This window comes from Centropristis striata, chromosome 13 (assembly GCF_030273125.1).
Source record: "Centropristis striata isolate RG_2023a ecotype Rhode Island chromosome 13, C.striata_1.0, whole genome shotgun sequence".
Classification (NCBI taxonomy): domain Eukaryota; kingdom Metazoa; phylum Chordata; class Actinopteri; order Perciformes; family Serranidae; genus Centropristis; species Centropristis striata.
In genome coordinates, this window is record NC_081529.1 from 29,675,535 (window position 1) to 29,747,377 (window position 71,843).

At 38.5% G+C, this 71,843-nt stretch overlaps 5 protein-coding genes across 6 annotated transcripts in view; 3 read left to right on the forward strand and 2 right to left on the reverse strand.

Moving 5' to 3' along the window:
- Positions 1-10,299, reverse strand: part of cant1a (calcium activated nucleotidase 1a) — a 15,781-nt gene extending 5,482 nt beyond the window's left edge. Inside the window, exons 1-2 of one of the 2 annotated variants that reach the window (XM_059348072.1) lie at positions 10,170-10,299; positions 593-1,261 (exon numbers count right to left, since the gene is read on the reverse strand). In XM_059348072.1, the coding sequence (XP_059204055.1) occupies positions 593-1,238 (646 nt within the window). In that variant the 5' untranslated portion in view covers positions 1,239-1,261; positions 10,170-10,299. Of the gene's footprint in view, positions 1-592; positions 1,262-6,864; positions 7,121-10,169 lie in introns of those variants that run through there. The other variant, XM_059348071.1, reaches the window with a different exon arrangement.
- A 1,962-nt stretch (positions 10,300-12,261) lies between these two features.
- syngr2a (synaptogyrin 2a) lies at positions 12,262-18,000 on the reverse strand. Its single transcript, XM_059349011.1, has 4 exons — positions 17,781-18,000; positions 15,172-15,409; positions 14,888-15,024; positions 12,262-13,629 (listed from the first exon to the last, which is right to left on the reverse strand). Exons 1-4 carry the CDS (start codon positions 17,877-17,879, stop codon positions 13,417-13,419), a joined length of 687 nt encoding a protein of 228 aa, XP_059204994.1. The 5' UTR covers positions 17,880-18,000; the 3' UTR covers positions 12,262-13,416.
- Positions 18,001-19,722: 1,722 nt separating this feature from the next.
- LOC131982600 (transmembrane channel-like protein 6) lies at positions 19,723-38,928 on the forward strand. The gene is made up of 19 exons (XM_059347109.1): positions 19,723-19,948; positions 20,388-20,650; positions 20,736-20,885; positions 22,075-22,183; positions 23,148-23,235; positions 23,312-23,575; positions 23,648-23,847; positions 24,864-25,008; positions 27,170-27,313; positions 28,922-29,079; positions 31,047-31,137; positions 32,524-32,621; positions 32,714-32,809; positions 32,900-32,975; positions 34,374-34,507; positions 36,218-36,394; positions 37,110-37,188; positions 38,614-38,695; positions 38,795-38,928. Exons 1-18 carry the CDS (start codon positions 19,893-19,895, stop codon positions 38,692-38,694), a joined length of 2,409 nt encoding a protein of 802 aa, XP_059203092.1. The 5' UTR covers positions 19,723-19,892; the 3' UTR covers position 38,695; positions 38,795-38,928.
- Positions 38,929-40,139: 1,211 nt separating this feature from the next.
- LOC131983422 (heterogeneous nuclear ribonucleoprotein A0) lies at positions 40,140-41,266 on the forward strand. The gene is made up of 4 exons (XM_059348132.1): positions 40,140-40,280; positions 40,393-40,488; positions 40,629-40,772; positions 41,144-41,266. The coding sequence occupies exons 1-4, from the start codon at positions 40,197-40,199 to the stop codon at positions 41,264-41,266; spliced, it is 447 nt and encodes a 148-aa protein (XP_059204115.1). The 5' UTR covers positions 40,140-40,196.
- Positions 41,267-41,985: 719 nt separating this feature from the next.
- Positions 41,986-45,282, forward strand: cenpx (centromere protein X). Its single transcript, XM_059348412.1, has 5 exons — positions 41,986-42,033; positions 43,217-43,268; positions 43,360-43,413; positions 44,084-44,172; positions 45,119-45,282. The coding sequence occupies exons 1-5, from the start codon at positions 41,998-42,000 to the stop codon at positions 45,131-45,133; spliced, it is 246 nt and encodes an 81-aa protein (XP_059204395.1). The 5' UTR covers positions 41,986-41,997; the 3' UTR covers positions 45,134-45,282.
- Positions 45,283-71,843: the final 26,561 nt, after the last annotated feature.

Consider the following 71,843-nt stretch of genomic DNA (forward strand, 5'->3'; position numbering starts at 1 on the left):
ACCTTTGCCAGTGTGGGCAGGTGCCAAGTCCTGCTGGGAAATGAAAGCAGCATCTCCAAAGAGCTTGTGGAAGCATGAAGACTCTAAAATGTCCTGCTAGATGGCTGCTATGTTGACTGTGGACTTCAGAAAACACAGTGGACCAACAGCAGCAGAGGACATGGCCCCAAACCACCACTGACCCAGGACTCACATATTGAACTTCTTCACAATATTCTAATTTTCTGAGACACTGAGTTTTGTGTTTTCATTATCTCTAAGCCAGAATCATCAAAATTACAAGAAAAACAGGCTTGAAATATTTCACTCTACGCGTAATGAATCTATATAATGTATGAGTTTCACTTTCTGGAATGATTGACAAAAAATATTGAACTTTTTCATGATATTCTAATTTTTTGAGATGTACCTGTATTTTGGAGGCCATTATATGTTTCCTACCTGACTTCCATCTTATCTGCCAGGCTGAGCAACATGCCTCGCAGCTGAAATATTGAACTTTTTCATGATATTCTAATTTTCTGAGATGTACCTGTAAACACTCTAGTAAAACACTGTCTGACAGCACGTGTGAGAGGAGAGTAACTCTGACCTTTAGCAACGCTGCCGTCCCCATCAGGTAAAATGACCCAGGGGACGATCTTGTCACCGTGGATGTGGTAGACGATGCCCGTCCTGTCATCGACACTGAAGAGCTTCCCGTTGAACACCACCAGCTCGGACAGCTCCATGCCCCGCCCCTTCTCCGACAGGTGGCTCTCCAACAGCACCGTGTCCGCATCCCATTCCACCGCTACCTTGTCGCCGCTCTGGGACACCAACAGGTGGCCCCGCCGCATGTAGCTGAACCACGTCAGCTTCTTTTCACTCCGAGAGCTCGTGTCCAGGTCGGCGATGACCCCGATGCGGTAGCGGGTGCCCTGCGGCGTGTGTTCAGGTGGACTGAGAGGGTAGGTGTCGTTGTAACGGGACTCCAGCTGCTGGGTGTCGGTGCGACCGGCTCTCCAGCCGTGCGAGTCGTAGGAGCGGGAGCGCAAACCCGAGCTCAAGTGCATGAAGAGGAGCATGAGGAGGGCGAGGGAGGCGGCCACGGCCACGATGGGCCTCCACTTGAGGCGGAAGCGAGGGTCAGTGGGGTTGGCCATGGACGCCAACATAGGGAGGCCTCCGACAGAGATACGCAGAGTGTTCATATGCTCATTCTGCTCCAGTGAGGTGAAGCCTGGGGGAGCAGGCATGGGGAGCGGAGGCCTGGAGTGACCTAAAGGGAAAAAAAAACAGAGTTAATTTGTACAGCATAGGGTTGTCACGATACTAAAATTTTCAACTCGATACAGATACTGAGGAAAATATTCGATACTCGATACCATTTTCGATACCACCAGGATAAAAACAAAGACCCCGAAATTTAACAGAAATATTTTTATTAACAAGAAAAATGCAACATGTAAAAATAAACAGAACCACAGCTTAAATATTTATAATAAAAAACAGAAACCGCAACTATGATAACAAGCTTCAGATACTCGATACTTTTGAAAATGAGTATTGTATCCGGATACAACGTTTTAGTATCGATACTTTTTTGAGTATTGATACTTTTGACAACCCTAGTACAGCACGAAACTAGGCAGCAGAGAGTTAAAAATAAAAGACAAGTGTGAACATCTGTGTTCACTGGGGGCTTACAGTTTTAACCCTCTGGAGTCCATCTTTTTTATTGAAAATACACCGGTTTTTTTACAGTAATAACTTTATTTATATATGACATGTAGACAAGCTGAGAAAGCCAGTTGAAAGTGCAATCATAGGAGCTTTCACAGTGTGACATTTATGATTCTAGACTATTTTTAAAATGTGAATTTTCTTTCTACAATGAAAACTATGACTATTTTTAATTGATATGCAAATAGACTGTTTTGCAGTTTTCTTATTTATTTTTTTCTGCTGTTTTTGTGTGTATGAATGGTAAAAAATTAAATTAAATTAAAAAAAAGGTATATTTCCATAGAAACCTGTGTCTTTTGTTTGTGTTTTCGGTTCCTGGCAGCTTTATACTTTGTTAATTAAAATAAAATGAAAAATCTGACTGATAGCCAAGTTTGTGTGGAGAAAAAGAAGCCATGCATGTGATGTAAGGACAGACTGAAAGATGCTAAACAGAGACAGAAATTAATGCATAGGAAGTTGACAAATTTGAACCAAAAATCTCCTGGACTTTAATGGTTTAAATACGCAATGCAAAATACATTCATCAATTCTTTGCATTTTCCTTGTTAATTATTAATTTATCTTGTTACCATCTCTTTTCTTTTCCTGTAAAATATAAAAGTATTCTCACTCTGCTTTGCGTGCATGTTGTCCACGTCTCTGTCCCCTTCTGTGTGTGTTTGTTTCCTTTCTCTGTGTCTCTGTGGGAATAGTGTGCTTGAGCTTTGTCTCTTGTGTGTTTGTGTATTTTGTCCTCTTTCCAGATTTCCATGGCGAAGATGGAGTTCAATGGCTCTGGTCTAATCTGTTTGTTTTCTTTGTCTGTCTCAATCTATCTGTAATTTTGTCGTCCTGATTGTCCACACTGTCATTTTTACTATGTTAGCCTATTCTGTACTAGGGTTGTCAAAAGTATCGATACTCAATTGTTGTATCCGGATACGATATTCATTTTCAAAAGTATCGATACCTATAGCCAAGGAATGAACACTTAAGTTAAGTTATTGTTATTTTTTTTTATCAAGCCTAATATTGTGCACAGCATACAACCTCAAAATATTGTTCTAATTGTTATTGTTTATTGTATTTATTTATTTTTTACAGTACCTCAGACCTGAAGCTTGTTATCATAGTTGCAGTTTCTTTCTGCACAACTGTTTTTTATTATAAATATTTAACCTGTGGTTCTGTTAAAATTTACATGTTGCATTTTTCTGTTAAATTTTTGGAGTCTTTGTTTTGATCCTTGTGGTATCGAAAATGGTATAGAGTATCAAATATTTACCTGAGCATCGGTATCGAGTCGAAAATTTTAGTATCGTGACAACACTATTCTGTACACACACAGTTCATCCCGGAAGAGAGAATCTTTATCAGTTTAAGTCGACACTGATGTGCAGCCACGCTGACATACTGGTTCGTTGGGTTTTAAGGGTGGAGCGTCCTTGAAAAAAATTTCAGAACTTCATTTAAGTTAGGTTGTAGCATCAAAACCCCCCAGTGTATTCAACTGAGCAGTCTTATGTTTTATTGCTTATGAATTCAACTGTTTCTTGAGCCGGACAGATGTATCGGATGACAGAAATTATCAAAGGCCTATCAGTATTGTGTATATGTTGTCTAGTTTTTACACAATATATAATGCAGAAAATGTTGCTTGGCGTGATTTAGAAATGGTGTTGGCTATAAATTGACTGAAACTGAACAGAAATGTTTTTTAGCCATTTATTTTATTCCCATTTATTCATTATTTTCTAAGTTATCATTTTTAGAATTGTGTTGAAAAAAAATCAGTGCACAATCCACACAATCCCCCTCTAAAATCAGTATCATTGGTCTTCAAAATCCCATATTGGTTGGGCTGAACTTTTTTCATTTGCAAATGGAAGTATGTCTTATTTTGTTAAGTAGTCTCACTTAAATATTGTACTTTCTCCTCAAACACAGGTCAACAGTCAGGTTATTGAAGAACATTTTTGATCAGAAATAAGCCACAGTAAGTTGAGCTTTATAGATACAGCTGGAATATGAAGCAACAAGAGTTTCAGTTGGCAGGAAATAGTTGTTACACCTGATTTGTCCTGTGGCAAGAGAGAAAAACTAAACCAAACAGCTCGATCTAAATGTTCCTTAACCCTCTGGAGTCTCCAAAAATGCCAAAGCATGGCTTCTTCATCACATCCAGACGTAAAAACAAAGCAGACCAGAAAAAGACACAAAATGACAAAAAAAGACACAAAATGACCAAAAAAAAGACACAAAATGACCAAAAAAGACAAAAAATGACCAAAAAAACACACACAAAATGACCAAAAAAACACACACAAAATGACCAAAAAAAGGACACAAATTAGGAGGACAGAATAACCAAAAAAAAACCCCACAGAAGACACAAAATGACAAAAAAAAAACACAAAATGAACAAAAAAAGACACAAAATAACAAAAAAAACCCACAACAACAGACACAAAATGACCCAAAAAAAAGACACAAATTACCAAAAAAAAAGACACAAAATGACAAAAAATGACACAAAATAACTAAAAGCACAAAAAGACACATATGACCAAAGAAATACACAAAAAAGACACAAAATGACTTACAAAGACACGAAAAGACATGAAAATGCTTCAAAAATTGACAAAATAGCCCAAGACTCCATAGAGTTAAATCCTGAGTAAATAGGATCCATAAACCAGCAGTGACTATCTGTAACAAAGTAGTTTTCCACAATGATAACAAACCGTGTGACTGTAATGGAAACAAATCTCTGAAAGATGCAAATTAACTGAAGACAACAAGCTTCTCAAACATTACCAGCCTACAACATTACACTTTACTGATAAACACAAACTTAATCCTACTCACATACTCTCCATTAGCAGCCTCTGTTCACCAACCTTTAGTCACTGTAGAGCAGCAGATCGTTCATTTAAGGCTACAGTTTAGATGCTGCTAAGAGCTCACACAGGTGAGTGTATAACAGGTTCCACATGACATGACAAGAAGCAGGAAGTAGCCCGGTTTAAGGTGGGGTGAATATCAAGTGGCCACCATGGTGACTTGTCAACGTGGAGGCTGGGAGGAGCCGCTCAGTGACAATGAAGGAGTACAGCTGCGATCAGGTAAATCAGGAAATACACCAACCGCTGTCACTGTCCTCAGTTGTCACATATCACTGATTAAATCCATAGATCCATTAATCAATTTTAATCAGTTATCAAGTGACAAATCTCTAATTTCATGATGTTTTGTGTCTTCGATCATTGAAAATCTTTGAGTTTTTGGGTGTTGTTCAAGCAAAAAAAAGACATTAAAGAGATTCTCCTGAACTTTCCCCATTTGGACATGGTAATTGTTGGAAATAATTGTTAGTTTCAGAACTATGTAAGATGGAACCTCACTCTTTTTCCCCATTTATGGTTTATTCAGCTGAAAACTCAGATTGTTAGTCAAGAAAAAAAATTAACTTTTCTGAAAAGTTTTAAGCAAAAAAACTCAAACATTTGATTGTTTCACGGAGAGTTCGAACAAAATGGGCTTTTTGAGACCAATCCTGATTTAAGAGGGGAGGAAAAATGACATATTACTGATATTGTGTCCAAAAAAGTTAATTTAAACAGACCTTTTCAGTGTGGATTGTGCAATGATACAACACCGATATGACTCTACAGAGAGACTCAAAAGGCTGCATTCTTAAACAAATAACTTTATATAACAACTGTTTAATTATTATACACTATACAAAAATAATAATAAATATAAAAATAATAATAATAATAAAAAATAAGGAATAAAAATTAAATAAACTGCTAAATAAAATTTAGTGTACGTTCGATATCAGTCAATTGCTGCCATTTAAATTAATTAATTAATTAATTAATTAAGTAATTAATAAAATGTATAGCTAAACAAACATCACCATGTCTCATATCAGTACATTTCTGGCCATTATTAATAAATAATTATAGCCTGATGTTACGTTAAAATAAAGGATTTTTTGTTTTCTATACAGTATAAAGAATATATTTATGTTTTGGATGAATCAAGACATTTGAAGATTAATTTGAGCTCTAGGACATTGTGGCTACTTCTTACTACTTTCTGACTTTTAATAGACTGAATTATTTGGGGAATATTCAGGAAAATCATTGATTGATTAATCGATAAGGAAAATAAATGTGAGCTGCAGCCCTTATTCAGTTTAATTAATACATTTTCTCCTTAATTTACAAGCAAGGTTCATACTTTTCTTTTTGAGTGGTCAAATTCAAGCACTTTTCAAGGACTTTCAAGATCCATTTTCAAGCTTTTCTAGTATCTTACAACAGTTGTAAGTTGCATGTTTTAGATGAGTACTTACATGCTAAATGAGGTAATTTCACTCAACCATACCAACAGTGATGGTATTACGCTTTTAACAACCAAAAGTACAGTTTGCTAATCTCAATATTCAATTTATTGCTTTTTTTCATTCAACCTGTGATTATCTATAGTCAGATTACAAGAGAAATACAGTAAGAATTGCAAGCATTTTCAAGCACTTTATCCAAATCGAAGCACTTTTCAAACCTTGATAATACAACATTAAAATTTAAGCATTTTCAAGGATTTCAAGCATCCGTATGAACCCTGTACAAGGTTTATAATATCTATAAAAGGTTTATAAAGGGCACATTGAGAAACAGCACAGATACTTAAATTAAGCACCTGAGAGTGTTTAACAGAATTGTGATACTGCAAGCAGAAAGGTCTCAAAAGTCCTATTTAAAGCTGGGAAAACTCTTTTTCCTAAACATATGTGTATTTACACACCCAACAAACTAATGTGACCTTTCTTGGCTACACTTGAGGTCACCACCAGTCTCTGTGGAGTAGAAAAGTGTGTGCAATCTACTCCCAACCAAACTCCTCTGCCACAGGAGCCTGACACTCTGTGGCCCAAACATGGCTGCATTTCTCCAAAAGTTAGTGCAGGAGCTGAAAGAGTCTTTCATAAGGGGCCCCCCGAGCCAAACAGCAGCCCATTATGGCAGCAACATCAGGGCCTCTGAGGCAAGAAATTACACTCCTGAAATACACCAACAAGTGGCTGATATTCTCTAGGATTTTGCCCAAATCACCTTCACAGAAACAAAATAATTGCAGGCTTACCCCTTCGTCTCCTCCTGCCTGAACGCTGATCCGGTGTCATCGAATCTAACTAACTGTCCTCAAAGCAGACCTCCACAAACAGTCCTGAGCTCTTTCTGCTCACAGATTGTTTGCAGTGCAACCATGACTAAGGATTGTTACAATGCTAGTGAACTTTAACTATACTTGGAGGATTACGTTCCAGTCCAAAGGGTCAAAGCTTGCAGGAGGCCAACAAAATTAATTATCATTCAACACAGCGACCAATAGCCAGGTACCAGAGGTCAGGAACACATTTCTTACCTGCACAATGAGTTTACTTTCATAAAAAGAGCAAAAGCTGCACACCCTGCACGCTGAATAGAAGTAAAAACAAGCCTGCGGTCATTACAAGGCTTTGAATGCTTCATAATGGAGGTGTTTCTGTGATGCAATGAGTACTCAGAGTTCTGTGACTACATGGGCTGAGGCCAGAGATCAGTCAGATTACAGCAGCGGAGTGGTTACACAGTCAACAGAGACTCACAGGAACACAAATGTGCTGCTAACCGGTTTTCTCTTTCTGGAACTTAGTACAAAAATGTGATTAGGAGTTTGAGACGTGAATTATTAATCAACAAGGAACTTCTGAACGCCTCAAAGGGTTCAAAAAGAATAGGACATTATATCATCTAAATACAATCTAGTTTGAGTGTTGGAAGAAAAAACACAATATGAGATATTAGGAATGTGTCAAATGTCAGACATTTGGCTTAATTGTTTGTGTGGTGGCTGTTTATTTAATATCTTTGATTGCATTTTATTATTATGGGACTTACTGCATGTCACTGAGCCAGATACATTCATATTTGCAGGATTATTGCAGCAATCTGATACAAATTGTTGAATGGTTAAGTGTTTAATTCCCTGGATTAGCCTCAAGAAAAACTCCAAATCTGGTTATGTTAATCTAGAAACATTTTTCAGTTTTGTTACCAAAGGTCTGTTGCATAGTAATAATAATAATAATAATAATAATAATAATAATTAGAAGAAGAAGAAGAAGAAGAAGAAGAAGAAGAACTTGAATAATGGTAACGTCTATTTTTGTGTAGTCCAGTGTCTCTATTGTTCACAAGATGTTACCATAAGTCATTTATTGTATTAAACATTTGGTCAATAAAATAGTTTTAAAATATGGCAAAGGTCCAAGGTGACATCATTAAAATATTTGTTTAGTCCAACCACCAGTCCAAAATATATTCAAGTGAGATAAAACAGAGTACATAAAGAGGAAAAGTTTAAAATCTGAGAATCTAAAAATTTTTTTTTTTCCTCTTGAAAAATTGATTATAAAAAATGTTTAACCAATTTATAGATTTGTCCAATTTACTAATTCAGTTCGAATGAACTATCAGATTAAAACAAGCTTTAAAACTTCTAACAGTAACTTCTCACAGTAACTCACAGTAAGGACGCCTGAACAAGACGATTATAGATTATACCAGCGACGCCTCATGTATGTCTCTTTGAATAATAATAATTGGAATAATTTGACATAGTAGACTCTTAGTGGATACATAGACTAAATAAAATGCGGATTCTGGTCATTCTAAATAGCCTAATACACAATAAAGCATATGAAATATATAAAAAAAAACCATATAATATATAAATAACATAAAATATAAAATAATTATAATTCTAACTATATATTTATATAATACTGCCCTACAAAGCCTAACTGCAGTAACTACATTTTTGGTTGAAATTGAGTTATCATTAAAAATGAACTCCTTTATGGCTGTTTTAGCTTGTGACAAAGTTTTAGATTTCGATTTTGCTTTATTTCAGAGAAATAATAATGTAAAAATTGCAATTACTACAAAATCCACTGTGATACAGTGTAGTCTTGTATTTCTTCATTGTGTTGAATAGTGAAGACAAGAATTATAGAAATTATAAGTTTATTTGATAGGGAAATTAATATCTAGATAGTGCTTAAGTAAAAAAGTGAGATAAAATTATATAAAGACTAAAATATAACATTACTTTATAATATTAAGTTGAAAATACACAAATCTTTGAAAAAGTTGTTGAACACTCTTGAAACAACATTGTAGTTACTGCACTCTGTTTCTGCATTACTATTAGAACCTTTTACAGTAATGCAAAACCAGAGCGCAGTAATTACATTTTTGGGGTCAAAGGTCAAATAAATTGTCATGATTTTTTAGCATAAAAATTACATCATCAATACAAATAGAAATAAGTGTCATATCACTGACCTATAAGCCATTTGGCTGGCAAGTTAAAAAACATTTTTTTAAAAACACACTTTAAATTCAAATATCATTATTCAAACGTTTAATCCAAAAACTTTTCAGACCCACTTTGTTTTACAGCGGGACCCCGACAGTATAGACCAGGGATGGGCAACTGGAGGCTACAACTACATGCATTTGAGCATGAAATCTTAAAAATGCAGTGTAAAAATGCACAAAATTACTTCTTGCAATTAATGTTGGTCTGCTGTTCTTGCACTGAAAAAAAAAAAGAAATCATAGTTTTGTATTTGCTTCAAACCTTTTGTATTCCTATTTATACTGTTTAACATCAATTTGAGCATGAAATATGTTAAGTTACTGCACTGTAAACATATTTAAAATTGCAGTTTCATCACATCTGGTGAAGTGCACGGTCCTATATGTGGCCCTGTGGTAGTGTCAATGAAAAATTGTGGCCCCCTCCAGCATTTAAGTTGCCCATCCCTGGTATAGGCAGTCCCTCATACCAAAAAATGTGAGTATTTCTGCTCAGTGCCATAAAGGATGACATCTGGGGAGGTGGGCTTCAAAGGGAGCAGATCAAGAACACAGAGAGTGTGTGTGAGGCCCATAAATAGTTCACTTATTGCTCTGAGGCAGATTCCCAAACCTCTGCATGTCAAGGCGCCTTCAAACAGATGTGCATTAAAGTAAGGGTTGATTTTATGCAATGTAAAGACAATGTAGGGCACATAAATCCACCACAATGGTGATGATTGAGTTTTTCTCAAGTAGTTTTCAGACCACTGGGGCCATCTGAGAGGCCAAGTGCTGCTGGGACATTCCCACTTATCTAGGTGCTTTAATATAATAGCTGTTTATTATAAAATAAACTGTTTGTTAGTAGGGTTGTTTTGTTATTAAACAATTTCCCCCTGTCCTCTTTCACACACACACACACAAACCATCTGTATGTGTGTGTGTTAGCTCCTGTCCCTGTCCTGCCAGCAGCGCAGAGGTTAACACGGATGGCTGCGTTCAGGAGCGAGCTGAAACCTTCTCGTGTCGCTTTTGACTCACCGCAGGTGTTTAGATGTTGAGTTCGCAGTCCTCTGTTGGTTGTAGCTCAGATGTCATTGTTGTGTCGCTTCCCTCTTCGGCTCCTTCTTCCTCCGTTCAGACAGCGCACATTACTTCCTGTATGTACTGATGACGACGGCAGCGTGCACTGCCTGCAGGGTTTGTCAAACGGTGCCTTCAGGTGCCCTCGGAAATTTGAGGACTAAGAGCCTTAAACCTCTATCCAGGAGATTTTGGTTCAAATTTGTCAGCTTCTTATGCATTCATTTCTGTCTCTGTTTAGCATTTTCAGTCCGTCCTTACATCACATGCATGGCGCATTTTTCTCGACACAAGTTTGGCTATCAGTCAGATTTTTCATTTTTTTGAAATTACGAGTATAAAGCTGCCAGGAACGTTTCTATGGAAATGTACCAATTTATTTCACTATTTATACAAACAAAACAGCAGGAAATAATGAAATAAATAAATAACTATGAAAACATCAACAATCTATTGGCATGTAAATTAAAAATAGTTTAGTACAAAGAGAATTCACATTTTAAAAATGGTCTAGAAACATAAATGGCGCACTGTGTGAAAAGCCTTCAGCTTGTCTACATATGATATATAAATAAAGTTATCACTGTAAATAAAAGATGCTCAGTGTATTTTCAATAAATAAATGGACTCCAGAGGGTTACCTACTTGTTTTTTATTATTATTATTATTATTATTATTATTTTACTTTTAATTCAAAAAAAAAACTTTGCACAAAAACATTCCATAAAGGGAGTTCAGTACAATATAAGCAGTTTTGAGTGATGACAGAAAAATGTACAACATTTGCTGTCCTACAAAGCCTGACTGCAGTAACTAAAATTTTGGTCGAAATTGAGTTATAACTAAAATGAACTCCTTGATGTCTGTTTTATCTTGTGACAAAGTTTTAGATTTAAATTTTACTTTATTTCAGAGAAATAATGATATAAAAATTGTAGTAACTACAAAAAAAAATCTAAAATAATAATTCAACAATATATTGAGGATATATATATAACAATCTGAGTGGTGCCATTCTGCACAAGTACTTTTACTTTTCACATTTTAAGTACATTTTATTTGCTGATATTTTTGTACTTTAACTTTAAAAAATTTTGAATGCAGGACTTTTACTTGTAATGGAGTAATTTCACAGTCTGAATACTTCTTCCACCACTGTTATATATTATATACTAATATATATATATACCAATGCATCAATTTTTATAAGATAATCAAAAATCGTATTCTGAAAAGTAATTAAATCTGTCTGACAGTTGTAATGCAGTAACAGTATTTCCTTCTGAGATGAAACGGAGTAGAAGTATAAGTTGCTTAAATGAATCAGACAAGTAAAGTACACCTATCTTAAATTTGCACATAATTATAATAGAGTCAATGTACTCTGTTATCATGCGCGGATTTAACTGTGACCGTTTAACTGACATTTCCTTGGTTAAAATTTAACTTTATTAACCAAGTTTTCATTGCTTACAAGTAGCAATTTACTGTGGTATCTTGGATCATTGTTGCCTCCTTGTTAAAATAGAAACAAAATGTTCAAAGCAAGGTTTTATGTATATCTAAAGAAAGTTTCCCATTTACTAGTAACAAAATTAAATAAGATCATTGAAAATGTATTACAATACATTTTATCTTACAACAGTAAGGATGCAAAAGATCTCAAAGATATTCAGTTATTGTGTGTATTTACCCCCAAACTTCATCTGCCAATATTGAAACCGATTCTGCAGCATTTAATGTGTTAAGTATATAAAAGTGGTCCCAACCTTGATAACGGGTAAACAAAGTAGATATAATTCAAGTTAGGCTGAATATTACTATAATATTAGACTAGATAAAAGCTGAGAATACAAATATTAAATTTGTTTTTGATGTTCTCCTGTAAAGTATGCCTTTATCTTATCTTTACATTGTTACTCGGTTGTCTCCACAGTTCACACGTTCCTCCACCTTCACAACACAATCACTACTCAAATATTTACCAAGCGGGACCAGCCCTGCAGAATCCGGGTCTTTGTTTCAAAGAAATTACGAGCTGACTCGGAGGTTCAAAACGAGAGCAGTTTTTATTTGGCAAGCCCCGTGTGATACAGAATACTGTATGAAGGCACTTTAATGGGGAATTATTGTAAAGCCATTGAGTTGAACAGTGAAACTGCAACACGTGCAAAGGTACAATTACAGTGTAAGAAAAAGCAAGAGGAAAAAGTGATGTAGAAAAAAAAGGTTTGATTGTCAGATACCAGGACTGAAATGATTAAGTAAGATAATAAATATATATCAATTTACCACAACATGACTGAATTCCTGAAATTGAACTATGGCTAAAACATTTTCTGAATTGGATTTTTTTTTAAAGACAAATCAAGAAAGGCACAATAAACTTCTACAGAGGTAGCGGATACAAATCAATGCTTTGGCTACCTTAAAAAAATAAAGCAGAATACCAATTCTAAAAATGGTAATTGTTGCAGGATTTCAAACATTAAAATTAACAATGCAAGATCGGATATTGGCAGAAATGGACTGTGCTGTTCAGTGTTTAAAAGCCATTTTTTAGTGGTTGATTATTAAAAAAAGGAAGAAAAACATGGCATTACAGTAGTCACATTTCCATTGCACCCATTGATTAAATACTATGGGTTTGTTCTGTGGTCGAAAAACAATATCTAGTGAACTGTGGTATTGAATTGCTGTATATGAATGAAAAAAAAATGCTGAACTAAACAGTAACATATTCATAAAAACATTCTATGTTCCATCTTAAAATTGCAAAGTAGATTTCCCTGCAACAATGTAAATCCTAACCTGTTTCTTGATTAGTGCTTTGACATTAACAGCTCGCACTCAGAAGACAAACAAAAAGGGCTATGAAATACCTATAATTGGTTTGGTACAAAGACAACAATGGCACGGTCATCCTCTCTCTTACCAAGACAATCTCCTTCTCAAAAACAATTTTTAAAAAATCAGAGTTCACCTGCTCTGTGTGGCACTTTGAATAACACAGCAAACATCCACCACACAACTTAGAACAATGACATGAGCTAAAAATACATCAGTGCACCCAAAAGTATGCAAACATGTTCTGCAGGAAGTAAATGGGAGTGCAGTTGTAAATAAAACCATTGGCACACACAACCATTTTTTTTCTTAGAAAGCGCACTCCCGTGATGAATCCATGTGCTCGAATCTCAGTCTTTTAATAAGCTGGAGGCTGGTACTCCCCCGGCTGCTCCTGGCTGTGGGAGAAAGGTGACTGCTGGTAGCCCGTGGGGCCGCTGCTGCTGCCGCCGCCCCCGTACGGAGAGGGCGGGTATGGAGTATTGTGGTCGTTGGCTGGGTCTCTGTACTCCTGGTCAAACTCGCTGACGCCTTGGCGGTACCTTCCAAAAGCAAAGTAGGACAAGAGAGCCTGTTGGGAGAGGTTAACAGTTAGTAAAACCAGCAAAGATAGCACGTACATGTTCTTAAGACACAAGAAAACCAGCTAAAAATAGACAATAGACTCCATTCCCACTGCCAGGAGATGAGTATGTCTCTGTTTATCTTCTGGTGCTTCACGTTAGGCGTCAAGAAAGTGTCTGTCTTACAACTTCCAGACTCTCTTAACATATTTGCTCAATTTAACATCTATTTTTCCCGTTACACAGATAACACACCTAAATCATGAAGTCTAACTTTGCATGACTCATAGAGAAACATTTGCGACTTCTGCTGATATTTAACTTAGACAGCTCTTCTGTCAACCAAGTTAAATAAACTAGAGTAAGATGTTTAATGTCAGTGTTTGACATGCTGAAACACCGCCAGCCACGCAATCTTTATAACTGGATTTCATTAAATCAGAGTTCTGTTTTGTGAATTGACACATTTATCAGAAAAAACTGAGTGCACTGTGCAATGTTTGATAGGTGAATTTACATTATAAATAACGACGAGACAAATAAAGCCTTCAACTGTCTTCACATTTTTTTATCTCCTAGATCAGGGATCAGCAACCTTTACTAACGAAAGAGCCATTGTTAGCCAAAAAGAGACAAAACATGTTGGAATGGAGCGGCAAACCTTATTTGGAGCCTTAATGAAGATGAAATAGCCTACTTAGTCTTAATTAGCCACCATTAACAATAGGTCATAATGAGCATTCATTAATATGATTTTGTCATAATGTAGCGAGAACCCAAGTGCATCCTAGTTATGGAAAACTCAAAATTGACAAAAATTGTTGACAAAATTTAGAGCTTAAGGCGCCAGGGTGTAGACTTTCGTAATGCTATGATAGATATTAGAGTTGACTAAAATGTGAAAACATCTTTTAATGCTTTTCAATTCAATTTTTACAATTGAAGAATACAAATAGCTTTGTTTTCCACAGAGAGCCAATGCAGAGGGCCTGAAAAGCCACATGTGGCTCCGGAGCCTCAGGTTGCCTACCCCTGTCCTAGATAATTTAGGATTTTTTTACGACTCGTAAACAGACACTAATTCATTCAGGGAACATGAGAAAGCTGATGAATTCACATGACTGCAGAGTCATTTATCCCTGAAATGCCAATTGAGTAGTGTGTAGTGTATCTGTGTTAGTGGGTTGTTGCCCAGTGGAAAAGTGGAGTTTTTACACATGTCTCTGGCAAATTTGCCACACATTGGGGGTGATGAAAAAGGCTCACCCAGGTAATGATTGAAAAGAAGGAGAAGGCCACCACGGCCCTGGCGGCGTCACCAGACACGGCAGCCTGGTCAATGGTTTTGGACCACTGGTTGGCGAGGACACAGAAGCAGATGAACCACAGGAACGTCCAAGCTCCTGTCCCCGGAGGAAAATTATTTAAAAGCAGAGAAAAAAACAGTTAGATGAAACATGATGATAGCATTAAACTCAACAAAGCTGCACTTCCTGTTTTTGGTTCCTGTATTTTAGAATGAGCAGTCTGAAGTGAAACCTGACTCTCACCTGAGAAAACCAAATCTCCCATAACAATGAGTTTTCTCTCCTTGGCATTGCTGATTTGTGGGAAGTAGGCGTCCAGTATGAGGAAGATAACACAAGCCAAGAAGGCCAAGACTCCGATGCCGACCCCGTAGCTGCAGGCACTGTCGTTATTATTAAACATGCATTTGGTGTTTTCCTCCCTCGTAGGGTTGACGTAGCCTTCTGCTGTGATGGTTGCAAAAACCACGATGGAGAACAACTGCAGAGAAGGGACACAAAGAGTTAATGCCACGGGGGTGTGTGTGAAAAATGCATGTTTTAAGTCAAGCAGCTGCAGGGGCCGCGTGATTCTCATCACATGATTCACATTACAAGAAAGCTTTCTTTAAAACATCTGTCAAGCTAGTTCAGACAAGTGAAGTTGAAAAAAAGTTTAAATTCTTGAACTTTTTCAATAAATGGGCTTCAAAAGAGAGTCAAATCCCTCTGTGAGTGACCAATGATCCTGATCCACACAAGATCAACAGCAGCTAACATAAATGATTCATCTTTAGTACAGCCCAGCAGATATTCTTTAGTTTCTACTTCTAAAAGGTGAAGATTTGCTGAATCTTTGAGTTTTTCAATTGAAGACATTTGTGTTTTGGACTGTTGGTTGGACAAAAAAACCCATCCGGTATCCCCTATCATAAAGATAATTGTTACTTTCTGCTCTACATTCATATTTCACAGATCTTGGTACACCTGCACACACTAACAGTTTCTATTAAAACTAGAGCTGTAACAATAAGTCAATTTAACCAATCAAACTACTTGCTAATCAATGAATTGTTAATTTTTTTCATGCAAAAATTACAGAAAAATAAGTTTTCAGCCACTCAAATTTGGAGATTCCCTGCTTTTCTCTGTTTTATATCATTTAAACTGAATTATTTGGGGTCTTGGGCTGACAGACTAGACATTTAAAGACATCACTTAATTAAATAAGTGCTAATTAAGGATTATAGACCAAGTGATGAATCCAGAAACTACTTGTCAGATTAATCTAATCAGATTAATGAACATGATCATTAGTTGCAGCCCTATTTCAAAGTGATGACAATATCTTACAGATGATGTTTGACCTGTTAGTGCCTTATGTTCCCTCTCACACTCCCATCCTTGGCCTTGTTTGTTCAAACTTCATTGAATATGAAATGACTTGCCTGAAGAGACAAGGGAGGCAAACTCTGCATCTTCTTTTCAAATGACACCTTTTTATAATAGCGTTTTATAGTCATTTATTTATAATTTCTATTGTTTTAACTTAGTTGTCTGCTTTTAATTGTATGTTGTTTTGATTAGGATCACTTTGTTAATGTGTCATAAAGAGTGAGATATATTTAATTTAAGTTTATTATTATATGATAAAGATTTCACCATAAATTAACATAATCTAGCTCACCTATAATGTTACAGTGAAACAGTTACACATTTCGTCACACTGTTAAAATACTCGCCCAAGTCATTTGTTGTCAAAATTATTATTTTTGCCTAAATCATCTCCTCATGATGCCGGCCACCTATGGTAAAATCACCTACGTCCTCAGCTGAGCAGATCATGTGATTTTACCCCTTTAAGATAATGGCCTATGTCAAGTGTGTGACTTAAGCAGATGTATTATGCCAAAGTCAAAATTAAATGTCACTTAGGCAATTTTTTTAACATGCCTTTGTGACTTAAGCAATATATGGTAACACTTTATTTTGAAGGTGTCTACATAAGAGTGACATGAGTGTGTCATAAACATGACATGGGATGTGTCATGAACATTATTGACACTTTGAAGTAACATTAATGCTCATGATACTTGTCATGTCATGTTTCTGACAGGCTTGTGTGACTCTTATGTAGACACCTTCAAAATAAAGTGTTACCATATCTTGCTTAAGTCACAAAGGCATGTTAAAAAAATTGCCTAAGTCATTTATTTCTCTTAAGTTACATAATTTACACACAGTGTTATTACTATGCCAATAGCCATCCTTTGTTACATCCTTTTTGAGTGAAATGATCAATAAATGTTATATGTTACACTTTTGGTGAAGTTTTTTGTGTTTCCTGCAAAACTTGAAAAAAATGATTTAGATGATTATTTTAACAGGGTGACGACTTGACAACAACTGAGCAGGCAGGTAGACAGCAACAGATGACGCGGAGTTTCAATTCCTGATATTTTTTTATGTTTTAAACGCTGTAATCATTCCAGAAAAAAGAGCGACATCTAGCGCGAGTTTTTACCTCACTTTTTTTTCCACTTTTAATTGTAGAATAAGTGACAAAAAGACAAACAAATCGAGCATCACCAGGTGGAAAACTGGCAGTTACCGTAAGTGCGGTGACACAGCACTGGACATGCTAGCTAACATTAGCTAATACAAACAAGAGCGCCAGAAAACAGTCTAATTTTCACTTTATTTAACATTTATTAAATATTTCAACCTTATAGCCACTTCGTGTCCAGTGTTAGCATCTTATATAGCTAATAAACCACATGATTGGCTGCTTTGCGTCCACCCTGGCAGCTCACATCTGTTAACAAAAACTGTGACAGCTGGCTAACTTTGATGCTAAAGTTGGAGCCACTCACCCAGCTCAGGCAGCGCAAGATAGTTTGAGGCTGTTTTATGAAGTTGGCGACATCAAAAGCACCACCAGCCAACGAAGCCCCGTATGCGCTGCTCTGCATCTTTTCGATCCCAAAAATGCCGTTAAAGACGAGCTGAAGAGTCTTCCTGTCAAAGTTTGGACAGTTTCGTTTTGTCAAGCAGCTTCCTGAAAACTTTTCAAAGACCGCCCCTGCTGCGGTGCGTTCAAGTGCTCCTCGTAAACGGCAATCAACAACTTGAGTAATAAGTACTATCGTGATATTAGTGGTGTTTTTAACGTCACAGCTGCCTCCTAGAGTTACACAGACCCTTTTTAGGCTAAAAAAAGATCATTTTTAGGCTAAATTCACATAAGATATCCAGTTAAGCCAATGGATGAGGCTACAGGGATAAAACAATCACAAATCCCATGACTATTTATTTTACAAGGTGCAAAGGTTGATATTGTCCGATAATAAACGCTATCGGTATCTGCCCAAATGCAACAGCAAAGGCAACAACACAACGTCACACTGTTAAAAAAATCGCCTAAATCATTTTTTGTCAAAATTTTTTTTTTCCTCAATCATCTCCTCATGACGCCGGCCACCTATGGTAAAATCACCTACATCCTCAGTTGATCAGATCATTTGATTTTACCCCTTTATGATAATGGCCTATGTCAAGTGTGAGACTTAAGTGGATTTATTATGCCTATGTCAAAATAAAATGTGACTCAGGCAATTTTTGAACATGCCTTTGTGACTTAAGCAAGACATGGTAACACTTTATTTTGAAGGTGTCTACATAAGAGTGACATGAGCGTGTCATAAACATGAAATGGGCTGTGTCATGAACATTAATGACACTTTGAAGTAACATTAATGCTCATGATACTTGTCATGTCATGTTTCTGACTGTAAAATATTCCACATCTCCTTAAATGATGGTCATTCAACTATCTTTCAACTTTGCAATGGCATTCATATCAAATCCACCTATTTCCACGTCTCCAGGTGTTGCTACTACTTTAACTTTTTCTGACACATCCAAGCCAGAATCGCAGTGTAGCAATTCAGCATACAGCATTAAACTTCATGTTTAAGTAAAGTTATACTAGCTTGTCTTTGTTTCTTTGCTTCAAGTTTGAAATACTGTAAAAATGGATCACCTTAGACCAGAGATGGGCAACTTAAATGCTGGAGGGGGGCACAATTTTTCATGGACACTACCACAGGGCCACATATAGGACCGAGCACTTAACCAGATAGGATGAAACTGCAATTTTAAATATGTTTACAGTGCAGTAACTTCACATATTTCATGCTCAAATGCATGTATAAAAGTATAAATCAGAATACAAAAGGTTTGAAGCAAATAAAAAATAACCACTTACTGTGATCTATTTTATTTTTTTCAGTGCAAGAACAGCAGACCAACATTAATTACAAGAAGTAATTTTGTGCATTTTTACACTGCACTTTTAAAATTCCATGCTCAAATGCATGTAGCTGTACTGAGGGCCACTTCAAGTGAGGGTGCAGGCCGTATGCGGCCCCCCGGCCTCCAGTTGCCCATCCCTGCCTTAGACTGACATTTAGAGCTCACTTCTAACAGTATTAGTTTTGCAAATTTTCAGGCTTTTTTAGCAGTTAATGTAGTGTTGCAGTACCCCTATGTGGCCACTAGAGGGCAGTGAGCACCCATGATTCTAAATACTCTCAATCATCACAGCAGAAACAATACCATACTTCCAGTGAAACTTTTAAAATTAATATTAACTATGAAATATATTTATGCATTTTTTTTGGTAGCTTATTTATTTGTTTACCATGTCCCTAAGCCCCCTCCATACATGGCATGTCAGGGGTTCTTAACTGCAGGCAGATTAAATTTGCACCAAATGCAAATTAGGCACAGCTGTGCCGAGAGAGTAGGAGGGAGAGAGTGAGTGAGAGAGAGGAAGTCTGTAAGATGCACTTTGACATTAGTCAAGAATAGACTGCTACAATGTCAGCGATAACCCGCTGCTCTGTGGTCCACAATGTGACTGATGGTAAAGACTGAGCCACTGGGACCTGTGTGTTTGTAATAAACGAAGATCATCAAGGACCATGGCATACAGTGTCAACATGCATCCATCAGATTCTGACTCTGAGTCTGACTTTGAGTAAGTCCTCTTAAAGACTGAATTTAAAACTCTTTGTTGTTTAATTGAACCTGACTGTCATTTCCTCCGCATCTTTCTACTCGTGTGGCTTATTTTAGTAGCAGTAAACATATTGCCACGAACCAACAATTCTTTGATGTTTGTAGAGAACATTGTCAGTGCATTTAAAGTTACAGCTTATAGTAATTTAATATTGAAGCACCTTTAATTGTACATTATATTATTTTCTAAGCCTCTTGCTTTTTAGTATTTAGAACTGGAAAGCTTTCACATACTTTCAACTTACTCAATTGTGGTTGGAAAAGTTTTTCATGAAATTATAATCCGTAGTGAAAAACATACATTTAGACGCAGTGTGTGTTCATGCATATGCTGCTGTACTGATGATGCTTGGGCTAAAGCCTTTGGGTAATATATTTCCTCTCATGGTTACACTCAGGGATATGGGAGAAATCAAACCAGCTCAGGACTCCTTCAAGCTTTTTGGAGACCCAACATCCAGCACCCAGAGGTGTCCTGAGACCCTACAGATGGACGTTTTTAGGGAATGCACAGGCACAAATACAGAACATCTGCCATTTAATGCAAACATCCATATGAGAGACAAGACCCTCGACAGGGAGCAGAAGAACCCTCTGCAGAGGCATAACTGGTCGGCTGCTACCTTAAAGGTCCTCTCCTCCATGCCCAGTCGCACTGCTGGTGAGATTTAAGCTTCCTCTGCTGTCAAAATTATTGTTTGACAATGTTGATATACAAACTATTCAATTCTTCCTTGTTCATGCAGGGATAAAGAGCACTGCAGTAATTCCCCAGCATGCCAGAGACTCCTCTCAGCAACACCGACACCAGGCCGTCTCCCATGATTCACCTCAGCCCTCCAGACCAATCCAGGAGGACCTGATCCAGGCAGAAACAGAGGAAATCAGTTCTGAAGGTGACCTGAAGGGCCACTTCAGGGAATATGGATTTGTTTTGCATTATATTAGAATAATGAGATGTTTATCTGTCAGGAAAACATATTAGCCAAAAAAAAAAATGAAGGGCAGGGGTGGAAACCTTTGGCTCTTCAGGCCATCTGCAGTGGCTCTCTACAGACAAAAAAAATTATAACGAATAAAATACTTATTTCTTTACATTTTAATTTATCAATAGTGTAGGCCTCATCAATCAATCAATCAGACTTTATTGGTATAGCACTTTTCATACAAGAGAGATGCAACACAAAGTGCTTTACATAAAAAAGGAGAATATAATAATAATAATAATAAATAACGAAACAGAAACAAGGAAGGCCTAAAGCAATTTTATTCTAAAAATGTATAGCTTATATATAGCATTATTAATCAACTAAAATGTGTATCATAGCTTACAAAAGCTCACGACCCAGTGCCTTAACATTTAATTTTTTGCAAACTTAAAGTCAAGTTTTGAGTTTTCCCTAGCTAGGCTAGCTTTTGATTACAAATTTGCACTTGGGTTCTCGTTGCATTCTGATAAAAAATCATATTAATAAATGCTCATTATGACCTATTAGTGATGTTGGTAGGCTTATTTCGACTTAGTAGGCTGTTTTATCTTCACTGTCAGGCTCAAAATAAGGTTTGTGGCTCCATTTCAACATTTTTGCTTTTTTTTTTTGGTCGACAATGGCTCTTTTGCTCATAATGGTTGCAGACCTCTGGTGTAGGGGAAAGGCGGCTTTAGGGACACAGTAAATTCTGAAAATACTAATAGTAATTCCTAATAAAAAATTAGATAAATAACTTAAATATTGAAGCATATGTCAGCAAGAGTTTAACATGGTCTATAAAATAAATAATAAAATTAATTTTGTGGCTTGTAGAAGTTGACTACTTTGCACTGAGGACATGGTAATATGGAGTGACATGTTTTTTCTACTTTTGAAATGGAGCACACCTACAATAAAAGTATTTTAAGACATCTGTAAAAAAAAAAAAAAGAGTCCTTTTGCTATAAATATATGACACAGCTATAACTAAATATGGGGCCAGAAATGTGCTGCAACAGGAATGACTCAGAAGCTAAACTGAAAGTTCATGTTGGCTGCAGCAACTCTCCTCTGTATGTGTCCACAGGTGTAATTTCTAACTTTTGGTTTACAGAAAACAAGAAGGAGCGGTTAGTGTCCAACCTCAGAGGCCTCTCAGTGAGCGAGGGCATGCGTAAGCTGCGAGGCACGTCGCTCAGTCTGGCAGATAAGATGGAAGTCAGGTAGGAAACATATAATGGCCTCCAATTAGAATCTCATGAAAAAGATCAAAGAAAATTTTTTGTCAATCATTTCAGAAAGTGAAACTCATACATTATATGGATTCATTACACATAGAGTGAAATATTTCAAGCCTGTTTTTTTTTTTGTAATTTTGATGATTCTGGCTTAGAGATAATGAAAACACAAAACTCAGTGTCTCAGAAAATTAGAATATTGTGAAGAAGTTCAATAGTCCTGGGTCAGTGGTGGTTTGGGGCCATGTCCTCTGCTGCTGTTGGTCCACTGTGTTTTCTGAAGTCCACAGTCAACATAGCAGCCATCTAGCAGGACATTTTAGAGTCTTCATGCTTCCACAAGCTCTTTGGAGATGCTGATTTCATTTTCCAGCAGGACTTGGCACCTGCCCACACTGGCAAAGGTACCAAAAGCTGCTTCAATGACCATGGTGTTACTGGGCTGGACTGGCCAGCAAACTGGGCTGACCTGAACCCCATAGGAGTCTATGGGCTGTTGTCAAGAGGAAGGTGAGAGACACCAGATGAGCTGAAGGCTGCTATAAAAGCAACATGGTGCTGTAGGCTGATCTCCTCCATGCCACCAAGTATTAATGCACTAATTCATGCAAAAGGAGCCCAACCAAGTATTGAGTGTATAGAAATGGACAGACTTTTCAGAAGCATGACATTTATGTTTAAAATATCCTTTTTTTTTATTGAGCTTATGTAATATTCAAATTTTCTGAGACACTGAATTATGGGTTTTCATTATCTGTAAGCTAGAATCATCAAAATACAAGAAAAACAAGCTTGAAATATTTCACTCTGTGTAATGAATCTATTTAATGAGTTTCACTTTCTGAAATGATTGACAAAAAATATTAAACTTTTTCACAATATTCAATTTTTTTTAGATGTACCTGTAAAGCTATTAGCACTGTGGTAACTCTTTCATGTCTTTTATCAGGCGACTTGCTTTTAGGGACGTAGCTGAGAGTTCACTCATCAGCAGAAATATTCCATGCTACAGTCGTCTCAGAGTGTACATATCGAGGGTGAGTACACTACACACAGTTTAAACCACTCCAGCTTGTGTGTGTCAGTCCTTCACTCATGTTTCTCTCCACTCAGACTTGGCGTAGCTTCCTGTTCAGCTGCCTCCCCGTCCTCGCTTCGCTCCAGTTGTGGCATTCGTCCATGAAGAGACTGAGTGGGCGTTTTGGAACCGGGGTGCTTTCCTACTTCCTGTTTCTCCGGACCCTCCTGCTCTTTAACTTCCTCCTCTTCGTCATCAACGGCCTGTTCCTGGTCTTCCCTCAAGCCATCAACCCTCCTCCTCCTCCTCCTCATGACTCTAATCTCACTTTCACCGGCCTTGAGCTTCTCACAGGCACCGTAAGCTACATCCCAGCAGTGTGTTCATGATTATTTCTCTGGCACTTGAATCAAATCTGATGTTTCTGGCAGGGCTACCTCTCTCAGAGTGTGATGTTTTACGGCTACTACACCAACACCATCCTCAAAACCTGCCGAGCTGCTAACTCCACTGCTGATCTGCCGCTCTGTGATCCAGACAAGCCCATTATTGTTCCATACAGCATATCTACAGCCTACTTCTCTACCATCGCCATCGCCTTTTTCATTATCTGCATCATCCTCGTCTACAGGTTGGACAATAAGTGAATATGTGCTGCATTAATCTAAGCCAGGGATGGGCAACTGGAGGCCCGGGGGCCGCATACGGCCCGCACCCTCACTTGAAGTGGCCCTTAGTGAACCTGGTCTCACAGGAATCCGTGGAATAGCCACAGATTCGCTTAACTCAAAAACTCAAATTTCCGTGAAACTGACACGGATTTCGCTACAATGCAAGTTAATGACAGTCATATCCCGTGGCTATTCCATGGATATTTTTTCCTATTGGTTTGTTCCAAGTCACATGACTTTCAAGGTCCCGGCGGTCAGAGCAAAAAACATGGCGGACAGTTCTCTCATTTTTAGTGAAAAAAAATCAATATTTTGACTTAGTTTCTGCATAAAAATGGATTTTGATCACATTCCTAGCGAGAAATGTATGTTTTATTTTCTATATATTCACTCAGTGAATGTACATAATCACTTTGTATGTTTGAATAGCCACGGGATATGACTGTCATTAACTTGCATTGTAGCGAAATCCGTGTCAGTTTCACAGAAATTTGAGGGATTCCGTGGCTATTCCACGGATATTGACTTAAGCAAATCCGTGGCTATTTCACGGATTCCTGAGAGACCAGGTTGCCCTTAGTACAACTACATGCATTTGAGCATGAAATCTTAAAAGTGCAGTGTAAAAACGCACAACATTACTTCTTGTAATTAATGTTAATCTGCTGTTCTTGCACTAAAAAAAGAAAAGAAATCACAGTAAGTGGTTATTTTTTATTTGCTTCAAACCTTTTGTATTCCTATTTATACTGTTATTCATGCATTTGAGCATGAAATATGTTAAGTTACTGCACTGTAAACATATTTAAAATTGCAGTTTCATCATATCTGGTTAAGTGCACGGTCCTATATGTGGCCCTGTGGTAGTGTCGGTGAAAATTTGTGGCCCCCTCCAGCATTTAAGTTGCCCATCCCTGATCTATGCATTCACTGCCTCTGTGGTGTGTATTTTAATGGCGATATTGTTCTCCTGCAGCATGTCCAAGTCATTCGGGAGAAGTTTTCAAGTCCTCAAGTCTAACGGGAATTTGGCGGTAAAGGTTTTCTGCTCCTGGGACTTTAAAGTCAGCAAGAAGACATCTGTCAGACTGCAGGCTGAGAAAATCAGCACTCAGCTCAAAGTATGCAAGCATTTGAATATTCACTTTTCACTATTCAATAACTTTTGAAAAACAGTACTGGGCAAAAGTTTGAACACACCTTTACATTCAATGTTTTTCTTTATTTTTTATGATTAACATCATGATCACCTGTTGCTTTGACGGTTATTCTCTCAGTCAGCTTCATTAGTTATCAGAATCAGAAATACTTTATTTATCCCCAGGGGGAAATTGCTTTTTGTCAGAGTTGCTACTGTATAAGAATTGAAAAAGAAGAACTTCTGTAAACGCATACAGGTAAAAAATAATAATAAAAAGCACTCTGCACTAAATTTACAACAATTTAAATACAAATGCCAGTCTTAAGTAAATAAAGATATGTACAAATAGAAATATATAAAATGTTTAAAATGTTTTTTAATTAACAGATGTGCCTTGTAGAAAGTTAATTTGTGTAATTTCTTGCCTTCTTAATGTGTTTGAGACCATCTAAGCAAAAGGTGATGTGTTTCATCATAGTTTTGGATTTATATATTTATATTAACCTGCAATGTAGAAAATATAATGAATGAGAAGGTCTGTCCAAACTTTTCACTGGTACTATGAATACAGACTGGTTTCATAAGACTAGATGAGTTTCCTTTCAAAATAGAAACATCAGTGTGCGTCATTTAAAGGGTACCTGCTTATTTTTAGGATCATATTTGCATTTTGCCATTTTACTGGAACATGTTTACATGCTTTAATATTCAAAAAACGTTCTCCCGAACAAGCCCAGCCTGCTCTGAATGGCTTGTTACAAAAAGAAGTGCACCTTTGCTAAGGTAGTTCTCAAGCCTTGGGTGGAGATACTTGGATGGGGGGCAGTACAGTCAGGTACATCTAAAAAAAATTAGAATATCATGAAAAAGTTCAATATTTTTTGTCAATTAGTTCAGAAAGTGAAACTTGTATATTATATAGATTCATTACACATAGAGTGAAATATTTCAATCCTGTTTTTCTTGTAATTATGATGATTCTGGCTTAGAGGTAATGAAAACCCATAATTCAGTGTCTCAGAAAATTAGAATATTACATAAGATCAATAAAAAAGGATATTTTAAACACAAATGTCAGGCTTCTGAAAAAGTATCTTCATTTCTATACATCAATACTTGGTTGGGCTCCTTTTGCATGAATTAGTGCATTAATACTTGGTGGCATGGAGGAGATCAGCCTACAGCACCATGTTGCTTTTATAGCAGCCTTCAGCTCATCTGGTGTCTCTCACCTTCCTCTTGACAACAGCCCATAGACTCCTATGGGGTTGAGGTCAGCCCAGTTTGCTGGCCAGTCCAGCCCAGTAACACCATGGTCATTGAAGCAGCTTTTGGTACCTTTGCCAGTGTGGGCAGGTGCCAAGTCCTGCTGGAAAATGAAAGCAGCATCTCCAAAGAGCTTGTGGAAGCATGAAGACTCTAAAATGTCCTGCTAGATGGCTGCTATGTTGACTGTGGACTTCAGAAAACACAGTGGACCAACAGCAGCAGAGGACATGGCCCCAAACCACCACTGACCCAGGACTCACATATTGAACTTTTTCACAATATTCTAATTTTCTGAGACATTGAGTTTTGTGTTTGCATTATCTCTAAGCCAGAATCATCAAAATTACAAGAAACAGGCTTGAAATATTTCACTCTATGTGTAATGAATCTATATAATGTATGAGTTTCACTTTCTGAAATGATTGACAAAAAATATTGAACTGTTTGATGATATTCTAATATTTTTTTAGATGTACCTGCATGTGACATAGGAAGGATAACCTTTTCTGATTCAGGCAGCACACAAAAAACTGACTGATTGCTTTATTTCATTTTTGGGATGGTAGGCACTCGGGGTACAGAAAGTTATTTTTTTTTTATGGTTTCCCCCCTTTAAAATGATAGAAAACTGGCTACATGTACTTCTTCTAAAATATTTGATGGACATTTAATATGAGGAAGTTCTATATCACACGCTTGGTCACACTCTCAGTGATCCGGTTTAAACACAGGAAACTTGTAATGATGCATTTTCACACCTCAATATAACAGTTTAACCAGACTTTTTGTTTGCTTCAATGTGTTGAAACACATTGTGAAGATTGTTTAAACGTTGCTGGTTCGGCCTTACAAAAATGCTGCTTTTCCACCAGGAGCTGCTGTCTGAAATGATCCGCGAAAAAGATGAGAAGAGCTGCCTGCAGCGCCTCTGTCGCCTCATGGTGCACCTGTTGGCGTGGTCTATATGTCTGCTATGCATCTCAGCGGGCGCGGTGGCGGTCCACTACCTGTCAGAGGTTGGTTAAAGGAAACTGCACCAACTGCTGTGTAGCCAGCCATGACAGATTTCATGCACATTTGAGCAGCAGAAGTACCCATGTAACATTTTCTCAAGACTAATTCACAAAAATAGCCCTGATAAAGAAGCACCTTCCAACCGCAGTTTATGTACTTCTCTTTTTTCTTTCCTGGTAGATGTTTAACACATTTTTTTCGTCTGCCGCTGTTCAAATCAACTACTTATCATGATTGTGGCATCAGAGTTAGAGTATGTTTAACACAATGGTTCTCAAGGTTTTTTTCCCCCCTTTTGGAGAATGACATTAAATACAGTCTTCCATCAGTGAAATACTGAGGGGGAAGTTCAAGGTGCTGGGTTTTATTTCACTGACAAAACAAAAACTACAGTTTTCTTTTCATGCTTGTTTCTCATGATTTTCTGTTATGCAAATGAAATATGCAAGTTAAATGTTGCCCGCAAGCTGCCAGAGATGAGAACAAGGCTCCTTCCTTCTTCTTTTTTTTAATTTATTTTTTTTACACCAGGCCAATCAGTGGGCAATGATTGCTTAATCATCTTTCATTTCCACTTTGTCAAAGCTGTTATTTAGCTTTTTGAATGAATGTCAGTCTGATTCAGATGCCTTTTCCACAGCAGGCCAGCAAACAGAGGGGGACTAAATAATTATTATATATATTAATTTGAACTGCTGTTACAATTTAATTCAGCAGACACTTTTGTCCAAATCACAAAAAATGTCAATTCAACTTTAGTTTCTCTCCACTTGTTCAGTGCTGATAGGAAGTATGTATTCGTATAGTGGGAGATTAAGTAGATTTTTCAGTTATGGCCAAATGAGGTTGTGTGTGAAAGTGGGATGTACAATGAGGTGTAATACTCTTGCGTAGTGTTAATATACAAAGTGTATATTGGGTGATACATGGATGTACATTGAGATAAAAAAGAGACACAAATAGTTATTTTAAGAAAAAGAAACTTAATCATTCAACATGGTTAGACATATATACAGACACAGATATAGAAGGGAATAAGTTTACATGCAGCACAAACAGATGGATGTGAATAAAAGAATTTGCACATTACATGTATAGACCACTACAACATCTGCAACTCCATAAAACACGTACTTTCCAAAAGGTATGCACACCATCCAGCACATACACATTGAACATTGATATTCACTGGAAACTATTTGAATATTATTGGAAAATCGAACTTTGTAGCGTACTTTAAAACTCCTAAAGATTGGTAGGCTAAATAGACCTACAGATGAGATGAGTCAGGGTGGAAATCCAGAGTGAATTGTGTTACTGACCAGGTGTAGGCCTATCACACAATGGGGCAGAGCTCCCCTAAAAGGCGTCCTCCGTAAATAATGATATTTTGAAAAATTAATTCAAAAATCTTTAAAATCGCGGATGCACACCTTTTGTGCCATGCACAAGCCACATACAAAATCTGAGGTCAGTCTGACTAACGGTCAGAGAGATATGAACTAGACACACACACACACACACACACACACACACACACTTCTTGCTTTTATAGATAGATGTTTCTCCCCCCGGCTCTGCAGCCCTCACTGTTGTCCATCCTTCCATAGGAAACCATCGAACAGAGTTCCTTTAGTGAAAGCGAGCTGCTGCTTCTGTCTGCAGTGGTGTCGGGCATTAACCTGTTGCTCCCTGGCATCTTCAACCTGTGTGCATGGATAGAGAATCATGACTCACCCAGTGTTTGCGTCTATGTCTCCATCTTCAGGTGAGAAGAAGAACTGTGGGAAAGCTAACGCACACCATCACACTAAACATTCATCTTTTAACTGACTAGAAAACAAAGCAGCGTGGAGCCCTACTGTAAATTTACCTCTAAAGTTCTGGCTGTAAACTCCATGAGGCCAGTTTCAGTTTGATGATGATATGCCAAGTAAAACTGGAGACAAGGTCAAATATATTTAGTATAAAATTATAGAACTGGATGTAACCCTCTTATATGTTATATTTGCAACTTTTGTTCACATTTGCAACATTTGAAAAAATTATTGAGCATGATAGTGTTTTGAAAGTTGAAAAAAAGATTAAAATTCACATTTTATGTTGGACTAAAGGACTAAAAAAGACACAAAATTAGCAAAAAAACACACAAAATGACTAAAAAAAGACACAAAGAGACACAAAATGACCAAAAAAAAGACACAAATGACCAAAAAAAGACACAAAATGACCAAAAAGGCACAAAATTAGTAAAAAAGACACAAATTACTTACAAAGACGCGAAAAGACAAAGGATTAAAAGATGGACAAAATAGCCCAAGACTCCATAGAGCTAACGGAAATAATTCACGTCAAACCACACAAAGAAAAGCAATACGTGTTAAAACGAGAAGTAATTTAGGAAGAACTTTGTTATTTACAGAGCATAAAACCGTGAGACTGCGCTACAAACACTACAAAAGTTTATGCACCAAATAAATGTTTTTGGCATTTAAGTTATTTTCCAATGATTTTGAAAGAAAAGTGTTGATATATGGCAAGATACAGTATTTTCAGGATCACAGACATGAACAAGAGCAACTACAGGTGCATGTCAATAAATTAGAATATGATGGAAAAGTCCATTCCCAGTAGTTCAAGTCAAATAGCCCCAACCAAGTATTGAGTGCATAAAGATGGACATACTTTTAGAGGCAAACATTTCCATGTTAAAGATGATAGAGATAGAAAATTGGTCTTTTGTAATTTTGATTTTTTTTGTCTTGTTGAGACACTGAATTTTTGGTCTTAAATGTAAGCCATAATCATTATAATTAGAAGAAATTAAATAAATTAAGACATGAAATGTTTCATTCTGTGTATAATGGATCTATATAATGTGTTATTTCCACTTTTTGAATTGAATTCCTGACATAAATAAACGTTTCTATGATTTTCTAATTTATTGAGAGACTCTGTCTCCGTGTTTGTATTGTGGAAGTTTTAAACTACCACATCACGCCAAGGTGATAATAGTTTGGTTTTCAGTTTTTAGTTTTCAGAGTGTGTTTGCTAGTTTTAATTAGTTTTTATTTTTTTGGAAAATGCTTAGTTTTAGTTTAGTTTTTATTAGTTTTAGTTTTTTTGTAATGGGTTATTTGTTGGGTGTCAGATCCAATGAGGTCACAATGAATTTACTTACACAATGAATTTACAAACTTTATTTCCTTTGCCTTATCCATCTTAGCCCCAATAAGTTTATTAAGTCATAAAACCAGATAGATTAAATAGATTTCATATCAACCAAAAGGTTTACGTGTGAAAAACCTGCCAAAGACGAAAACTAAGGACATTTTCACTATAATTTTAGTTAGTTTGTTAGTTTTGTAACCACAAAATACAGTTTTCGTTAGTTTTTTAAGAAACTCGTTTTTATCTTTATTTCAGTTAACGGAAATGTTTTTGTCAATTCTAGTTTTTCGTTATTTCATTAGTTTTCGTTAACTATAATCTTGCATTATGCTACTATGTATTTTGCATACTGAAACAGGACTGGGTCTAAAAATAGACAAACAACATTCTAGTGTCAAAGATCCATTCAAGTGATTCATCATCCAGTATCATTTTAAAGAGCAGGGGGGCTTTAACCTGTGGTAATTCTAGAAACAACTGACTTTGCCATTTTCTTTAAAATCTAACTTTGAGATATTATTATGGCTTTTGTTGTTAAACAGAGTCTCCTTATTATGTCCTCAGGAACCTGTTATTGAAGGTCAGTATCGTCGGAGTGCTGTGTTTCCGCTGGCTGGGGAGAATTGCAGTGGAACCAGAAAGTCGTGGTTTACAGGTAACGGGTTACTTAAACGTCTCATAATTATGGCTATGGAGCAACACAATGAACTGTGAAATTCTCCTCATTCCTAAAGTATTAGCTCATAATAACATAAGAAATGTCATGTTTGGTCATGACCTGGTAAGACTGTTGTGATAAAGCATCCATTAAGGAGTTTATTTCTTTATTGACTACATTTACCACATAGACTGTATAGAAATAATGGAAGTAGTCACTGTGACTGCACTGAGTATTAACTGGGATATCCATGTAGTGTAAATTTACTACCTCTCTGAGTGAGAAAAGTGGATTAAAGTCCAAGTCGAAGTTCCTTTTAGTTTTCTTTATTATCAAATATCAGAATACACTGCCTAGGTACAGCGGAGGAGAACTTTGTCAATTTCAAAGGCTTCTGAAAAAAGGTGTCCCTCCAATGATGTCTGTGTGTAAGATCATTTCATTCGAATGTTCCAGTCCATACGCAGCGCATGGGCACATCTTCCCGGGCACGAGCACGCTGCCAAGTCTACTTTTTAACTTTAAAAGGATACAATCTATTCTTGTTTATATTCAAAAATTCCAACGGCTTTTTTTGTCTGACAACTCCCAGATATTAAGGTTCATTATTCTGGTTTGAACCAGTTGTTACATGGAGACTCTGGCTGTTACATGACCTAGAGGTCATACTGAGGCCTTTTCTTAGTAAAGCAGAACACTTATATTAAAGTTACATAAAATATACTACATTAATTTTGGCTAGCAAAGAATAAAAACAAAACTTATGTTACTTACCTCAGAAAAATGAACAGCGTCTCCTTGGAGTGTCTATTAATCCAACCAAACGCTAAACAAGACATTTTTACTGAACAAAACGTTCAAATAAACTGTCATTAAGTGAAAATACAGTATGAAAGGGTCTATAACGTTATATATAACTTTATTGACACGTTGCCATGGATACGCATTGCTCTCCTTCTCTCCTGATGACGGCTCGCCTTGTTAGTGACCTGTCAATCAAAGGTAGCCACGCCCCAAATCATACGATTCTTTATCTTCTATTTTCTTCTAAATGGGGCCATTTTTTGAACTATTAACATCAAATTGTCTTGAAGATTTTTTACTAGCGATTGAGATCATAGTGTTGTCCTAAAAAAAAATCTGAGGTAATAAATCAAGTGAGAAGTTTTCTAATTTTGTATTAAAATTAATGGACATAAATCTTTCTGCAGCCAAACTTAGCGCTCTCTGTTGGAATTGTCGGTAGAATGCAGCTTAAGGCACTTCCTGGTTCGCCTCCCTGCTCAGACCCGGAGGTTGCCACCTGATTTACCTTCAGCACTGGTTGGAAATCCACGTTCAAAGGTGGTGAATCTCTCTTTTTATTGTTTCTGTTGTCCTCAGTGTTGGGAGAGCTTTGTGGGGCAAGAACTGTATCGCTTGCTGCTGATGGACTTTGTCTTCACGGTGCTCTACACTTTTCTGGGAGAGTTCCTGTGGAGGCAAGTTGGCGCTTTACCCACAAATCGTGTGTGTTGATTCTGTTGTTTGCTTTTCATAAAACCTTTCATTGAATAAGCATCTTCCCTTACAGACTTTTTTCCAAGCGAGTGCTGAAAAGGAACAGGATGCCGGTGTTTGACATCGCTCGAAATGTGCTCGAACTCATATATGGACAAACCCTGACTTGGTAATAACACTACACCCTTAAAAACAATCACATATTTAACGGAAGAAATAAAAAAAGAATGAAACATTAATGGTCTTCAGTTCTCTCTAGGCTCGGGGTGCTGTTTGCTCCGCTGCTTCCTGCCGTCCAGATCATAAAACTGTTTGTGCTATTTTACATGAAGAAGGTTGGTACAGCAGGTGTTGTTTCATTGTCATACACAGCAGGCCTCCCAAAAGACATTATGCCATCACATGCAACTGTAAACTGCACTGTAACTTGAAAGTACTTAACCCTTATGCCCTCCTCAAATTTACTACCCTCTCGTGACCCTCATGGCCCAAAAACTGGCTAAAACTGCTATACAATCACTATACATCAATATTTTTTCAGATTTTTTTCCCCATAAATCTGTTAAACAACTCCAGACTTTTTCAAAACTACCAAACATGAAATCATTTTCAGATCATCATCATCAGAGCATCACAGACTTCCATTCAAACCACATTTTTTTAATCTCACTGCCATTATGGTAGAAAACCATGAATTCTGCAATGTCAGCATTTCATTTTGAAGATAATTAGTGATATTTTACATTATCATATATTAATTTGCCTTTTTTGGCCACGAGGGTCACAAGAGGGTAGTAAATGCACCAATGGAGTATAAAAGACATGTAAGGGTTAATGACAATGGTTTTCAAAAATTGTACTAAAAAGAAATGTTCCTGCAAAAATTCATGCCTCAAGCTGTAACACAGCCAAAATGATCAACAAATGAAAAAAACAAATAAATAGAGAAAATGGCCTAAAATGCCAGAGGAGGGCATAAGGGTTAAAATATGTTGTTTCTCCGGGTTTGTTCTCAACCAACCACAACCAAGTCTTTCACCCGGGAGATCGATTTTGGTATCCTGCGTGAAAAACGAAATGTCAATATTGAGTTATTTACGTACCAAACATACAAATTTTTGCCAAAACATGATTTTTCTTTTAACAAAACCTAACAAAGTAGTTTTGGTTGCTCAAACCTCACCAAACTGCAGCTATTTGACGTTATTGACAACAAACGTTCCCTCGAAATGTAATTTGAGAACGCAAGTCAGATAATGCAGCTTAGTTGTATGGCATGGGTCTCAAACTCGCGACCCGCGGGCCAATTGCGGCCCTTGTGATGATATTTTGTGGCCCTCATCTTGATATGAAAGTTAAATGTGAGTTTTATATGAATGGCACTTTACCGTGTTGTGTGTGAAAGGTCCCTTTAATTACTTTTTTTTGTAATTTTGTGTCTTTTCTTCTTAATTTTTTTAGTCTTTTTGGTAATTCTGTGTCTTTTTTTGGTCATTTTGTTTCTTCTTTAAGTAATTTGTTTGTTTTTTTGTAATCGTGTCTTTTTGGTCATTTTGTTTCTTTTTAATACTTTTTTAAATATTTTAATACTGCCTCCAGCGGCCCCCAGCTAATTTGAGTTTGAGACCCCTGTTGTATGGGAATGTAATTATTAGGAGACTCGTCACACAATCAACATTTGCATATTTGCAGTACAAGCTTCACATTCTTCATTGTTGTGGTTTCTCCCCCAGAGCAGTCTGATGCTCAACTGTCAGGCGTCCAAGAAGCCCTGGAGGGCCAGTCAGATGACGACACTATTCGTCTTTCTTTTGTGTTTCCCCTCATTTCTTGGAGCTGCCGTGTCTGTCACTTACACAATCTGGACGTGAGTTAAAAAAAAACAAATGTCACCTCTCTTATTGACTGTGATGCTAACAAGCAGTTTCCTTACCTAAAGGCATGTGTAAATTCCACAACCTCACATACACACACACACACACACACACACACACACACACACACACACAAACACACACACACAGTTTTCTAAGAACAGGCCTGTCTTTGTGCTCCAGGCATGTTTACCAGACTGTGGCCATACTGTATGTCAGATTTAAAACAAAACAATGACTGTAAGGTTAAAGAGCCATACTTCAGTTTTCATTTCAGGGTATTTACATTAAAGACCTACAAGTTTCACAAGACTTGGAATATATTCTATTTTCTTATTGTCACAAAGTCCATTGAAAAGATCAAATCCATCCATAATTTAACCAACTACACTCAAAAAAAGCAAACTGGGTGTCTGTTACCTTATCCTTAGTCGAACATGTAGCTTCTAAAATACAATAAAATAAATCTAAAATTATGTTTTGTGGTTGAACAGTCTTAAAACATGTAGTTTTAGCATAAAATTCAACACTTTAAAATGTACTAGAATACTTTATGTTAAAACAACCTAATTAAATTGCTGAATATAATATTCTGTTTAAAAATGATTTATTTCCTGAATTTTTACTATTATGTTCATTTTCATATGATAAAGGTAATCTTTTAGGCTAAACCACTTCAACCTCACTTTGTTTTGTTGGCTCAACACAATTAATTCATGTACTGCACTATTTTAAAAAGTAGCTGTAACTACACTATTAGATAAAGTAATTCTTAATATTATCATACAAGTTTAAATGGCCCAAGAAAATTATGTTAGTATGTTACAATTACCCTTACAAATCTAGTTGGACTGACCCTGGTAATTAAGTAACATTAGCGCAAATACATCATGTTGACCGAACATGTTTACATTTTGTTCACTCAACAAAACTGTTTCTTGCTAAATTAAAGCATTTTATTTAGGTAAATTAAATTAATTATTATTTCCATAATTTTATTTTGTTCTGGGAACAAGTTATTTTTTGGAGTGTAAGAAGTATTATTTTTAGTCCAACGCCTGATATTCCCTTGTGCCATAGACTTTTACCTTACGTTACATTACATGTCATTTAGCTAACGATTTTGTCCAAAGCGACAAACAATAAGTGCATTCAACCTGATGGTACTAGCCTCAGACCACAGGAATAAAGTAAGAACATAACTGTAAGAGCTATCTGTATTTGCTACAGGAGTGCTATACTTTAAAGAAGAGAAGAAAAGAAGAGTAGATTTTTATTTTTTTATTTTTAGACTTCCATTATTGTCAAAAACACTGGCTGACATGTTACTTCATTATCAATATGTATCAATCCACAGCTGAAAGTAGTCCCAAACAAGTTCAGAATGTTTTATTCTTAAAATAATATTTGCTTAGAAAATCAGTGCTGTGCTGTTAAATGTAATTATTACTCTTTTTTTTTTAATGAAACTGTATATTTGTTACCCATGTTTAAGGAAATAATTAAACATTTTGGGACTTATTCTTAATTGCTTTCTTGGTGAGAGCTGAGACTCATTTGTGCTCTCATTTTGTACAAAAATTGATACATCATTTTTCAAATGTAAATATGTACTTCAGTTTGGAGTCCAAGCAACTTAAAAGATGTCAGTCAAAATACTTACAAACTGCACTTTTTCTTCTAAATCTGTCTGACGTCGGCAGGATTAAACCGTCGTCAGGCTGCGGGCCTTTCAGGAACCTCACCACGATGTTTCAGTCAGGGCAGCTGTGGGCTCAGGAGCTGGAGGAAGCACACCCCGTCCTGTCCTGGCTCAGCTGGGCCTACGACTCTCTGCTGGAGAACCCGCTGTTCTTATTCCTCGCCACCGGAGTCTTTCTGTAAGATGATGTTATAATTTCATATCGTCACACTGTTAAAATAATCGCCTAAGTCATTTTTTGTCAAAATTGTTGTTTTTTTTGCTTAGTCGATCCTTTAGTTGATCAGATCATGTGATTTTACCCCTTTTAAGATAATGGCCTATGTCAAGTGTGTGACTTAAGCGGATTTATTATGCCTAAGTCAAAATAAAATGTGACGTAGGCAATTTTTTAAACATGTCTTTGTGACTTAAGCAAGATATGGTAACACTTTATTTTGAAGGTGTCTATGATACTTGTCATGTCATGTTTCTGACAGGCTTGTGTGACTCTTATGTAGACACCTTCAAAATAAAGTGTTATCATATATTGCTTAAGTCACAAAGGCATTAAGTAATTTATTTCTCTTAAGTTACATAATTTACACACCAGTGTTATCACTATGCCAATAGCCATCCTTTTTTACATCCTTTTTGAGTGAAATGATCAATAAATGTCATATGTTACACTTTTGGTGAAGTTTTTTGTTTCCTGCAAAACTTGAAAAAATGAGTTAGGCGATTATTTTAACAGGGTGACGATATGATACATACTATTTTGAGCTTTTTGTATTGTAGTGGTAATGCTGTTAAAGTCTCTTCCTTAAAAGAAAAACATTTACTGTAACTTGGTCTGAATAATGTTTATGCTCTTTATATTTTCACTGATAGCTTATCCTTTGCTTTTTTTTCAGAATGGTGATATATGTTCACACTCAAGTTGTTGATGGCCAAAGGAGGATCATCAGCCGATTAGAAAAGCAAATTGAAAATGTAAACGCATGCATAATCAAACATGAATCTCTATATCATGCAGATATTCAGCAGGTGTAGTGTTGAAAATGTTCACCATCATAGTATAGCATGTTAGAATGCTAACATTTTCTTATCTAGATGATTTACAACTGAGGCAGATGACAACATAAATTGTTTTGCAGGTATTTGGTAATATCCATAAAAAAATATAAGAAAAATTCTATTTTAACCATGATGGCACGAGTGGAGCAATTGAAGGATACCAAAAATACTTACAATTTATCCTGGGCAGGGCATGAATGGTAATGAATGATACAAGATTCAAGTACAAGATAATGAATGATACAAGTCGCTTTGGATAAAAGCGTCTGCTAAATGACTAAATGTAAATGTAAAGATAATCCCACATAGTAAATTGAGCCAAATCAATGGATTTATTTTATTAAACTTTAATTTAGCCAGGATATTTCCCATTTAAATTGAAAGTATCTTTTTCAATAGAGTCCAAGTCAAGAAAGCAGCACCAAAAAGGTTTCACAATAAAGCAAAAGGTTAAAACAAAATAATGTGAAAAATATAATATAAAAGAGACAACCGCCTTAAAACAAATAGCAAATTACATCAGATATAAATGAATGCAGTTCAGTAACCTGTGCTTTCAGTGGTCAAATACATACAAATCATGTTTTTATTATCTGTCACCTTTTATAAAATGATCTGGTTTAAGGTGACTCACACAGGCTCACAACAAGATAAAGGTATAAAGACTTTTAAAGCACATTTACCAAAAACTGCAGGTTTCAAGAGTGTCATCATACGTACTTTCTCTACATATGACTGAAAGTTGCAGGCGACATTCTTGGGCATATCTATCTGTAGTAATGCATCCAAAGGTTGTTAAGACATGCCATGAACAAGCAACAATGTCAAGTCAAAGTTTATTTATAGAGCACATTCAAAAACAACCTCAGTTGACCAAAGTGCTGTACAGTTATTAAAATACAATAAAAAACATACACAAATATAGTTATAAATAAAAACAATGAAAACAATAAAATACAAAAAAAAAAAAAAACAGTAAAACAATAAAATAGTAATAAAAAATCCAAAATCAATCCAAAAACAGAGTTAGAGATAAAAAAAAAAAAGAAGAAAAAAGGGTAAAAAAGTAAAAAAAGCCAGGGATTCTTGCCTAGCTGGGACTGAACGCCAAGGAGAATAAATAGGTTTTTAATAATGTTTTAAAGAGTAAACATCATGGTGGTGCTAGAAAGTCAGAGTATAACCAAAGTCGGTCGGAATCAGCATCTGGTTAGTCAGCACCATGACTGGCTGTACCAAATTTCATGGAAATCCATCAAATGGTTATTTAGACATTTACTAGCATGTCTAAGAATCACTTGTCCAGTATGTTAATGTACATGTTTTTTCTCTTGTATACAGGAAGGTAAAGACAAAAAGTTCCTCATCACCAGTTTGCAAGCCATTTATGAACGGAGCAATCTTGTTTCCCCTCATAGATAAGGTCGGTATTGCCAGTGTACTCTTTGTGGCTCTTCTTTGTTTGCTCACTGTTATAATGACCCCACTTATAATCTGAAAATACTTCTGTGTTCTTTCACAGTTTGTGGCAGAGCAGCATTGACAACATACTGCAGCAGCGGAAAGCTCTAATCTCTTCAGTGACGAGCATTTCACTCTGGTTGGTGGTTGTCAACATCATCTGGGCAGCAAGAATGTCACAACAACAAAGAGAGCTGCAATGCTTATTTATAAATAGAGCTGATATTATATGTCAGCATGTATTTTTTTTATAGTTATTTGATTCTGTTAAAGTTAATGAACAATCATCTTGAACATGTGAGAAAATAAAGATGTTGGAACACACTGTGTGTTATTGGAATGAGGAATCCTTGGTGTGTTTTTGGCAAATTTGACAAAAAGTAACTGTTTTAGTGAAGTCCAAAGAATATCAATCAAACTTTCATGGTTCTGAAAAAAAAAAAATCAGATTAGAGATTGGAATAGATTTATTTTAAAAATGACTCCGCCAAAGCCAATCGTGCATTTACATGTTCCCTGATGGTCCCATTTCTGGAGTTGGGAAGTTTTTCTTTCTGTTTATGAGCTTTAAGTTGTGATGTGAAAACAACATGGGTGTTACAAAGAAGGTATATGTTGTATTTTATTGCTCTGAGTTTAAGGAACACCAACTGTTTCCAGTATTTACATGGTGACAAAGAGCAAAGGAAACAACATGATAAGCACAAATGCTCGCAATGTTAACGTTAGTAAAAAATAATTTTTGTATCTGCCCCATGGCTCAGATCCACTCCAAAATGTAATGCGTTTTTGTTTTTTAAAAGGGGTTTAGTCAAAATGGCAGGTGTAGTGGGGTCCTATTGCATATTAGAGAAACCCTCTGCTGAACTGCTTCTTGAACATTGTTTTATCTGTAAAAAAAAAAAAATCTTGATGTAATTGGGAAAAAGTTGGTTGACGAATACTGCAAAAACCTGTAAAACAAGATTTCTGTTAAGTCTGCAGCCCCAATTAACAAGTGCTCAATAATGTCAGCAATTCCTCAATAACATATATTTACATAAACACTTATTTCACCTGGCTGCGGAGCAAGTTGTGTAACTTTTTGAAGTCTATGTCACGAGAGAGAGAAAAAAATACCAGTAAGACTTGCTGTGACTTTAAAGGACCCTATAAATGGACCCACGCCACAGCAGGTTCCTCTACACTTTGAGTTGGTCTGCTTGGTGAACATCGCTATGACAACTTCTGGTCAGTAACAGCTTCCTTTCTTTTATTTGCTAAGAAAATCAGATTATCATGTGTCTAATTTTCCCAATATCTTACATGTAACTTAACAAAGTAATCCTACTTTTTACTTTTTTGATGCAAATCCTAAATAGAACATTCTCATTATGTAATGTTTATTATATTACAATAATTTAACCACCTACATCACTGCACTGTGTTAATAAATCTCCAAACTCATCTTCCCTCCAGATAACATGGAAAAGAAGACATCTAAAAAAAGAGCGTACATCAGTCTTCCAAAGAAATACATGGCTGCTCTTGCTGAAAATTATGAACTGGTAAACATTTTCTCTCATTCCTGTATTTTTGGGGAACATCACATATGGTGGGATCTTTTTTTACATTCATTACAATATGTGTTAAAGCTTATGATTTTCTGTCATTTAACAGGACCATGGGTTGGTTATAAAAGAGCTGAACCCCTATGTAAATGAAGGATATGTACGAGCTTACTTTAAAGACTGGGGCACCATCACAGCGTGTAAGGTAAATAATGAAAAATATTCTGCTTTTGTTCTATTATGTTTGCATAAATAATGAGGATCTTGGATGATTTTTTTTCTTTTCTTTCTTTCTTTCTTTCAAAATATTCAATTTCTCTTTATTTGTTGAATTGTTGATCCCAGATAAAGAAGAGCCCCAATTCGGGGGGAAATAAAGCAGTGGCCTATGTGAGGTTTTCTACAGAGGATGAAGCAGACAGAGCAGAATGGGCCGGTCCTCACTACATCGGAGGCGATGTGGAAGTAAAACGAGTCGTTAGTCCAAAAGTGAGTTGTTGTTTTTTCATCCTGTTGGAGCAGAGCTGTTTTTAAGACTTTAAAAAAAATACACTATACAGATACATCTCAAAAAATTAGAATATGGTGAAAAAGTTCAATATTTTTTGTCAATTATTTCAGAAAGTGAAACTCTTATATTATATAGATTCATTTCAAATGGAGTGAAATATTTCAAGCCTGTGTTTCTGGTAATTTTGATAATTATGGCTTACAGATGAGGAAAACACAAAACTCAGTGTCTCAGAAAATGAGATGTACCTGTATTGTATATAGACCCGTCGAAAAGAAATGTTGATTTGCGGTATTTGATTTTTAAACTGTCTGAAGATTCATTGGCTGACTATAAAAATGTCTTTCAGGTGGACCAGGATTCAGATGAGGAAATCTCTTCAGCCGCAGCTATGCCTCGACGACGGAGATCAATGGGCCTGGGCTACATACTGGAAGATGCTCAGTGGTTAGATAATGAGAATGACGAATAAAGACATACTGATTGTAAACCAACATAGCTCATAAAAATAAACATGGCTGCAGTGCCTTTGAATGGGCTGTATAAGAACTCTTGTTACGTATTTGTATCGGATTAGTTGTACTGCATATTTTTATTCTATGTTGGTCTTGTGACAATTGTCTAAAAAAAGTGATATTCTACTCCCTGTGTTATCTAATGTTTGTCAAGGACATAAGAGTATTAATATATAGATTACATGTTCCCTTTCTTTCATACAGCTATTATTGGTGAATGCATCATGATTTGTACTTTAATATACATTATACACTTTGCAAAACACCGTGAAAAATAACCTAAATTAATCTCATGTTATTGTTCTTAATTTGTGTAAATAAATTCAATTGTCTTGACGGATTCAGTTGTCTTTCCTTCTTCCCGAACAAAAATGACATAAGTCTGCAAGAAATATTAAAAGATAGCATCTAGGCCTAAATAAAATGTATACAAAATGAGGTATTGACAAATGTAATGATTAGTTAATATAATGTAAATAAATCTATTAGGAAAAATATTATGGAGCATTTTCAATAACCTAAATTGATGTAACCATCACAAAAGCTATACAATTTTTAAAAAATTTCAAAATAAAATATCAGGAAAAATCCTAATTTTGATTACGTCTACGAAGGGCGGTGCGTATGACGTCAGGATATTGACCAATCTGCGCAGAGCGCGCTAACTTTCTCTCAAAGCTTCAAAAACATGGCGGAGAAGGACGCAGAAATTGGATTCAAAAAGGTAGAAGAATACCGCTGCTTTGATTCCTTTAGTTTATTCCTCCTCAGGGCTTAAATAAAAATCAGTATTGCTTCCTCTTTGTCGCTAAATTGCACTATTATCTTTCATTCACACCGACGCTGTTTACAGAGCACATAGATTGGTCCGTATTCGTCTGCCAGTCGATTAATCTTTATACTTTGCCAAGATATTATTGCATGGATTAACTATAAACCTATGCCGAATGGAAGAGTGGTTTATAATTACCATGTTAAAATGATATATGGCCAATAATTAGCGATAACACTAGAGTAAGGTTCTTTCACTCATTAAATTGTCGTTTTTGCAAAGGCAGTTTGGTATTAGGAAGAGAAAACGCATCAGTAACTTACAACACAGAACCAGTGATGTGAAGGGAAAAAAAGAAAGAGTTGGATATTGCAAATCGTCACCCTGTTAAAATAATTACCTACCTCATTTTTGCAAGTTTTGCAGGAAACACAAAAAACTTCACCAAAAGTGTAACATATGACATTTATTGGTCATTTCACCCAAAAAGGATGTAACAAAGGATGGCTATTGGCATAGTAATAACACTGTGTGTAAATGATGTAACTTAAGAGAAATAAATGACTTTTTTGAACATGCCTTTGTGGCTTAAGCAAGATATGGTAACACTTTATTTTGAAGGTGTCTACATAAGAGTCACACAAGCCTGTCAGAAACATGACATGACAAGTATCATGAGCACTAATGTTACTTCAAAGTGTCATTAATGTTCATGACACATCCCATGTCATGTTTATGACATGCTGATGTCACTCTTATGTAGACACCTTCAAAATAAAGTGTTACCATATCTTGATTAAGTCACAAAGGCATGTTCAAAAAATTGCCTAAGTCACATTTTATTTTGACTTAGGCATAATAAATACACTTAAGTCACACACTTGACATAGGCCATTATCTTAAAGGGGTAAAATCACATGATCTGATCACCTGAGGATGTAGGCGATTTTACCATAGGTGATGAGGAGATGATTTAGCCAAAAAACAACAACAATTTTGACAAAAATGACTTAGGCGATTATTTTAACAGTGTGATGAAATGTAGATAAAGTATTTTAAACATAGTGTGTGTTCGTGTCTACACAAAACATGCTGTACTTTTCTTGACACGGTTCTTCATTCTTCTCATCTTCAGGACACAGTCAGCAAACTGTTGTCAAGTTTTTTCAAGGTGGACAAAACCAGACGTGAGTTGGATAAATACTCTTTTGTTAAGTGACATTTCCAGACACTTGTTTTATTTTTCTGGAGCTCAGCAAATCTCTTCTAATATTACAGTAAGTGGTGATGCTGTACTGCTCATGACAGAGATGCTGAAAGTATTTGTCCAAGGTAAGCAATTCCTTTGGATATAGTTGTAAACAGACTGCATCATGATGAAACCAATAATGTGTTGTTGTTTTTTTTAAAGTCTTTTTTGACAATTAAGGAACATTACAATCATGAGGTCAGACAAAAAGGGATATCAAGAAACAAATAAATGTCATGAAACAAAGAACTAATCAGGAGAAATAGTAGTAAATAATAATAAAAAGAAACAAAAAAGAAAAGAAGAGGGAAAAAAAAGGTACATACATTGGTCACATAGAGAAAATGAAGTACCTAAAGTCTGTACATTCACTGATAATAATAAAAAAAATCATATAGTTATTAGAAATTAAGGTTATACATTCATCAGGTTGTCATAATATTGAAGAAATAGTTCTTTTTTTTTGTTTTTTTGATAGTTGAATTCAAGTAGAAACACCTTAAACTTTGGCTTCGCTTTGGGAAATCTGTGTTTGCGTATAAAGAACTTACAAGAGAGAATTAAGAAATTGGTTACAAATTCAACAGATTTGTTACAATGAGTAAAACAACAAAGAACATCTTTTTTGGTGAATAGGTATGAGGCACTAAGAAAGTTAGATAAATGATTTCTCAAGTCCATCAGAAAAACCTGCACAACATCACATTCACAAAATGCATGAGCACCAATAATGTGTTATTATTTCATTTCCAGAGGCTGCTGTGAGATCACAGAAACAAGCCGAGTCTGAAGACTGTGACCAAGTAGACATCGAGCACTTTGAGAAGATCCTGCCTCAGCTGGTGCGTAGGGATTTTAATGTGTAATTTAAGTGCCATAAATTATAAATCTGCATCAATGCAAAAGCTGGTCGTGAGGAAATGGTATTTTTTCTTCTTGGGTGCCTGAGTTGTTTATGTAATGTAAACTCAGCCTGTATCTGTCAGATTATCTGTGTAACTAATATTCATTTTATACATTATTTCACCTGCAGCCTGTATCACACCTCATTATAACAAGTATAGGGTAGGGATGCACGATATTGGATTTTTTGCCGATATCCGATTTGCCGATTTTTTTACAACTCATTTAGCCGATTACCGATACCGATATTTTTTTTCCTGCACAACTAATACCCACAATCAGGGCAAATTTGGCCAATTTCCCAATTGACATAATAAGTAAACATAACCTGTGTTCACTGGGAACATGTGAAAAGTGCAACTGTACAACAATTAAAACCCCAAATTGAATAAAACTACATGTACCTTACAGACTGCTGCTTAAATTCAAATTTAATTTAAAACAGGAGCCCAATATGTGACGACTCAATCTGCACTGCAAACAAAATCACAAAAAGTACAAAAAATACAAGCAGCTTCAGTCCCTAATCAGAACATAAATAAATAGGTGGGCTCAGACTACACTGCACAATTCTATGAGCTACAAACAAGATGCAACAGAGAGGTGACGTGCACCCCAAATCACTTTATTATATCGGTTGATATCGGCGTTCTTGTATCTGAGTTAGTATTCTTTATATTGTTGATTAAGTGTTTTAATTACTGTACAAATTCTACAATGTAAGACATAACTCATTTCCAACCAGGCAGAATGAGAATGTGTAGTTTTAAATAAATAAATTCAGGGAAATTTATTCTGAAATTGGCTAAGAAGGTCTAAGAAAAGAAAATGTTTAATTTCCATTAATAATCTCACATTCTTTCATCTCTTTTTTTTTTTTTCCAGCTGCTGGACTTCTAGCACAGTGACGCCACAAGATGGAGCCGGAGTGTTGCCTGCACGTCCCAGTTTAAATGCAACAACTTCAATTCAAACATGTTTATTTTATCTGTATAACTGCTAATTTCATAACCTCTTAAATCTGAGATTACATTAAGATTATCATACTATATGTATTTGAGTTGTGTGATTTTAAGTAGAAAGCAGCGGTGCTGTCCGCACGCCTCCATGCCACCACCAATAAGGCCCACCTGTGCTCCTCTTTGCAACAACAGGTGCTTCCAGCATGCTCCATAGTGCCCTTCATCAAAGCCTCCTGGAGCAGTTGGAAGCAATTAGAGTAATAAGGGGAGCAGCCAGTCCCTTAGATGATGACAAGTGCCAGGAAAAAAGGAGTACCCCCTCCGGCCACTTTGAAGTTCCCTTTTGCTGTCCTGCGATGTTTAGTTAGAGGTGGGGGGAAGGGCAAAGGGGACCTCTGGCACAGGGGGAAAGTTGAATGGGAGTGTGCGTGCACGAAAGTGTGCATGTGTTAGCCAAACATGGCCAGAGACCACACGCATAGATATTCTGTTTGAAAGGAAACATAACAAAACACATTGGAACATGGTCCAAGAAGAGCAGGGTGTAATTCTGAAGGTAAATAAACAAAAGAGGCGAGTAGTAGAGGTGCTTTCTCTCCTTTCACCACAGCAGAGGGGGAAGCTGGGCCTACAAGGGAGAGGGTAATGTGGGGTTTTCTAACCCGAGTGCCTCAGATGGTTTTCCACCAGTGGTGTATTTGACCAACATGTCTTCACTGTGAGTCAGCATAGCTGCACAACACCTCACACTATTTATTTGTGTGGCTCTTGAGTGACTCACTGTGCTTACAAATGCTGCTCACATACAGCTGGAAGCAACTTGGGCTCAGAGTCCAGGCCCGGATAGGTGCTCAAGGACGCAGCACCTGGAATTTGACCCAGCACCTTTTGAGTAGGGCCCGAAATGGATTTGTGCTTCCCAGGAGAAACCTCCACAGAGGGCCTTCAGGAGAAGCTGTGCTTGTCTGAGAGAAGTTTATTTTAATGATCCCATGAGGAACATAAGCAATACAAAAAGTGGAATAAATGATGTGTTTGTCATCCACAGCAGCAAGTCCTGCCCTTGAGTGTTGCAGTAAACGAGATCCACTGTTTTGACAGTGCTCATTCAGACTTTATTTCCAGATATGATGCCAAATAATGTTGCTTAAAAGGTGTCTTTTGCCAGTTTTGTGTTATTAGGGATCACATGAATCTCCAGCTGTCAATCCTCGCATATTAAATAAAACCAATTATTTCGTTCAATCTCTCATCTCTCTCTTCTTTTCCACAATAAGTTGTTGGAAGGTCTCTGTCCTGGTGAAGTAGTGCATTACTACTGTACAACTTTTCTCCTTATGCATCTTAGTGGAACAAATTACATCTGAAGGCAGTATTATTAAACATACGAAAGCAGTTAGGACAAGAATGGGGAGGGGCGTTGAAGAGAGTAATGAGTTAAAGCTTTTCTTGATCATACATTAAAGGCAGGGAGTGTCGACAGCCAGTCCAGACGCTTTGGAGAAGCTCTGGAGTGAGAAGCTTTTCCCAGGAGAAACAGTCTGATCTGTCTCCAGCCTTCTGGCTGGTCTTTGGACAGCACTGCACGTGGGACAAGGCCCTCATCACTACAAGATATCTGCCTGATTGTAGCCATCAATATTAATACTGATTTTATTTTAGTGCCAGTGGCTGCCAGGATGATTATTTATGATATCCATCATGATAAAATAAAACTAAAGGCATTTATAAGTTCTGTCCTCTCTAGGTTTACGATTAAATACAAATGCAGGCTGTGAGTCTGTCCCCGAGTCTGATAAGACTGGTTACAGTAAGCGTGGTTTAGACTGATGCTTGTCTGTGGTGGAGACGTCTGCATCGGTCCCTGAATCCCTGTGAGGGTCTGTTAGGATTATGTCAGATTTCGCTCCTTAATTCCCGACTCACTCGTCTGTGTTTTTTGTTTTTTTACTGCTAGAATGACACAGCGTCTCCCATCTCTCCAACTTTCTGTCATCTCAAAGCTCCTTTCTTCTTGGGCCCAAACTACGGTTCTGTCTATGACAAGTAATCATAATACACCCATTTCCCTGACTGCTGGATTTTCTGAGATGGCTTTAACAACATGCAAGCAGGCAAAATCCAAAGTATGAGCTACATCAAAGTTTATGGGCTTATATAGCACATAAAACATTCACTTTCAACGTGAATGTGAACATAAAAAACATTTACGGTACCATATATATACTTTTTGTTAGTAATGCTTCAAGTCGTTTTTCCCCCCTCTGATAGACGTACTTTTTTGAATCTGGTGAAAACATTTGGATGATAGTAAAGTTTGGGAAAGACAAATAAGATCTTGCAAGTCATGCAAGACCAGAGATGACAGGAAATCTCAATCCACAAAGACGCTACAGGTGTCATCTGCCATTAAAGCCAATGTTGCCCCCAACATTTCATGATTGTGAGAGCTTATATAATAAATATGTGATGGCATGCATCTGTTCTTGAATGTTTGTGTGAATGTATGTGCTTGCATGCATGTTGTGCTTGATCTGGGGCTGTGATGCATTAGTGCCGAGGAGACAAGAGGCCCTTGTGGCCCCCTCATGGGCACGGAGATGTCTAACCATAGAGGAATGCTGCAGGGGACACAAAGCGAGCGCATTCCTCTCAGATGCTCCACACGCAACTCACGCACACATGAAAAGTTACAAAAATTTACAGCGCTGTCAGGAAAAGGAAAAAAAAAAAAAACACAACCAAACGTGGTTGCATCGTCGGCGCGCATGCGCTTTAGAGAAAGTTTGCATGTCAGGAGAGAATGCAAATACAGAGGCAGCATCTCTGTTGACTGTATGTGCTGCTGTGACATGTGGGTTTCCTGGAGGCCCCGGGCCTCTCTGAGGGGCCTGGGGTCCTAAGGCTAAGCTTTGTTAAGGAGCCACGGGGCCCACGCTGGGGATGATTAGAACATACCTGGCAGTTTGAGCCACTTGGGCGCTCTGCTGGGATCACTCCTAACTGGTTGTGGCGCTTGGCTGTTAGTCTGAGGCTGGAGATGGTCTGCTGCTGTGCTCTGTGTATCGGCTGGGCTTTGGTAGCCACAGGGGGCGGAAAGGATTCTTCCGGAACCAGTGAGGTGGATGATAAGGTCAAAGACCTTGGCATGCAGCTGAAGAGGGAAAAGGGAGCAAGAGAGATGTACAATTAGGCCCGCAGCTGGGATATTTCTGCAGCCCTGTACTACTACCTTAACTACATTACCCTCCTCTTCCACCCCGAGTCCCCTCTACTCTCTGTCTCCACCTCCCTCCTCTGTGTGGTGGCCTACTTGGTCAGGGCAAAGCAGTACCAACAGAGTAATCCCCTTACATAACACCGCACCGAAACAAGACCGTTCAATTAATTTTGGGAGCATCTAAAAATAAAGAAGCAGTTTGGGTGAAGTGACGTCAGAAGGGGTGTGTGTGTCGAGGGGGGGAGGTGGACCTCAAAGGAGCCGCCGAGACCCGACTGGACCGGAGGTCAGCGGAGCACTCTATTTTTAGGTCCCATCAAAAGCAGAGGTATAAAATTAGTCCAGCACTGACCCTCACAAGATCTGTCAGTCACGCTTAGAGAAGCTGTGAACTCCAAGGTCACGCACTCGGAATGATGAAAGGGCCGATGTTTGATGATATTTAAAAAGGAGCAAGTAATGACCGAAATCTCTTTAGCTGGTGGCAGGTGGCACAGTGTGAGGTTGGCCTTTGTTAGACTTGTTAAAGCACTTCATCAGCAGACATGTGAAGCCCTCAGCAATGGGCTAATATTAACTACACTAATACCGTACATATTGTTTGGACAAAAGTGGTGAACGGGGCAAACTGCTGCTTGACTTTGATGCCAAATTAGAGCAATGTTGGAGAACAGACCATCACGCTTTTTAGTATCAGTACAGCACACTTTGCATCAGAGTTCCTCTCCAAGTGTATATAGATTAACAGAAATCTCAAGCCTGAAGGAGGCCAATGTAAACAAGAGTTAAGGGGTCAAACAAGTCTTCCGAGTTCCCTCCACAAGTCCAGAGGCCAGCATGTTGACCGTCTGTCCTCACAGTGGTCGGGGGAACCGGAACTCTAAATTAGCCCTGGTGAGTCAACAGGACAGCTTTCATGTAGACAAGGGCTCATGTCAGATTGCAGGAGAGGTCAGGATGTAAGGGTCGGAGGTCAGGATGCAGTGTTGGTCCTCGTCTTTAACAGCTTCCTGTCTGCTGTGTTGTGCAAACCTGAACGGTAATCCCTTGTGATGCAGGTTCAAAGCGAAGGGATTGCCTCACCCTCTGCTACAGGTATGGGACTCATCACTCCACTTGTACTTGGTCGGTCCACCTCTTTGATCCAAACTGAAATTTCGTACAGGCATTGAACACCCCTTTTGACTTTTGGGGATACACTGACTTTTTTTTTTTTTTACTATTTTGAAAGGATGAAACCTACCAACTTTGGTGATCCCCTGACTTTTGTATTAGCTGACTATGACGTTAACATTGAGTGGGATGCCTCGAACACTAGAAATTTTACATAAACTTTCCTGTCCTGGTGAATTCTAAAACTTTTATTGATCCCTTAACTTTTCATCTCTTCAGGTCTAATATATTTTGTCCAATATTTTGGGTTATCACCAAATACATGCAACATTAATGACAGCCTCGTCTGCTGTGTTCAGAGCTAATTAGCTATTATTAGCATACTGCTATACTACTGCTCTATACTGCAGTGGAAGAACAGCAATGGGGTCAGTAGTGTTTCCAAAAATCTGTCTGTTTTAGAGGTTCAAAAACACCAGAGTAGTGTTGATGCTAGCCATAAATGTAGCAAAAAATGTGTTTCAAAACAAAAATGATTTAGTGTGGACGTAGCCTGAAAGTACAACCTTTCACTTGCGTTGCTGTAGACTATTGCGTCAAACCAGTGGCTTTAATAGTGTAATACAGGAGGATAGTAAATATGATTGATTGAAATCTGCTTGAAGTATGTAAGATCTCTCGCAGCAAAGTTCACGATCACAATTTATTTGACAGCGATTTACTTCAAACAAATCCGGAACCACAACCTTTAATATTTCGAGGTCTGCCCTCAATAATTTATTTGATCTCTGACATGAATGTTTCATTTCAAAATATAGAACAAGTTGACCGATGCTCCTGCTCACCCTCAGACTTTGAAGGTGCACCTGTTTCTGCACATATGTAGTTCTGTGGTGCTTGAGGGAAGGTGAAACTTCAGGGTCAATAGGAAACACAGCAGGGTGCTCTGTTGCAAGGTGTCTCTTTTTCTGGACGAGCCAATTTCGGGCTCTTTTTGTTTCTCTGCCATGAAAACAGGGCGACCAAGAGAGGTGATTTACCAGCCTGTCTTGACATCAAACTAGAAATAAAGCAGAGCTGCTGGAAACACGCTGGCCTGGAGGAGCAAGAAGGAGACGGAGTTAATGTACAGATTCACATCACACAAGTGGAGCTTGGATGATGTATGGTTACTGCTGCAGGGGACAGTTGGCTCTGAAATACATCCGCAAATCACATGGTTTGATTTTTTTCTCTTTGTGAGAATTTCTAATAATCAAGTACAGAAGAAAAGAGTGCTGACACCAGACGATCTCTCACCTCTGAAGACACACTCTCTCCCTCATCCAACAGAGAGGAGAGGGCAATACTTGTTTCCAGACATAAAATGTAAACCCTTCTCCAAAAACAGCAAAGCAGCAGATCCACTCACAATGAGCTGTAATTTAAAAAACGCCTCTCTTGGAAAAACAACAATAAATTTGAAGGGGCTTCAAAGGGGCCGCTGGCGCTCATACTTTTCTGTACATAAAACAAAGCACCGGTATGTTCTTAAACCACTCAATCGCTCACCCTGCCATGAAACACACCGAGTCAGAAACTGAGAGAGAGATGTAGCAGGCAAGCTCTTTTTATTTAATGTGTAGAGGCTTTTATGGTGTCTGACTCGAGGACTTTTGGCTAAACAGTTTATCTCCTTTTTCTTTTTTTGTCTTAATATGGTGATATTATCCAACAAAAGAACCTTTTCAGCAGAGCTCCACATTTCTCAGCATCGTCTGAATCAGTATTTTTAGGTTGCTTAATTATCCCGGGGTGTAGGTGCCTAATTTGGGCAGAAATGTAATCTCCTGTCGCATATAAGAGCATCAGCATGACTCGCAGAGTGGAAGTGGCACCGTGGACTGCGACCAGATATCCTGCTGGATGTTACATTGATACACTACACTGGCTGAGGAGCTTCATCAGTGGGAGGCCAATATCCTGCATCCTGACTCTGTCAAGAGGCAAAGCTGTGACATGTCTGAGCAGCCAAAGAGAAAAGGCCAGGTGTCCTCCCGGTTCCTCTTCCATTTCCCCCCATCCAGCACTGATCCTGCTAACTAATAGCACCAGGGAGTGACCACCCCTGGCACTGAAACCAGGATCAGTGAGCTGTGGAGCTGTGTGGGAGTGAGAACTTAGTTGACTTACAATTGCTGCCTGACAGGAGAACTCAGGCACAAATTTATAAAGAAGAAAACAAGCATTTTAGTGTGTGAGGTGCCCCAGAGTACCTTACATGTGTATAATATCAACAGTGTAAAGATCTAACCGCATAACTACACAGTATAATCCACTGCCCCCTCCTGTTTGGCACCTCAAATAAAAAATGAACTTAAATGCATCGCAGCAGCAGGAGTGACAATTCGACTGAAATGTGCTTTCGATTAAGGTCTCTAAAGTGAGCTGCTGGTTTCTGTTTTCTAGGCTGAATGAAGACCTTTCCAAAAGAAAAAAAAACTTCAACAGAGACAAAGTTCAGAGTGATGATACGAGATGTATCAAATACAAAAGAAATCATCCACAGACCATAAACTGAGAGAAAGAACACCTTTACCCAATCCTGGTCAAAAACAAGAGTTATTGACTGGTGTATTAATTATTTTTTCAATTAATTAATTCATTACTTAGTAACCGTACGTACAGAAAAGCAAATCACAGGCAGAGATGGATAGGGAAACTGGCCCACCGTCCTTTAACTGCAAATTGTCCACTGAAGAGACAACCAGAAGGAGTCTCAAAATGACCACAAAGAAACTACCAAAAAAAAGCAAAAGAGACACAATGACTACAAACAGATCCCAAAAAGACAAAAAACTACCAAAAAACACACAAACTGGCAACAAAGAGATGCAAAAAAGACACTAAATTACTATAAAAGAACCAAAAGAAGACTCAAAGACAGAAAAAACGGCAAATAAAATACAAATTATAATAAAAACACACGAACAAGGAATTATTAGCAATATTTAAAGTACATTTTGTCTGGTAAAACTGCTCTTTTGAGGAACAGATAAATCAAATACTAATTCAGTGTCAAACAGAGGTGTTTAAGGCCCAACAGCAGATACATTTTCATCCTACTGAGGTCATGGGAAAAGTTTACACACAGACTGTTTTATGAATGTGTATCCCAGGGTGTTGAGCTGCTGACCCAGGTGTGGAAAGGACAGAACGTAACACTGCACTGTGCTTTTGTGGTTATAAAATATTGTATTTGCTGACATCGGCCCTATCTCCTTCCTTCATCTTTCTGAGTTGAAGAAATATTGTCACAATACAAAAAAAGGAAGGTCAGATGCTCAGCAACAATGTAAAAACACCAGCCATCAGAGCAATTTTATTCTTCACTGCATCTCAGACGCTGAGAGGGGAAGCGGAGCTTGTTCATCCACAGCTGAGTAAACTACTTAAGTCCATCTTATATGGCTGCAGACATGATTTTTGAAATGCAAAAACCTCAAAATGTGGTAACGATAGAGATAGACAAACATAGCCATGTTCGATTGCCAGACTTCCTTTTGTTATTTCACTGTGTGTTTGAAGTCTTGAGAGAGTGAGTGAAATCTTAGCGAACTGTCTTCAGTTTCTGCACTTTCTCTGAATCAAAAACTGGCGATAAAATCTGCTGGACAGGATTCACAGAGGAGAACGATTTGACAACAGACTACGCGGCTACCAAATACTGTGCAGGCAGCCAGTGCCTTGTCTTTCCCTGAAATCTCTTATTGTCCTCTCAAACCAGCTGTGCTAAACCTGTCCGCAATAAGATAAGCTGTGCGTCTGTTTCCTGTGCTGCCTATAAATATGGCCTAATCACTCTCCAGTGGAGCTGGTGGGACAGATGTTACAGTTGCATCCCTCCACCATGCTGAAGTACATATTGATGGTTCACAGACTGTTTACACTGTTTTCATTCATCTGTGCTATGACCATTCCCAATTGGATCCATTTGCCAACCCGAGTCTGGTGGTTTACATAGCGGAGCCTCTCTGGCATGTGGAGCCCATGCTCTTTACCCTCTGCTTGTTTCGTGACTGCACACAAGCAAATAAATAAAAAGTGAAGATGTATGTCCATAAGTAATCCATAGAGGAGCGGGCCTGGCGGGTACGGGATCTAAACAGACTCTGATGACTGTATATGTGGAGTGAGTTAAACAAGTGACACAGAACGTTATGCTTTGATCTTCTAATTATAGTGGAAAACAACCTGGCAACAAAACGGCTGGGATCAGTCTGACGGCATTACCTGGATTTTCCACCTTGCAAACAACTAAAACTGTCCAAGACATAAACATGGAGTTCAAGCAGGTGAAGCTCTTTGTTCCAGTTGATTTTTCATATAAAGCATTTACAAAATCATAAACAAATCAACAATGATTCCTGAAAACATGCCTTGATCAAGCATACTGTATATAAAGATAGATGACATAACAGTTCCCCCAAAAGTGAAGCCAAAGCATCTATATCGCCCCCTGGTGGCTGGCTGCAGAACAGGCAATAAACCCTGCCACCTTCATGTTAGCAGAGGAAACATGGGCCAAACTAAAAAAAAAAATCAAGTTTATGTCAAATACACTTTTGTCAAAGATGGTTTCTGTCATTTGAGGAAATTGTTATCATGCTGCTGTTTGTTCGAGTCTTATTTTTCTATCAGTTTGGTTTTAATTTGTTATTTAATGCAATAAAACAGGGGCGTAACGGTGTGATTGACTCACAATTGGTTGAGTGAGTATGGGAGGTTACATCATGTACTTAAGTACAGAAGAAAAGTAACGTAATGTACTGATTTTAACCAAAACCACAATCTTTTCCTCATCCTAACCAAGTAGTTTTGTTACCTAAACATACCCAAACTGTGACTATTCCATAATATATTAACCATGTTTCAAACTGCGACTGTTTTGTTAATATATGAGGAAGTATAGATCTCCTACCACCACTAGGGGCACTATAGGAACACTCCTGTTGGTCACATTAGATGGTAGGGAACACTTACAACCTATGTTGTCATATGGGCTGGAGGACTTGTTGAAACAATGAGCTGAAACTTACTATAAAGCTCCATAAAACTGAGGCGAGCTGCTGAATTAGGCGATAATTCTCTGCGGGCTCGTTGCAATGCACGACCCCTTTCTGCATGTTCTTGCTCGATTGCATTCACATTGTCATGATATTCAATTAAAGACGATTTAGCACTTTTATTTTGCACATTTAAACTCTGAATAGAGGTTACATGGGGTGACCTAGCTTACACAAAGTGTATCTTTCCTTCAATGGCAAAGAAAACTTTCAATTGCTGTTTAGCTGTCATTTTTATCTTACAAAGCCTTTGTGCTCCTCAAAGGCATTAATACCTGCACCTTGGTGATGCCTTTAATTGCCATTTAGCATTAAGCTGGCTGAACAATAAAGCCCGGGTTGAGGGGATGTTGTCAGGTTTAATGAGGCCCTCGGTGAAAGAGGGCCGCTGTGTCGGCACCACCAAAGGCTGCTCCCTGAATTCACCTCCAGTGGACCAAAGTGGTCCTGCGGGGATTTGATGGGCTGAGGGAGCACAGACTGTCTCTCCCCACGGTGGGGGAGCGAGGGGCTGCAGTAGCATCAGTAGCCCTTTCTGTGCATGACTAGGCGGGCAAAAAGGAAGAGGTTATAATCACAGTGCCACAGAGCGAGGTGCCACGGAACAGCGTGGCATTGTGACACTGAAAAAGTCAAGGCACTGGTGATCTGGAGAAACTTTTACTTGGTGCAACAGCCGTTGTTTTTTATTTATCCGTTTTTTTACATCACCTGACTGCAAAGAGTAAATAAAATATGGGCCTTTTTGTTCCAATGGTCGACTTAAAGAATGAGAACATACAGTGCCAACAAAAGAATGAACAAGCATGGCCACAAAAACACATATGGAGACAATGACATGTAGCACAAAGAGGAACGGAGCCAAAAAAAGAAAAGCAATGACAACTGTGAACTCCTGGCCCAAATTTAAGAGGGGTACATGGTTCACAGTTTCACATGGAGTCCTCCGCCTCCAAACCCCATTCCAGTTACTTTGATTCTTTATTCATCCCCTCCACCCCCACCCCTCCTAACCCCCCACCACCTCATCCTTAAATCCAGCTGATGGAGGGTCTTTTGTCCACCAGCACCCAGGCAACAACATCAAAGGGCTGCTGGGTGTAAATGCAGAGTGCCTGAAAAACAAAACAAAACTGAAAAATAAAGAATTCCTAGAGGGGATGGGAGATATTCACAACAGCACCCCGGAGAGGGGAGGAAAAAGAGCTGCTATGTACAGGAGGAAATAAAGAAACAGAAAGAAAGAACGGAAGAAAGAAAGAATGAAAGAAAGAAAGAAACACACCCTATAAGTTGCAGTCATTTGTCAGACATTCATCATCATTTCTTGAATACACAAAGGTGTGGGTTGGGCCATTCTCGCTTTAATGACGACAATAAACAAATCTTAAAAATGACATTAGACTTTGTATGAGCCCATTATGACACTTTCTTTGTGCTGGATCATCAAAGCCCATTAGGGGACAGTGAAAAGCCTTCCATTGCCGTTCATGACTACTTCCTCATTCACTGACAGCTGAATTGGAGGCTTGATGGATTGTTGTGCAAGACAATGTCATGCTTTTGGACTGAATGCTTTGCTTTGATCTCACTTGATGCCCTTGAAGCTTCAACAACGGCTGATATGTTAACAACCGGTCTGTTTATTCTAGTTCTGTCCTCTACCTAGTGCTCTGACAGTCAGAGCAATGAGGGGAAGGGGATGGTGGGAAGGGGAGATAAAAGCCTTTTATCTCTGCCCCCATGTGGGACTCCTGTAGAGTCACGCTTGGCGTGGCGGCATGCCTTGTCTCGTACCCACAAAGTACCCGCCAGTGACACGCTGACTCCAGAGCCTGGCACCAGGTCTCCAGCCAGCACAGAGCAAACCCTCTATTCAGCAGAATTTAGGAAACACAACTACATCGGGCCCACAGCTTATAATTAAAAGTCCTCAGCCTCAAAGAGCACAGCATCTCAATCTTAATGGTAGGCTTCCATCTGAGGCATTGGTTTAATACTTACTCTGCATCCCATCAGATAGTGATGTGGACAGAGGAGGAAGAGAGACATTAGGACTACAAAGAACACATGTGTCCCATCCAGGATTAGAGGTTCACTCTTCCCTCAGTAGCCTAATTGCTGGATTGGCCAGATCAAAATCACTTCATTGAGATCAAGGCCACTGTCTTCCTCTTGTCTCACTACTCTGTTGCACAATAACTCAACAAAAGCAGCGTCAAACCAGAGGGGGGAAAAAAGAAGTCGCAGAGCGAAGATGAATGTAGTTCATGTTTAGAGAGCATGTTGTGTGATTAAGGGAAGCCCACATCAAACATTGTGGCTTAAGAAAACCACCAGTTGAAAAACAAGATGCTTCTTCTGTGCAGAGCGGCGCAGACTGGGGATGCTGTTGTTCAGAAGGCGGACCAGCCCAAACTCACCCGCCTGTCTGTCTCTTGGGACAAACAGGGAAACAAGAGACATCATAGATTCATAAAGGAACATGCAAGTCATAAGAGAGCAGGATGAGCCACAGACTTTAATTCAAAGTGGCTCAGAGAATTTAAAGGATTAATTCTACTATCTCAGAGTTCACTCTTAATGTACAACTTAGGCCTACCCCTCATAACTTGTGAGAATTATATCAAATAAGCACGTATGGTGGGCTTGCGTGGTACAGCACTATGGTATAAAAATATGTATAGAAATCCCGCCAAAATAATTTTCAATACCGCCAAAAAAACAGACACTGTTTTGATGGTGAGACGCTGCATTGTAGTGCAGTACTGACTGGAGCAGACTGTGTTTTTCTACTTGTAAAGGTCTCTCTCTGGTTTGTAAATTGGAAGCCCAGAGAATACACACACCAGAGACACACTAAGTCTGGTCTCAATGCAGGTCTATTATTAGGTCATAGGTAAAGTTATGCAGCGCTGGACTCAGACTGACACAGCTCTCACAGGATCCCAGTCAGAATGAGCCCAAATCTTAGTCATAATTCACATTTTCATTCATCTACAGAAGTTGGACTTGCATGCAAACCGAATCCTATTGGCCAGTTACCTATGACATGGACAGGCCAACAGCTGTTCAAGTCTCTTCGAAGGTTGTGATACGTGTGTGTGTGTGTGTGTGTTGTTGTTGTTGTTGTAACAGGCGTGTATCTAGCCTAAACTAGATCAAATATTGTGAGAACACACTGCCCTTTCTCATGCCTGTATGGGTGAAAGGACGGAGCTACAGTGAAGAAAAACACATTTGCAATCTGTCTTCTTAAAATTTTCAAATATAATATAACATACTTCTGTATGACAAAAGCAGCCTTGACAGCAGCGCTAATGCTGTTTACTGGCTAACTAGCTAGCTAGCACTATATGCATCTCTAACCGTGTGTTCAGACCGGACACGTAGCGAATTTTCGCCGCGACATTCGCGTCAATCGCGGCATTCGCGTCGCGCGAAACCCGCGATTCGCGCCGCCGGCAAAAATTTGCGTCTATTTGCGTGTTTGCATTGACTTTGTATGTAATCTTGTCGCGCGAAATATTCGCTACGCGTCCGGTCTGAACGCACCGTGAGGCTGCTGTCGGCTCTCCTCCTTGTTAGCTAGCTTGCTAATTCCTCCATGCTTTTGTGCTACACTGGTTACAGAAAATAAACTGAACAAAGTTTTCACACATTTGGCGATTGCAATGTGCTTTCCTGTGCTGTGACAAGAGTGTGTGGATGAAGCATTAAATTGTGAAAAATTCTCTCACTTAGCAGCATGCTAACTAGCTAACTAGCTTGTTATTTCCACCGAGCTGTTCATGCTACACTAGATGACTGGAAGTTGACCGTAAGTTTCCCTACACGTATTTAAACACAGTAAGACGAGTAGACTTGTCTCTTACAGTTTGTTTCTTTGTTTGTTTAAATTAGAAAAAAATACTGCAATATATCAAATAGCCCAGAGAAATAGAAGATATGATGGTATAAAAAAAAGAAAAAGAGAAAAAGAAAAATCCCACAGTTGACAAAATCACTAATTTCAGATGTATAAACAATTCAAACAAGGTGATAAAACAGAATGAAGTATGAAATCAACTCTAACCATCACCCACTTGTGTTGATTTTATAAAAAAGGAACATGTGTTACTTGCAAATACATTATTTGGTATAAAATAGGTTTATGATTGGTAGACATTTTAACAGAGACATTTTGAAGTCAGTATAACATTTCTATACATTTGGACAAAACCTCAAGGCTCTCGTGGGTTCTATCATGTATCAGTAGGAAATGCTAAATGAAAATGGATAACACCCTCTTTTCCCACAGAGAGAGCTTCTCTGGACAGAAGAACAGCAATATTGTGGCCACATGTGTGAGCTTGTTTACTTACGCTTGGCTTTTAACTGCAGGAATCTCATGATTTAAACCACAACATAACAGACTAAATTATTAGCATGTTACCGCACTACACACTTTTTCCCCCTTTGATTGGACCAGGAGAAAGTGAGCATGTGTCGACCAACATCAATGGGCATCGTGATAGATTAACACACGGACGCCGCAAGACGTCTCTCTCCTGCTGTCTCTCACACACACACGCACAGAAACACACAGGACTCGGCAATCTCTAAGGTAAAGAGATGGAAAGTTTATTTCTGAAACCCTAATCATGGAAATCTCCCCTTTAAACAATAAACTTTCAACTTTATTTCATCTCCTCTTCTTGCCAGTACCACATCAAACAAATCCTAAGGTCAACAAGGGTCAGTGAAAGGATTTGGATAATGATGAGGCTCAAAGAAAAAGATTGAGGGTGGTGAAAGAGAGATGGTAAAAGAACGGGAGGGGAGCTGATGGGAATAGAAGAAAGGATAGGGCTGGTGGGGAGAAAGAAGGTGCAAAGGCTAGGTCTTGTAACGACAGACCCCCTGATTACATTGTTGCACAAATAAACAGGCCCTCTGCAGGCTCCCTGGAGTCCAGCTGCGGTGCAGGAGAGGAAAGCTTTCATTTCAGGGGGCTGAGGTCGAGCCAGGCAAGTGATGGGATGGGGCCTGGCTGTCTACCCGCACCGTTTCCCTGCATCTCCGTCAGCAAGTCAGTGAAGAGGGGACCGGGGCAACATCTCATTTGAGAAGCTTGTTGATTACGTGCCATTTCCTGCACTTACAAGCTGCCTAGAAAAACAGTCAGCATGTGGATTAATAACTGTCAATCTCAGAGAGCTACAGAGAGGAGCTGCTGAGGTTGAAAAGAGACGCTGGATATCTGGGCTTTTTGATGATGATGGTGATGAGGGGCCATCTGTACGGGGTCAGATAAGTGTTGGAGGAAAGAGAGACAAGGTTCAGATGCCCTGGAGCCACATCTGCAATCGTCTTTCCTTCACCTCCGACCATTACAGGGTCCTGGTCCTCTCTTCTCTCTGTGTCCTGCAGCTATCTCGGCCCACATCAAGGCATGCCCCTGCCAAATGTATGCCCCCCATTAAGGGGCCATCATCAGATAAACAAGATAAACAAGTCCAATTCCTGGCAAGACTGATCAAAGGACTCAATGTTAACCCCATGGCCAATTTCAAGTAGGCAGAAAAATCAAACACAGATGAGGTCATGTGGAAATGGGGGAGGCTAATCCATTGTCCCTTTATGGGCACAGAAAGGGACAGTGAGGAGGGTGGAGGAGAGAATGGAAATAGTTTGAAAACACAATCGCATCCTTGCATCTTAATATCCCCCCGGGACTTGCAGCCTCACAGTAAAAACAAAATTCCTGCCAGACTTTGCACGGACAGGTGCACCTGTTCACCACACATTGAGAGAAACACACGGTATAAAGTGCCAGACAGTGAATCCCTCAGTTATGTCTTGGAGGTAATACCAAGGGCAGTGCTCCAAGTTGTAAAAATCTTGGCTACTGATCTTGGGTGCAGCGACTTGGCTGAAGTAGTCGACAAGAATGATGATGACATATGCACCCATGTACTTTCTTTGAATTTCCCCAGTGGATAATTGCGTCATCCAGACCAATTACTTGCGTATATGGTGGTATTTCACTAATCTTTGCTCAAAGCTTCGGTGTCGTCTTTCGCCTGTAAATCACCTCTTACTTGAATGCCCAAACTCTCCCCAGACGCACACGTCAAACAGAACAGTTGAACAAAAATATCTTGCCAAGTATGCATACATGGATACACTTTCTGATTTATTTTCATATTTCTACTCCCAAACATTTGAAAAGTACTAGCAATTTTGGGATAGATCCACTGAAGACGCAAAACTAAAACAAATGCCGACCTCTTCTTGACTTCAAGGTGGGACAGAGAAAAAGATGCCTGCTTTTGCTCATGTAATCAGTTCATTTACATCCACACAGGAGAGAAAAAGGAAATTCCATTGGCTCACTCTCTCCCAAGAGCGCCATATTGAATTGTAATCAAAAGATTATCCCAGAATAATCAAACGGCCCCCCATGGGACCACCCACAGAGAGTAGAGAGAAACATGAGACTGGCCACATGCTCTGTTTTTCACCAAGACCTCCATGGCACGGCCAATACACGATGGAGCAAGAAGAAGGACAGAGGGGTTTTTTGTCCCAACACAGGCCCTCATGTTTCGTCAATGGCGCCATGTTGTATTGGCTGACTGACGGAAGCATCCTCAAGAACAAACATCGGCACTTTTAAGTCTCATCAGCCCCAAATTAATCATTTCAAAGCACATCAGAGATATTTAATTCTACGTTGCTGTTAGGTCATGCTCCCACCACAAACTGTATGCCATTGTTTGGGTTGTTGGCTTATCACATAATGGGAACAGCTTTACTCTCAAATGATCCTGATAATGACAGGCCCGGTCTATATTTAGCTCTTGTCTCTCTGACAGACCTCTTGACTGTTGTAGCTGGAAGGGAGAGCCGTAAACAAAGCTGGCAGAGCTTAGACAAGCATGTGATGGCTGCACTGTACGAACCATGGGGGCCAGAGACAGAGAGGGGTGGAGGGATACGTGAACTGCTGCACCACTTGAAGTTTACAGACACCAACTACCACAGACTCTGGTTGAGGCTTGTGGTTCATCTGAGGGCTTTGACTGACAGAAAAGCCCCGCGAAAAGATGAGGAGAGGCTCCGTCAGTAGCCTCCGGGATGCCGGTGAGGACTGTTGGTGGTGTTTTTTTAATTTTTTTAAATGGCTGTCAGAATGAGGAGATGTTTTCCAAGAGGGAAAATCACTGTCAGGGGATGACTTCAAGCTTACATTTTGGGGTTAATAAGAAGAAAAAAATGTTTGCGCGTCAAGAATATCTTTTTCTTCTAAGTCTAGGGTGTTGGAAGGAGGTGCCTGTGGTAGGTGGTGGGTACATCGTAGACAGACCCCACCCAATTTCTTCAATCCTGGCTAATTACAGGACCACAAGTCATCCATAGAGATTTGATGGGTTCAAAGAGACCTGGGTGTCCCCTGCTGTAATTTCAAATGACTGATTTCTGTTATTAATTATACATCTTAAGTGCCTTTGAAGAATGCTATCCTTCATCAGGAAGACATAATGTCTGGCTCACACAAAAAAAAGACTTAGAAAAGCAAATAAGCTTCAATTCATTGGCTCCGATGAATCACAGCTTCCAGGAAAATCAGCAGCGTCTTATTGTATCATTATTATTTTTCTGCCTTGGTTTTCTTTAGCAAAACACCCGCGCCTGACGTCAGTGTATCATTGTCATTTCGAGAGTAGTCTTGGAAGCAGAGCAGGGGTTGTGATTGAACTCTGAGAGCTGCCCCGGAGCTGTACTTTGAGGAAGAAACCACGGAACCACAGATAATGCTTTACAGTCCACTAGTCTCAATACTGTCATCAGATTTTCACCCTGTAAGACACTTGAAAAAGATTGTCGTTGCAGTTTCCTCCAGAGCAAAGGGCACTGCATTGATGTCAAACTTAAGACAATCGAGGAGATGTGTGTAAAAATCATTTAATATGATTACTTTAAAGGATACATCAATCAGACTTAAATTAATCAAGAAGGCCTTTGGAAGGTCCGTAAGTGTCTGACAAGATAAATAAACCATTCTCTCATCAAGAGGAGACATTCATGACATTGTCCTCATGTTGGGATCATCTACAGTCATCTGGACAGAGTTTATGGACAGAAAACAAAAGCATCATAGTGTCAGGCACACAATAAAAATGAAACCACCTCTGTTGACTGGTTGAGGACGAAGAATGGCACGAGACACAAGTTCAAACACTGCCGAGTCTCTTCCTCGTCTACTTTCCACTGGTGTAAAGACTTTTCAGGAGACAGGGGAAGGCATCTCCCTTTCATCCTTCACCACAGACAAACATAGACATATAAAAACATCCATGTTGAAAAGTGGCAATAGTCCTTTTAATTCCAGACAAACCCAATGTGAAGAACTTAATTACAGAACGGGGGCAACCCAGCCCTTTTGAAAATTGCACTTACAGTAAGACCTTTGAAGCAAATACTTCCTTTATCCTATTTTTTTTCTTTTGTTCAATGTTTTGTCTCTTGTAAAGCATGCTATTGACTACTGTGGTTTCTAGTGGGTCTCTGTCTTTTCTCGTCTGTCTCCATCCCTGTCAGGCATTGGCTCATCAAAGGTCTATCTTTTGGACACGCATGGGGAGGGCAAAACCAATTTAAACCCTCGTTAGTGTGTTGGTTTTTGGTACATTTTTGCATAATCAATCACCAATCCTGGATTCATTCAGGCTGTTCTCATCCATTCTTCGTAGGAATACTTATAAATAATAATGCACTGAAATTCATAGAAAATCCATGTTGTCAGGAGGTGTTGCTTATTTGTTGTGAGGCGACAACCTCAGGTGGCTGTTACTTATGAAGGGAAGAATGGGAGCAAAGCAGGAAGAGAGGCGAGGTAGACTAAAAGTCAAAATAGTTATTTTTAAGGGAACTTGTGATCAACTCATACTAGTGCAGTGCCCGTAGGAAGTATGTATTCGTACATTACATGCCACACTACAACGTCTGCAACGGCATAAAACAATTACTTTTCAAAAGGTACACACACAATCCAGCACATACACATTGAACATTGATATTCGCTGGAAACTATTAGAATATTATTGGAAAATCGAACCTTGTAGCGCACTTTGAAACTCCGAAAGACAGATGATGAGATGAGTCAGGCGTGGAAATCCAGAGTGAATTGTGTTACTGACCAGGTGTAGGCCTAACACACAATGGGGTGGAGCTCCCCTAAAAGGCGTCCGATCGGAAACAGTGCAATGCCACAACACGTCTTACGTAAATAATGACATTTTGAAAAATTAAAAAATCTTCAAAATTGAGGATGCACACCTTCGTGCCATGCAAGCCACATACAAAATCTTAGGTCAGTCTAACTAACAGTCAGCGAGATATGCCCTAGACACGCACACGCACACACACACACACACACACACACACAGACCCTTCTTGCTTTATAGATAGATGTAATTAGATCACGGTCTACATCACTTTCTATGTGACCTATGCAACCATGTCCAATTCTTAAATATGGAAGGAATTACTTTAACCCAAATCCTGGTCTTTTCCCTAACCTTCCTAAACTGAACCAAGTAGTTCTGTTTCACAATCCTGAAAATGTTGAAAACAGCGATCATGATATCAAAACAGAGACCATGTGACTTTTTAACAACATTAAATCGATCACTCAGTCAGCTCATGAGAATATGCTGGAATATTAAACAAAATAACCAAACAAACCCACAGCTGTTGCTTTGAAGCGTCCGCTACCAAGCACATACATTAATCCTAAGTGGTGAACTCTAACTTCCCGGTATGACAACACAGTTTGGTTGCTTTTTCTGTTGGCCTTGACGTTGACTCAGCCATTGATGGTTATGTGTCAGATTGTGCTCAGAGGGGAAGTATTAGGAAACATCATTTGGTGTGACTGAAGATTTTATAGCCTTTTGTTGACTTACATTACCAAGTTGTTACGATTCTACGCTGAACCCAAGCAGCAACAACTGGCGCTGAGAATTAGCCAGGTGCTTCTTTACAAACCGCTCCAAGTTTCCAACTGCCAACACAAATAACATGATCAAGTATTTAATCAACACAAACATGTGGCAAATAATCCCACCACGCTCAGGTGAAGCAACTTCAAAAGTGAAGTGTGATCCCATGACATAATGCCCAGAAATGAAAAACAGACGTTTCCTTTCAGTTTGACAAGAATTCTGTTAATTCCTTTCCGTTGAGCGTGGCCGTCTGATACAAGTTAAAGATTTCCTCTGCATTAGCTCATTAGTTCAACCCAGTAAAGGTAAAGCCTTGTGGTTGGACAGGACCAGGAGGCCTGGCAGCAAACCTCTACCTAAAGCCATCACAGTAAACCGCGGGAAAGTGTGAGAGGTGTGTTGTTTCACTCTCATCTTTCTCTCAGGCGGGCGTAGGTGATGCTCTGCCAGGTCTAGGCTACGGTGTTGGGTTCGGCAGTAAATCAGCTTGCTCTCAGATGATCAAACGCTTGTCGTTATTTCCCGCTCTTTCATGTAATCTCATAAAAGGCCGACCGCTCTGATGGACTGAGCCTGCCTGCCAAGCCAGCCGGGCCTCCCATGCTGGCATCTCAGTGTGTGTGCCTCCGCTGGTTTGTTCCTAAAAATCAGAGCACGGAGGAAAACAAAACAAGGCTGAACAACAACATGAAGAGCGTTCCTGTCAGGTTGTGTTGACAGGTCACCACATTATAGTCAATTCTTCTTCTCATAATGCACACAGGGGGGCAGAGCCATTAAACACAGATAGTATTTTCAATACAATATTAGGTGGATGTATGCACATTGTATTATGGTAATGTTATTCATCCTTTATGTTAGATACATACGATACTCATACAAAATGGGATTTTTAAAGTCTGTATCATTTTAGAGGTTGAGAATTCACAGAATATTGATATGGCGGCCAATTTTGCACAGATATAACTATGCAAAGGTACTCTTTTCTACTTTATTATAGATTATACTTTCAATTCATTACATTGTCAACCAATTTTAGAAAGAAGGCAGGAAACAGAAGAAGACACAAAAATAAAATATATAAAAAATACTATATGACACAATTTCTAAATCACCCCAAGCATTGTTTTCTGCAATATAATGTTCCGTAAAAAAAAAGTGTTTTATATTAAAGCATATCAGACAATATATACGCTGATACCACTAGATACCAATTTGCCTTTGATAGGTCAATATCAGCCAGTGATAATGGTGTCCCATCAATAAATTAGTCAGGCTCTATTTTATATATAGAATATTCCACCAAAACTTACATTTGAGCTGTGGACAAAGGATGAAGGAGGCTTTATGCTTTCATCTTAGATTTTTGCATTGAACAAAACCTAAAGGAAGTCAGTATCATTTTTTTCCAGTAAAACCTGAAAATTTGCATGTGAAAAATAGGTGGCGGGAAGACAAGATGAAGCGTCTTGGTAGAAGACTAATAAAATGTCTGAAACTACCACAACTCAGAACGAAAGAGACAAACATCAAAGTCAATAGACTGGCTGTTTGATCTCCCCTAGTTTTTCCTCTCTTTTTAACATCACTCTTGCCCGTTTAAACTCTGGTCTTCATTATCCTCCTCTGCCCTTAATATCATTTAAAATCTATCAGGGTCTGACATGAGGTGGGAGAACGGTTCAACTATAGAATAAGAGTGAGCTGTGCAGTGACCACTCCGATACACAACATTTACCAGCCAATATCACTTCATCTCCTACCAAATTACACATCTTATGTGGGATCTCGCATCGCTTTGAACGAAATGGTTGGTTGTCGTAATGGATGTTCTGTTCTCAAACCTCCAGGGAGGTTTTTATGGCTCGCTTTTTGACAAATGGGCAAGACGGAGATAAAACGCTAACACACACACCCTCCTCAAATAAAATAAATCAATAACTATAAAAAGGGCAGCTATTAAAGTGTTGGATACACACTAGGAATAAAACTAGGATTTTGGCTAATGTGCAAAGGCTTTCAAAGACGGTGTAGGCTGCACACATCACTGATAAATGGATGGTGGGCGCTGGTGTGGTTGGGATGTATCAAACATGTGCTGGTAGGCCAATAAAGATCAAAAATGCTGGCAGCTGCAGGACAACTCATTCACAGCTTTCTGAGAGTTGGCCAGCTTGGGCAGGATAGAGAGAACATCGATGCTACAGGTCCTACATTGAAGCATTTTCCGTGGCATTAAGTATTCCCAAACACTTGTCAGGATATCTGCCTGTGGTTACGACTAAAAGTGCTTTATGTTTGTGTATCAGTGTCATTTTGTGTTTTTATGTTGTAGTATGTCAGCATATGTGCGTGTGTACGAAGCCTCAAAGAGACAAGGCCACTTGTGCCCATGGCGTCTGGTAGAGCTCGTGACTGTGCCTGTTTAACTCCACTAACAGAGCACCGTTCCACAAAGCCCATCACGCAACCCACAGATGTCCCACAGGACAGACAGGACTGCGCCGCAACCAACAAGAAGCAGTAATAACCCCCCCAGCCCACACACCCATGCACACACACACACACACACACACACAACAAAACAAACACATCCATTGACACACAGGATCTAGTAGACTGCACTGAATCTTCTTTAGAACACAAAATGTGCCTCCAAACTTTGTCAAAAAACACATTTTCTCATGCATCTCTGGTGGTTTTCATCCATGGGGATATTTTGGTTTTGTTTACACAGGTTTGCAGATGTGTATTACATTAAAAATGTAAATTTTAAAATGTTTTTCTTGATACAGTGTCCATGTTACACTGGATGATTGTTTTCATAGGGACTATTTCTTTGGTCATAAGTCGTTCCAAACTCACTCATAAATGACGAATCAAGAATATTAATTTAGCTTGAATTAAAAAGAAAATGTAGACTTTGCTGTGAATGACGGAGAGAATAATTTATTGTCTTGTCAATGATTTTTAAAGAGTGCCATTTAAGACTTTGGGCATAAAATGAAAGGCTAATGAAAGCTCGCAAATTATAGTGCAATTATTCCGTATTTATACGGCAATTACACAATAAATATGGGGTACAATAATATGGTTACGGGGAACAAAAGAGGAATCCTTAAAAACAAAGAGGTAAAACCTTATAAAAGGCTTAAATTAATCATGGTTTGACTATTTTTTTTGACACAAAGTACTTTTTCGTTTTTAAATTATAGGGTATTGTAATTAAATGAATTATGGGGTACAGAAACAATGCTGAGATACAAAGCAAATGATCCACAAAAATGTTGGTAATTAGCTTAGTGGACAGATTAATTCATACATTAAATGGTTTGCAACATTTTGTCCTTTGGATTGAACATCAACCTAAAAATCCAAGGCCTCTAGCCACTGGGAGCGTGAAGAATAAACAAAGCGAAAATGCCAAATACTTGCAGGCGAATAATTTTCATCAAAACTATTCATACTGCAACAATAAAAGGTTTCAAAGAGATTCATGGAGACAGAGGACCAACTACTAGGATCCTATTAACGCAGAGCAGCGCCTGGGAGTCTGTCTGAGGTAAGTTGATGTATAGCCTGAGCTACTGTAAGCTATTTCAGTGAATCTTTATTCAGAAAATGCTCAGAATTAATTTAGTTCTCTGTCTAAGGCTTTTATTGTGAAAGTTATAAACAGAAAGAGTGGATCTGGAAGTTTGTGTCAGAACTGGAGCTGGTCAAACAGGAAACAGAATCAGGTTCAGCAGCCTCTGCAGACATCATGGCAGAAGCAAAAGATGTTGATGGAGCAAGCTAGGAAGAGAAAAGGAGAAAATGACTGAGCAAGAGGCCGCCGACAAGAGTAAATCTCAGACTGGCTTTTAGTATTTGGCAAGCAGGCAGATGCAGAGCTGGTCTTCTTGCTGTTGGACTAGTATGTGATATTAGCTTCTGTGATTACATTGATATGTAATAAGTGCATATCAGCTACATTCCGTCGTCATTGTATCCAAGCTGCAGGAAATCATGTCGTATCTGCTCTGTCTAGGTTTTTGTTGTGTAGATCAGAAATGGAAAATGGCAGCAGATATTTTATACCGGGCCCAGTGTACAAAATTCTCATGCAGATTTTCATATTCCTGCACCCCATTTTTTGCATTACCCTGACAAGAAACAGCTCTGGTTGAGGTGATTTTAAGTTTGATTCACCACAACACGCCAGCAATTCACACAAAACATCAGCAATTCATCACAACACACCAGCAATTCACCACAACACACCAGCAATTCACCACAACACACCAGCAATTCACCACAAAATGCCAGCAATTCACCACAACATGCCAGCAATTCAACACAACTCGCCAGCAATTCACCCAACATATCAGCAATTCACACAACATATCAGCAATTCACACAACACGCCAGCAATTCACCACAACACACCAGCAATTGAGCACAACACACCAGCAATTCACCACAACACGCCAGCAATTCACACAACACGCCAGCAACTCACCACAACACACCAGCAATTCACACAACACGCCAGCAATTCACACAACATACCAGCAATCCAGACAACACACCAGCAATTCGCCACAACACACCAGCAATTCACCACAACACACCAGCAATTCACCACAACACACCAGCAATTCACACAACACGCCAGCAATTCACCACAACACACCATCATTTCACACAACACACCAGCAATTCATCACAACACGCCAGCAATTCACACAACATACCAGCAATTCACTACAACATGCCAGCATTTCACACAACACACCAGAAATTCACCACAACACGCCAGAATGAATTGCTGAATTGCTGGTGTGGTCTGCACTTCAGGGCCACCGTAGAAATGCATTCTACAAACAGCCTTGAGGACACCGGTATAGTGGCAATAAGATAGGATGCATGAAGATAGGAAAATGTTTTAGTGAAATCTGTGAAGTGAGGTCAAATCAAGCTTTTTTTGGTGTCTTTACATTCACAGTTAGGCTACTTTCCAGAGTTGCCTGGGGCTGACATGCAATGTGGGATCTGACTTCAAAGCCTCTAAAGAAAATATATAAATACAAAACCATTAGCCAGCTTGTTTTCTTTAGTTAACATTTCAAACACACTGCGGAGTGGATCATGTTTTCAGTCCCCGAATGTTGTTTTTCTGATGGTCCCGAGGCAAACTGCAGCGCCGCAGCTGGAAAGTCCTCGGCACCCTTAAAAAATGGCTGCACAAACACAACCTTCACTGGCCTGCGTGGACTTCCCTGCCAGCTGCCCACTAGGATACAATTTGCATTTGGCCTTCAGCACAGCGGAGCCACAAGCATAGGTTTCAATGTCAGCAACGGGTTGAACATATACAAACCCAGAGGTGGTGGCATCTCAGAGGAGAAAGAACAGTCGACGCCACTGGAATACATCATTATATCGGATATACCATTCTCAAGCATGGGAGGGGGGGTAACAGCCATTTTTATTAGAGACGCTAAGAAGTTTATAAACAGAGCCACTTGACACAGTGAACTTAAGATTCAAGGGTGATCCTCTGTGTAGACAGATTACCACTTCATTAAACAAACCAAGACCTCAAAGAGTAACAAGCCCTTGGACACGCATACCACAGAGAGAGAGAGCAACCCGGATCCTCTAGCCACATGAGACAGTAACATGCTGTCTGTCCCAGAGGTTATTACAATTCCAAACATTTATTGGAAGGAAATCAAAAAATGCGTGTCTTTTTTGTTTCCCCTTCTTACTCCTGCCCACAAAATTACATTCGAGCAATAAAAATGTTTATATGTTAGGTATATAAATGCTTGAGAATAGCACTTTGAGACTATTTCTAAACCCGCTCAGAGCTGAAATAACATCATAAAAAGACACATGAATCAGTAAAAATAATGCTCAGAAGGAAAATAAAACCTTCCTCTGTTTCAAGTAGCTATTATAAAAAGGCACAGACAGCTGTCAGGAGAACAATTCGATGTGTGTGACCGCAGCGCGAGTTTGACCGGAATAGGCCATAAAAGCATAATGAAGCACTGGCTTCAGCAGCATGAAGGCATGCATGACAAAATCTGTAAAAAGTGAGGAAAGATACTACGATTATGGCCTGGTCAGCTAACTTTGAAGAGGGGGCGTTTTTTGGAGTGAAGGAATCAATCTTTTTAAGTCCAATCATTCACTAAGGCCTTTACTCTCAGCTAATAGAAACAGGACTATCTAAGCATTCATATTAAAGGAATGATTCAACATTTCGAGAAATACACTTTTTGCTTTCTTGCTGAGAGTTAAAGCAGAAGACTGATAGAGCATGGTATAAAACTTATCATCTAACTCTCAGCAAGACAGTATGGAAACTAGTATTTCCTGAAATGTTGCACTATTCATTTAAAGCTATAGTCAGGTGGTTTAGCTAAATAAAGCACCAAATTTTTTCCACATGCTCTCTACCACCATAGGTTTCAATTTTTGGTAGGCGCCACTTCATCAAGATTGTGGATCGGACATGGCACCCATATAAAGTCTATGAGAACCAATATATCTTCCAAGCCACTCAAAAGGTCAATCTTGGTGTCAAAATCTACATTTTCTGGGTCAAGGAATCATTTAAAGCTATTGAGAATATCACTAGATGATTATTTGATCAAATAGATATGTTCATTTTCACCCAGACTGGTCTTCAAGTGCTGTAGCAGGGAATCCTGAGTTGAAAATGTTTGGAATCTATGTTCACAGGAGAGTGTGGATTAGCTGCCATATACACTGCTAAATAAAATCAAGGGAAAGCTTTAATCTCTTGTCAGATCTTGTATACATTTTGCCCAACATAAAACGTATATTTTGACACCAAGATTGACCTTCTAAGTGGCTTGGAAGATATATTGTTTCTCATAGACTTTATATGGCTGCCATCTCCGATCCACAATCTTGATGAAGTGGCTCCTACCAAAAATTGAAACCTATAGTGATAGAGAGCATGTGGAAAAAACTTGGTGCTTTTGTCCGACGTGTCCCCTTTATTCTTAAATCTGGTCCCAAGCCGCCTGACTACTAATACTAGGAACTTAACTGGTAATGAAACAGTCTCACTTTAATAGTGATGCCTCTATATGACCTATATGTAAATATCAGTAAATTATTCTTCCAAATTCCAAAATCAGATTAGGCAAATTTATTTGACTCCTTTGGCTCAGACTCCAGGAGGGCAGTGACCAGCCC

Coding starts and splice junctions, on each gene's coding strand:
- syngr2a (XM_059349011.1), bottom strand. CDS start 17,879: ATGCAGAGCAGCGCATACGGGGCTTCGTTGGCTGGTGGTGCTTTTGAT. Junction 15,410..17,780: donor TCTTGCGCTGCCTGAGCTGG/GTGAGTGGCTCC, acceptor CCTTCTCTGCAG/TTGTTCTCCATCGTGGTTTT. Junction 15,025..15,171: donor GGGAGATTTGGTTTTCTCAG/GTGAGAGTCAGG, acceptor CTCCGGGGACAG/GAGCTTGGACGTTCCTGTGG.
- LOC131982600 (XM_059347109.1), top strand. CDS start 19,893: ATGGCATACAGTGTCAACATGCATCCATCAGATTCTGACTCTGAGTCT. Junction 20,651..20,735: donor CATGCCCAGTCGCACTGCTG/GTGAGATTTAAG, acceptor TTGTTCATGCAG/GGATAAAGAGCACTGCAGTA. Junction 29,080..31,046: donor GTCTATGTCTCCATCTTCAG/GTGAGAAGAAGA, acceptor TTATGTCCTCAG/GAACCTGTTATTGAAGGTCA.
- LOC131983422 (XM_059348132.1), top strand. CDS start 40,197: ATGGAAAAGAAGACATCTAAAAAAAGAGCGTACATCAGTCTTCCAAAG. Junction 40,489..40,628: donor GCACCATCACAGCGTGTAAG/GTAAATAATGAA, acceptor TGTTGATCCCAG/ATAAAGAAGAGCCCCAATTC. Junction 40,773..41,143: donor AACGAGTCGTTAGTCCAAAA/GTGAGTTGTTGT, acceptor AATGTCTTTCAG/GTGGACCAGGATTCAGATGA.
- cenpx (XM_059348412.1), top strand. CDS start 41,998: ATGGCGGAGAAGGACGCAGAAATTGGATTCAAAAAG. Junction 42,034..43,216: donor CAGAAATTGGATTCAAAAAG/GTAGAAGAATAC, acceptor TCTCATCTTCAG/GACACAGTCAGCAAACTGTT. Junction 43,414..44,083: donor GCTGAAAGTATTTGTCCAAG/GTAAGCAATTCC, acceptor TTTCATTTCCAG/AGGCTGCTGTGAGATCACAG.